This window comes from Musca autumnalis, unplaced genomic scaffold, assembly GCF_047663935.1.
Source record: "Musca autumnalis isolate F117 unplaced genomic scaffold, ASM4766393v1 scaffold_3, whole genome shotgun sequence".
Lineage (NCBI taxonomy): Eukaryota > Metazoa > Arthropoda > Insecta > Diptera > Muscidae > Musca > Musca autumnalis.
Genome location: NW_027411866.1, coordinates 152,774,195 through 152,846,283, shown reverse-complemented (window position 1 = coordinate 152,846,283; position 72,089 = coordinate 152,774,195). Strand labels below are relative to the sequence as shown.

General features: G+C 36.8%; 1 protein-coding gene across 1 annotated transcript; it reads left to right on the top strand.

The window, feature by feature from the left end:
- Positions 1–23,213: 23,213 nt before the first annotated feature.
- LOC141398340 (probable cytochrome P450 313a4) lies at positions 23,214–66,899 on the top strand. The gene is made up of 8 exons (XM_073975627.1): positions 23,214–23,340; positions 44,963–45,163; positions 45,231–45,419; positions 45,484–45,562; positions 45,639–45,771; positions 65,207–65,353; positions 65,414–65,849; positions 66,739–66,899. Exons 2-8 carry the CDS (start codon positions 45,157–45,159, stop codon positions 66,897–66,899), a joined length of 1,152 nt encoding a protein of 383 aa, XP_073831728.1. The 5' UTR covers positions 23,214–23,340; positions 44,963–45,156.
- Positions 66,900–72,089: the final 5,190 nt, after the last annotated feature.

The following is a 72,089-nucleotide window of genomic DNA, read 5'->3' as shown; positions in this document are numbered from 1 at the left end:
TATAACGGTGCCCCCGATTTACGGTATTTTGAAGTTTATAGCTACATTTTCAGGTCGATTAAGCTATAATTTGACATTTAGGGTTCTTAAGTGTCAATAAACTTATATAACAAAAGTTGTGGACATACGAGTAGGTCCACGTTTTGGTATAGCCCCCATATAACGGTACCCCCGATTTATGGCATTCTGACGTTTTTAGTTACATTTTCAGACCGATTTAGCTATAAATTGATATTTAGGGTTCTTAAATGTCAATAAACTTATGTAACTAGTGGACATAGGTCCATGTTTTGGAATAGCCCCCCATATAACGTTACCGACAGATTTCAGGTATTTTGACGTTTAAATTCACATTTCTAGACCGAATTAGCTATAATTTGATACTTAGGGTTCATAATAATTGTTCCACAAACATCCCAGGCGGGACAGGGGAGACTTCTCTCATATCAATGAGTGCACCCCGATTCATATTAAGCTCAATGATATGGGACCTACTGTTTATCGCCGAGTCCGAACGGCGTGTCTAAGACACCACTTGTAGAGAAGTTTTACAAGGCTGAAATACTCAGAAAATGTCGCCAACATTACTGAGGGGTATTTTGCCACCGTTGAAAAGAGTTTGATGTTGACTGGCCGGGGAATCGAACCCACGACCTTCAGCGTGCAAAGCGGGTGTGCATACCATTGCACCACGGTGGTGGTTAGGGTTCATAGTGACCAAAAAACTTATATTCGAAATAATTATGAACGTAGGTCCATGTTTTGGCATAGCCCATATAACGGTACCTCGGTATAACGGATTTTGGTATCCCCATATAACGGATTTTCGGTATTTTGAGAATTTTACCTACAAGTTTTAACCGAATTATCTGTAATTTGAACGTTTGACATTTGAAATTCTTAGTGGTCACCATACCTCTCCACCAAAAATTGTCAAGAAAGGTCGATGTATTGATAAAGCTCTCATATAAAATACCTCCCGATTTTCAGTAATTTGGCAATTTTAGCTACAATATTAAACCGAACTAGCAGTAATTTGACATTTGAAGTTCTTAGTGGTCACAACACCTCTCCATAAAAAATTGTCAACATAGGTCCATGTTCGGATATAGCTCCCATATGACGGTACCTCCCAATTTTCAGTAATTGGCAATTTTAGCTACAATTTTTAACCGAACTAACTGTAATTTGACATTTGAAGGTTGTAGTGGTCACCACACATCTGCATCAACAATTTTCAACATAGCCCCAATATAACTATACTTCCCGATTTTCGGTACTTTGAGGATTTTACTTAAAATGTTTAATCACGTTTTGGTATGGCCCCAAAACAAACCTCCCGATTTTCCGTACCTTAGCTTTATTTTTTGGACGAACTTTCTGTAATTTGAAATTTAAAAGCCAACAAAAATTCTGCAACAAAAATTGTTCATTTAAGTTCATATTTTCGTATAGCCCACATACCTCCGAACTAGCTGTTAATGACATTTGAAGTTCCCACGATATGTGCCGATTTTCTGTATTTTGAGGATTCTAGCTACCATTTTTAACCGAATTAGGAGTTATTTGACATTAAAGGCTCCCATCAAAAACTGTCAACATAGGCCCATGTTTTATTATAACCCCTATATAACGGTACCTCCCAATTTCTGGCCCACCAAAAATTGTGAACATACATAAAAAAGGTCTCCCGAATGAAGCATTTTATGTACATTATTTGACATTTTAACGTACCCACTTAAAGTTGGAGACAGGAATGAAAACTAATTATTCCATTTTAGTTCAGAATATTTTATGGTGGAGGGTATGAAAAGTTCGGCCCGGCCGAACTTAACGCTTTTTTACTTGTTTATTTTGCTTTTGATTTTCGTATTCCAATAACGGTATATTTTTTGTAATCAGTATCAGAGGGGTACGAACTGTCATCAAAATGTTAATTTAGTGTATTTACATTTAGTTGACCGGTTAAAAGATCGAATAGAATCACGTGTTCGAAATTTTAAAGAAAAATTAATAAAATGGCTGGAAATAAATATAATGAGTATATAAGGAAACAAATTATCTTTGAATATAGTATTGGCAGAACTCAAAAAGAAATTTCAGAAAAATATAACATAAATAAATAAACAGTTTCCCGCATAATTAATAGTGGCGGGAGAAATCGTAAGACATCTCCAAAAGATGATCGAAATATAATACGGATGATCAAGAAAAATCCTCAGATTTCCTCCAGAGAAATTAAAAATGCCCTAAAAATCGAAATATCCACACAAACCATCGGGCGACGTGCCGTAGAAGCTGGTTTACGATCATATAAAGTTGTTAAAAAACCCTTCATCTCGGCTAAAAATCGTATTAAACGAGTAAATTTCGCAAAAAAGTACAAAGAATGGTCAGTTCAAGAGTGGAAACGTGTTCTTTTCTCGGATGAATCGAAATTCAACCTTCATGGTTCGGATGGGAGGTGTTTTGTGAGAAGGCCAAAGGGAGAAAATCTTCACCCTCGATATACAAAAGCCACTGTAAAACATGGTGGTGGTAATATTATGGTGTGGGGGTGTTTTTCTGGATACGGAATCGGTCCTATACATAGGATCGAAGGAATTATGAAGTCCGAAGACTACGCATCTCTGAAAATGCCCCCGGATTGGGTGTTTCAGCATGATAATGACCCCAAACACACCTCTAAGGTGGTAAAAGGATGGATAAATGATCAAAATTTGTGTTTACTTGACTGGCCGGCCCAGTCTCCCGATTTAAACCCGATAGAGAACCTCTGGGAAATTCTTAAACGAAAAGTTGGAAACAAAATATTCGCAAAACCTGAGGATCTCTACTTGGCCCTGCAGGAGCAGTGGCACAAGATTCCGAATGATACAATCGACCATTTAATACAGTCGATGCCTAAAAGATGTTCAGAAGTAATAAAAAGAAAAGGTTATGCCATAAAATATTGAGAAAAATATGAAAAAAAATAAGTTTATTCTATAATTTGTAGTACTTGCATATGTTTTGAGCAGGACAAAATGTAACTTTTTTGCTATTTTTCCTTATATTTTAAAAAACCAATGTACATTAATGAATTATTAGTCTTAATTTTGAAAAATGAATTAATAAAGAATAAAAATCACAAAAAAAAACATTTGGCTTCTACCTTTTTTTCTTCAGTATAGCCAAAAATGATGGGTGGGTATCTCAGTTGCAAATGTTTTGAGCAGCACTGTATATTAACTCTGATATATTGTCAAAAAAAAATTCTGAAAACAAGGGCAAATTGGCTAAGAAGTCTTACGTCGTTTTAATTAAAAATAGTAATGAAAACTATTTCATCAGTAATATAAATCTAAATGAAATCCTGGCTACGTCCCTGATCCAAAGCACTGCATCATTTCATACGTTTTTTCAAAAAAATATTTTTTTAAAATTGATTTGTTCGTGAAATTTTTTTATATTTCAAAGTTCATTCCTTCCCGCTACAGGAAATCGTTTTTGAGAAAAACGGTCAAAAAGTCATAACCCTAATGCTTATTATTGACGTCATGCTCGATTCAGTGTTATAAAAATAACTTTTTATAACTGTTTTGTTTATCATATTTTATCATTAAAAACGAAACAATAACAAGCGGCTAAAAATAATTGACGCTTAATAATATTCAAAACCTATTCATAAAAAAAAACAAGTTTATCATACGTCACAATAAATGCTTTCGAAATAGACATGCAATATTTCAAAACAGCAGAATTATAATTTCTGTGTGCTCATTAGGGTGGTTTTAAAAAATCTATGTCGGATTTTTTTATTCGGCACCCCCCTAAAGTGTTTAGTTAGATTTTAAAATTGCCAAAGTTTGAGTACAATCGGGATATGTTAACACGCGCCACTGAGGCCTCAAAGTTTCTATAGTTATATAGCTAATAATAAAATCTGACCCGATTTCCAAAATTTTTTGTAGGATTACTTGTTTAGCCACTGAAATTGATTGGACAATAAATGTTGTGTGTAGAGCGATTTCGTGAAAATTCGCCTTTGGCTCCGTACAAATTAACTATGGAAACTTTGAGGCCCCAGTGGCACGTTTTAACATATTCCGATTGTACTCAAACTTTGGCAATCTTAAAATCTAACAAAACTAAACACTTTAGGGGTGCCGCCAAATTTTGGACCGAAGCGGTTGATCCGTTCGAGAGTTATTGTGCGCTCCAGCCAGCCAGACAGACGGACGGACATGGCTAAATCAACTACAATTTGTCTGAAACGGATTTCGTCCAAACATACTTTGGGTCTAAAACCATTATTTCGATGAGGCACATTTTGGTGGTTCATGCGACGTCGATATTCACCGACAACGCAGATTGGTCCGTAGATCTTTCGAAGAATTTTTCTCTCAAACACACCAAGCACTGCCATGTCTGCTTGCGCAAGTACACAGGCTTCGGAGCCATACATCAGCACGGGTAGTATCAGTGTTTTGTAGAGCGTTATTTTTGTTTGACGAGATGTGGCTCTGTTTTTAAACTGCTTACTTAAACCAAAGTAGCATCTGTTGGCCAATACAATTCTTCTTTTTATTTCACAACTGATGTCGTTTGTTGTGTTTACGGAGGTGCCGAGGTAGACGAAGTCTTTTACTACCTCAATATTATAGGAACCAACATCCACAGTCGGTCCGAGCTCAATGGATGCATTGCGCGTCGACACCATCAACTTGGTCTTCTCACCGTTTACCGCCAGACCCACTTTAGCAGATTCTCCTTCGACCTTTATAAAGGTATCAGTTACTTTTTTTACTGATCGGCCCATGATGTCTATATCATCAGCATAAGCAAGTAACATGTGACTATTGGTGTAGATTGTGCCACTTCTTTTGACGTTTGCCTCTCGTATAACCTTTTCCAGCAGGATGTTAAAGAGATCACACGAAAGACTGTCTCCTTGTCTGAAACCTCTTTTGGTACCAAACTCTTCGGAGAGGTTCTTTCCTATTTTAACTGAGGACCTCGTGTCAGTTAAAGTCATTTTGCAAAGCCGGATAAGCTTTGCGGGAATACCAAATTCAGACATGGCTTGGAATACCTTTGAACGCAGCGGGCTGTCGAAGGCTGCTTTATAATCGACAAAAAGGTGGTAGGTGTCGATCTGCATCTCTTGGGTCTTCTCCAGGATTTGCCGCAGGGTAAATATCTGGTCAATGGTGGACTTGCCAGGTCTAAAGCCGCATTGGTATGGTCCAATTATCTCGTTGACCATAGGCTTTAGTCGTTCGCACAATATCCCTGACACGATCTTGTAGGCAATAGGGAGTAGACTTATGCCCCTATAGTTAGAGCATACAGTCTTATCTCCCATCTTGTGGACGGGGCACAGGATACTCAGGTTCCAATCGTCGGGTACTCGTTCTTCCTGCCAGATGGTGCTAACTAGCTGATGAATAACCTTATCAGCGTGTCGCCTCCGGTTTTGAACAGCTCGGCCCCTGCTGCCTTATTATTCTTCAGCCGATTTATTGCTGTCCTTACCTCATCTTGGCTGGGCGGTATACATTCAATACCATCTTCTGGGATTGGGACTGTGGTATCTTCGTCGTCTTCGCTGCTATTGGATACCAACAGATTTGAAAAATGTTCTTTCCATATCCTGAGTACACTATCTGTATCAGTTACCAAATTACCTTGCTGGTCTCTACAGGAGGATGTGCCTGTACCAAAGCCATCAGTTTGATGCTTGAATCTTTGGTAGAATTTTCGGACTTCATTCTGGCTCCTGTACATCTCGATTTGTTCACACTCCCGCTTTTCCATCTCTCTCTTTTTCCTGCGGAAAAGACGTTTCTCCTCTCTCCTTTTCTCCCTGTATCTCTCTCGTGCGCTACGCGTTGCTACGGATTGTAAAGTAGCCCTATATGCCGCATTTTTCTCTTCGGTGGCAGCACGACACTCCTCATCATACCATGGATTCCTTGGTGGAGGTCTCTGGTATCCAAGTATGGATTTTGCGGCTGTTTGCATGGAGTGGGCAATGCTTTGCCATTGCGCTGATATGTTATCGGGATGAGGAGTGCTTTGATTAAGCAATTGGGCTAGTTGCTTGGAATATGCTGTGGCTATCTGTTGTGATTGCAGCTTACCGATGTCTAACTTTCGTGTTGTGTCTGTTCGCACTTTGTTTGCCACGTTTAAGCGGGTGCGCACCTTTGCTGCAACAAGGTAGTGGTCCGAATCAATGTTTGCGCCTCGGAACGATCGTACATTCAACACGCTCGATGAATGTCTTCCATCTATCACAACATGATCAATTTGGTTTCTTGTTTTCTGATCTGGAGACAGCCAGGTGCCCTTATGAATATCGAGATGATTAAATCTGGTACTGCTAACTACCATGTTTTTTGCAGCTGCAAAGTCGATCAGCCTCATACCATTGTCAGATGTTTCACTGTGGAGGCTGAATTTCCCGACTGTTGGGCCAAAGATATTCTCCTTTCCAATTTTGGCATTAAAATCGCCTAGAATGATTTTAATGTCATGGGCAGGGCGACTGTCATATGTTTCTTCTAGGCGCTCGTAAAATATATCTTTGGTCTGTTCGTCCTTTTCTTCAGTGGGAGCATGAGCGCAAATAAAGCTGATGTTGAAGAATTTAGCTTTTATTCGAATTGCAGCAAGTCTTTCATTCACTGGAGTGAAGCTGGATACCAGATGTTTTAGTCTCCGACTAACTACAAATCCGCAGCCAAACTCATGCTTTACGTCATGGCAGCTATAATACAGTGCGTCACCTTTAGGTGTTGTTGTGACGCCTTTCCCAATCCATCGTATTTCCTGTATGGCAGTAATATCGGCCTTGTACTTTTCAAGTACGTCTGCCAATGCGAAGACTGCACCTTCTCTACAAAGAGTGCGAACATTCCAGGTGCAGATTCGCAGATCATGGTCCTTAAAACGTTTGCGGGGTTCGTCAACTTTAGAGGGGTTTGTTTTTCTTTTCTTTCGTTTTTTCATAGTAGGCTGTTTTTTCTAGGGGAGGGTTACTAACCCGACGCCCAAACCCAAGTTTTTAACGTTCTTATGGGTGAACGCGCGGCACATGTTAGCTCACTACCTTTAACGGGTGTTAAAGGCAGTTCCCCAGGTGACACCACGGGGAGGTCAGTGTCCACTTGGGATGAAAGAGGGACCAAGATAAATCCTGGGCTTTGCCATGTTAAAACCGGTCAGGACCGTTGCTTGGTATCTTCCATCCCCTACGTCACCCAGCAAAAATGCTGGGGGTATAAAAAGTGGGCGTGGTCAAGCCGTTCTCAACTGACACCATTACCAACGAACGACATTTGGTTTTTATGTATAAAGATGTTATGTTGACACTTATGTAAAAATATAAAAAAATAATAAAATCACTTTCATTAATTAACTCTTAGCAATCGCAGTTTTAATTAAAGAAACTCAAGTTAATACTTTTGACTGTGACTCACTGTATGTATGCATATTATTGACGTCATGCTCGATGAAGTGTTATAAAAATAAATTTATATAACTATTTTATTTTTAATATTTTATCATAAAAAAACAAAAACAAGCGGCTAATAATAATTGACGCTTAATAATATTCAAAACATATTCATAATAAGAAATAACAAGTTTATCATACGTCACAATAAATACTTTCGAAATAGACATGGAATATGTATTTCAAAACAGCAGAATGACAATTTCTGTGTGCTTAAAATTAATATGTGAATGCGTTTTTTTTAAGAAAGTAAATTTAGTTTAACGGATTTTTTGGCTTATTCCTAGAAGAAGCGGAATAAGCTAACTGCAGAATATCACATTATTGTAAGCAAGATTTATTAACGAGCGGTCATCATCATGCCCATTCAGAATCTGAAATAACATGTAACCTATCTATTCCATTTGGACGATACAATAGGGCTGTCCAAAGGGTGTAGGCCTTTCATAAAAAATGATGTCGTTTTTGGGGCCACCTAGTGTACAGCCTTTAAATTACGTTAAATTTGGAGGTACCTTCAAATTAGGTGTATACCAAAATATGAGCATATGCCCATATATTGATTACACTGTGACACAAAATTGAACTCAAAGTCTGGGGGGTGGAAAAATAATAATACTTGGGAAAATAGCTCCAATCTCTGTTTGACGTTATTGTAGATTCGTTTCGAGATGACATGTCTTCAGTCAAATCGATTGGCGAATCTTTTTGTAGAACATTCCATTCTACTAACTCAATTCCTTTCATGTCCTTTTCGTCCTTTATTTCTTGAACCGTAGGGAAAGTACCATTAGATGAGATTTTTCAGCATACATCTGGGGTGCTTGTGAAATATTTACCACAAATAGCTCTTGTAATGATAAACACGTTAATAACAGATTTTCTTGGAGGATAGATCCGGTTATCTTAGTTTTTGAACCGGATATTCCAACATTAAAATCGATTTTTGAACCGGTTTTAAGTAACCGATTAACCTTATATGTTTACCATTAAAAAGCTTAAAGAGTTGTCAATCAAATTAAATTAATTCGCTTATGAAAAAATTGCTAGTTGCAGTTCTAGAACAAAAAACCGTTTTCTTAAACCGTTTTTAAGGAAAAATATCAGTACGCGCAAATATGGAGATCAAAGGCTGGGGGGTGAAAAATTCTTTTTGGCGATGAATGTCGGTGAAGATAATATGATGAACCCGGTAGGACAGTTCTGCCGTAGGTCAAACTTTAATACAACCTCAAATTTGGTACTATTGAGCATTAGACAGGACTACTTTTGGTTAGACAAATTGGAACTTTGTTGCAGTAAGGTGCTCCAATAACTTCACGTAATCTATATATATAAAAGAGTAGTGAGGTGAGTGACTGACTGATTGACTGACTGATTCATCAACGCCCAGACGAAACCGCTGAAGCTAGAAAGTTGAAATTTTGGGTGCAGGTTGCTGTTGGTGTGTAGGGGTGAGATAAGGCTGGGTTTTTGGAAATTCGACCAAGAAGTGCACGAAAAGTACTAAAAGGTACTAAATATGGTACCCTTTGTATTAAGCAAACGGTAAGAGCTAGAATTCTGAAATTTCGAATGAGGGTCACTGATGGAGAGTTAGAAAGATGTACCAAAGGGTTTTTGGAAATTCGAACTACAAGGGTACGTAAAGTACTAAATGGTACTAATTTTAGAACAATTTGGATTTGTGTGAACGGATAGAGCTGGAATCCTGAAATTTGAAATTAGGGTCACTGATGAATAGTAACAAAAAAGGTTTTTGTAAATTCGAACAATTTGTGATTTTGTAAAGGGTAGAACTGGAATTTTGAAATTCGGTATTAGGTATTAGTAGCAATTGGTGTTTAGAGTAGAGGTAGGAAGGACGTTTTGAAAATTCGTACTTATTTATACAAAAACTACTAAATAGTCCTCAAATGGGTTTCAGGGGAACTGGTAAGACTGGAAAAGTGAATTATGGTTAGGATATATGTTGAATATAAGGAATTAATTTTTGAAACGTTTACCTATGTGTACGAAAAGTTGGGTAACATGTTGGTACCAAAACCATTTTAAATAGTTAAGGTACTAAATTTGGTGTTGGGTGTAGGAACAAAGCTGGGATTATATAATTTGGAAATACGCTATTTGTACAAAAAATACGAAATGGAAAAATATTTGTTATGAAGGTCACTCTAAACTTTGAGACAAAGTTCTGAGTTTGAAAAATTGTACTGAATATTGTTCCATTGATTTGATGTAAACGCCAAGGCGTTTCTAAATAATGTACTGAAATTAAGTAGTCAAACGTGAAGTATCTTTTCAAAAAATGTTTTTTGTTCTGACCGCTTTGGTATGTAAATTTTAAAACGTGGTCCAATGCGACAATTTTGTTAACTAGAAGGTATTTACCCCCTGATATTAAAAATCCTAAATTGAAATGCCTCCAAAAAATTTTCCGTTATATACGGTTGACTTACCCGTGCACATTAACTACAATTTTTTGTAAAGAAGTTTTCTAACCTTTCATGCCACAAATTCCGAATTTCGGTTGGAAAATGTGCAGAAGATCTTCAAAATACTCTAAATCTTCAAAATATCTCTTCTAATAAACGTAGATTGAAGTGGAGATTTTTTAAATTAAACTTTTATATCCTCTGAGTATTCAAGGTCCAAATTTAAAGAAAATTGGACAATATAGATTTGTTCTTCTTTTAAAATACACTAAGTCGAGAGATACCGTTATACGGGGATATACGAAAACGTCGATTTTTATGACCAGTTTGAATGCCGAAAATTTAACGGACCTATTCGGGTTCTGGGCGAAAGGGTGAGATAAAGTTTAGTGTTTGGAAGGGTTAAAACCAGGAGTCAAATCTGAAATTTGCAATATGATACGTAGTTTTGGAAATTCGAAATAAAAAATATGGTAGTTGTGTAGGGATGCGATACGGCAGTTTTTTTTTTTTTTTTTTTTTTTTTTTTTTTGTAAATTCTGACTAAAATCGAACAAAATATTGGTAATAAAAATATGTCTTAGTACAACAGAATCTCCAGTATTCACCATTCCCGTATTAAATATTGTTTATATATATTTTGTTCCCTTTCCGCATACGAAGTAGCGGGCATTTGCTAGTATATAATATTAACCACTTGACTGTCCGAGCATTCCTGACAGGTAAAGTCAACTATATACGCAGGATTGGGTCGTAATCTTTTACATAACGTCGCGATCCATATCCTGGCCGCAGAAAAACATGTAATTCTCCTTTCATTTAACAGATTTTTTTCCTGTTAGCGATCATAACTAAAATATTTAGACGTTATTCCAGGAGCGGATTACGAATTTTCCGCTTAGATTCCATCCATAAAGCCACATAAGGTACAGAGGTATTTCATACTGGACATGAGACCTTAAAGTTTGTTTTCTGAGTTTTTCAGTTTCCTTAAAATGGAATAAAATTTTGGTCGATATGAGTTAAATTCAAAAATCACTACCACATAAAATGTATACATTTTCGAATTTTTTTATACAATCTATCTGCTACAAACACATCCTTAGGCCACCGATGTGAAATAAATAATACGGCAATGACTAGATCGCCATCTACGGCTTCTTGGAAGGAAACTGTGGGGCAAATTTGCATTACACTCTTGGAATCATGACTGAATATTAAAATTATGATATGTATTCGACTGGAAAAATAGGATCATATGAAGAGAATTTGCGAAACATTTGCAGCATTTCCTGCAGTCAGGATATGGATCGCAACGATATGTAACAAAGTTACTACCAAATCCATCGTATATAGTTCACTTTATCTATCAGGGATTCTCTGGCAGTCAAGTGGCTAAAATAATATGTAAGCTTTTAAGCACCTAATTTCAGCAAAGCTCGAAAATTGGGCCGAAAACATTTTTGTAATGCAGGTGGTTAATTTTCAGTGTGAATCACTGTATATCTGTATATTACTATTGGAAACCGACCTCCACGGTTCCTGATATATTGGTAAAATTGGTTGGTTAAAATTGGTTGCCTTTGCCTTCACCAAAATTAACACATCACATATACTTTAACAGTAGCGACATCGAGAATATTCCTATTGGAAACCGACCTCCATACAACATTGGTGATGTTCGGTATATAATTGTGCCTGGAGTTTTATTAACATTTTTGTGGACAGACAGGCAAACATATCTTGATCGTTTCATTTTGTCGATATATGAAGATTGGTATACAAAAGGGGGGTCTAGGATGAATGTTCCACTCTTTCCAGATTAACCCAGATATGTCCATTGCTTGATCGTGATCATTTTAAAAGTATTTTGAACACAGGGTTTTATTATATAACTGGGAGTTATGGGACACAAAACATTTGACATATAGCCCAAAAACACCTTTTCGGCATCTAGTTAACGTTTTTTCGTAGTAGACTCCACATCGTGTATGTTTTCGTTATAAAACTACCCAATAATTAATCGGTCATAACGCAAATCATTGTGAAAACTATGAACTAGACATCAAAACTCAAAAAACTCATGACTACTGAGAACCTCAAATAACAAATTACAGCCAGTTCGGCTAAAAATTGTAGCTAAAATTCTCAAAATACCGAAAGTCGTGAGGTATGGTTATAAGGGGGCCATACCAAAACATGGACCTATGTTGACGATGTTTGGTGGAGATGTTTCATGACCACTGAGAACCTCAAATGTCAAATTACAGCTATTTCGGTTAAAAACTGTAGCTAAAATTCTCAAAATACCGAAAATCGGGAGGTTCCGATATATGGGGGCTATATCAAAACATGGACCTATGTTGACGATGTTTCGTGGAGATGTTTCATGACCACTCAGAACCTCAAACGCCAAATTGCAGATTGTTCGGTTACAAATTGTGGCTAAAATTCTCAAAATACCGTAAATCGGGAGGTACCGATATAGCCCATCTTCGAACTTGATCTTCCGACGGCTAAAAAAATGGTATTCCCCAATTTTCAGCGAAATCGGTCAACAAATGCGACCTGTATGTTGCGAACGGACGGACGGACGGACATGCATAAATCGACTCAGAAAGTGATTCTATGTATATCCCTAGAAGGAACTATGGGTCTATCTCGCTTCCTTTTGTATGTTACATACAAATGCACTAACACATAATACCCCTTACCACATAGTGGTGTAGGGTATAAAAACTACAATTGGCCAATTAATACGCTAAACTGGACTTTCTCTGTCATTATAGGGAATATTTGTATCAGGGATGGAAAATGTGGTTCTCTACACAAACCCCATTATATATTAGGCAGCAGGCCCGGTATTTAGCAGACATATTATTTCAATTTGCATCTGGGAAAAAGTCAGTAGTTCTTTTTCCATATGTAGGCTACATTGGCGGTATTCAAGAATTTAAATATGGACGAAAAATAAAATTTGTATATTTTTCATATAAAAGTTATGGTCCATTTCATCCGCTAAATAATATCATATCATCAGCCAAATATATAGGCATCTTCTTCTACCTAAACTCTTACCTCTTGCAAAATTTCGTGACTATTGTGCTACAATTGCGACCTCTAACGTGTTTATGATTACACTACAAACACATAACTGAATATATAAGTCCCAATTTACATTAGGCGAGTTTACTTGCGGCAATTGTCAGTTTGTAGGTGAGAGAGGGTGCTGAGAGGCAAAGGGTTACCATATGCCTCACCTCTCTCTCCTACAAAATGACAATTGCCGCAAGTAAACTCGCCCAATGTAAATTGGGACTTAGGCTGTAACTACCTACACACAGACAAATATATGTTAGAAATATATTTGGATCCAAACAAATATTTGTGTGGGACTGATTGCAAACAAATATATGCTTGGATGAAAACATAATTTGTTTGTGTCCAAACAAATATATGTTTGCAACATTTTGTAACATATCTCAATTTAATATGTTTGGGTACCAACATATTTTTATGGGTGGGGAGGATTTTTGTCAAAGAGAGTAACAACTGGGGTCTCGCAGCTGCGGAATGGTGGTTTATAATGAAGAGGTGTGTGCATGGTGTAATAGAAGACAGAAGTTTTGTGATGTGTATTCGTAAAACACGTGTGTTTCGTGCTTTGTTGTTGTTAACCAACGTAGCAAGCGAAGAGGAAAAGAAACATGTGGGAAAAGCGTTAAGTTCGGTCGGGCCGAACTTTTTATACCCTCCACCACAAATTTCAGCCATTTCGGTGTGATAATGAGGCCAAAACCTTCAAAATACCGAAAACCGGGAGATATCGTCCTATGGGGGGCTGTATCAAAACGTGGACCTATATAAACATTTTATGGTAGAAATGTTTCCTAGCCTCTGGAAACACAAAATACAAAGTTGCAACCGATTCTGTTGTCAAATGGGACTAATACATACATTCAAAATATATTAAAATGACGCGTACTTTATATGGGGCGTTATATGGGGGCTATACCAAAACGTGGACCTATATAAACCAACTTTGGTAGGAATGTGTTTTGGCCTCTGGAGACACAAAATACTAAATTACAACCAATTCGGTGGTAAAATGGGACAAATATCTTAAAAATTCCTTAAAACGACGACGCGTCACGCGTCATTTTGTATGGGGGCTATACGAAAGCGTGGACCTACATAGCCCACTTTCAATACCAAAAGTCCTACGTACAAATAATAGATTTTCCCAACATTTCATCCACCTACGTCAATCCGTTCCGACGCTAGAGTGATTTCCACAGACGGACAGACGGACGGACATGGCTATATCGATTACAATGATTATTTCGAGTAGTTACAAACGTAGTGACAAACTTAATATACCCCCATCCTATGGTGGAGGATATAAAAATGGTATTAATTATGTTGGTCTTTTTTCATCAGTGTTCTAGAGAACATCGTTGAGTAAAGACGGTAAAGTGAGTGATTAAATCAGTGTTTTGTGTTTTCTTAAAGAAATTGTGCTTTCAGTAAATTAAATGTCCAATACATTTTATAATTGAATCAAAAAGGTGAATGGAAATATTTTATTGGACAAGGAAGAAATCGCATTTAATATTGGTAATTACATCAATACATTTTTCATATACATACATACATATGTACATTTGAGATATGGACAAACATATGTTATGTTTGGGACTGCTTGCAAACAAATATATGTTTGCTGCAGAATATGTTTGGGACATATGTTAGAGAGGTATAGCTTACTTACCCGGAATGTGTCTTCCAGAAATAAAGATTTAAGCTGTATATTAAAAATGTTCACAATTTTAACACAAAAATTGTGGTCCATTTAAATATTATCTGATCGCCATCTCAAATTGCAAGCTTCTTCTTTGTCATATACTCTTACCTTATTTAAAATTTCGAGGCGATCGGACTATTATTGCGACCTACAGAGCAGACACAAATTTGGATAAAAATTTTGTTTTTGGTCCATTTCATCCCCTAAATATATCGCGATAATCACCAATAAAAATAGCGATCTATTCTGATGTGAAACCGACCTCCATACCAAATTTCGTGACGATCGGTCCATAATTGCGGCCTGGAGTGTGTTTACAATTTATAATGGACAGACGGACGGACGGACACACATCTCAAAATCGCTTTATCTCGTCGGGATATTGAGATTGGTATACCACATTGGGAGTCTCCGACGAATATTTCGCGGTGTTGCATTTTTGCCAAAACAAACTTATAATACCCTTTTCACAGTGTGGATTATATTTAAATTAGAATTTATAATTTCGTAGAGTACTATCACAAAAAGTCAACATATTAAATTCATGTTTATGTGCACTGCGCATTTAAGCTCTCAAGCAACCTTTAATGTTCGTGTGCGTGGCATAGTATGTAGTGTCTTTGACTAGAAATCAGAGGGTTCGTGTGTTCAACTTGGGCGGGGTACGAAATGAAATAAAGTAAACTAAAAGTAAGAAGTGTGTTGAAATTAAAAACAAATTCTCTCTTTTCAACTTCTATTGGCCACAGAATAACTAGTTATTCTAGTGGTCATAAAATAACTAGAAACTGAGTGCGACACGCCCTTGTAAAAATAATGGGGAAGAAATGGGGTTTGAGAGTAGTTATGGCTGCCAAAAATCCCTTACGAAACCCATAATTTGGCAGGACTTTTTTGCTGGGAAGGTTCCAAAACAAATCAGGATAATCTATACAACTGTAACGAAAATACAATTACATACTTCTAAACACATTTCTCTTCATACCATCTTCATTCACACATTACTCGCCATACCATCGGATAGCAAAAAATTAAAAAAAAAAATCCAATAACTCGTGATAATATGGTCTACACAAAATCGACGAATTTTCTTGCGATTTTGAGTATTTGTTGTAACGAAAATAAGGTCATGTTATAGATACCGTTACTTCAATTATAACGGTACAACGAACGAAATTTTTCTGTTTCTCTCTTAGGTAGCATCTTTTCTAACCCTACAATTTTTTTTTAAATTTTTGGCACAAAATATTGATTTTGGCCACACTGTGCAATTTATTGGTGGAGAAGATGTATGTATAACCAACGAGAACCTCCAATGCCAAAATTCAGCTTATTTGGCCTGAAAATGCAAACAAAATCCTCAAAATACCGAATATTGGGATGTACCGTTATATGGGAGCAATACCGAAACGTAGACCTATGCCCACAATTTTTGGTAGAGAATGTTTGTGTCCACTGGCAACCCCAAATACCAAATTACACCCAAACTGGTTGCAAAAATTTAGCTTAAATCCCCCAAAATCCTGAAAATGGGGTGGTATCTAAAAAGGGACCTATACCCAAACGTGGACCTATGTCCACAATTTTTGGTGGAAAGTTTTAGTGACCACCATAAACTCTAAGTACCAAATTACAACTAATTTGGAAGGAAGGGGTTGCTTAAATCATCAAAAAATCGAATATCAGGAGGTACCGTTATATGACGGCTATACCAAAATATTACGCGATGTTGTTCATATTTAGTCCATTATTACACACGGACCCAAACTGAGTTTGTACAGAATTTCAGAAACATATCTCCATTCGTTTGCAAGTTATTAATTTCGCGCCGCTAGATCAGTAATTTCGACCACTGTGCGCTGGTTTGAACCTCACCATATTTATACCCTACACCACCTTGTGGTAAGGGGTATTACATATGTCTTTGTTCATTAGTTTGTAACATGCAAACGGAAACGAGATAGACCCATAGTTCCTTTTCGGGATATACATAGAATCATTTTCTGAGTCGATTTACGCATGTCCGTCTGTCTGTCCGCCTGTCCATGTATTTTTGTTAACAAAGTACAGGTCGCATTTACTGTTCGATTCGCATGAAAATTGGGGAAGATAGTTTTTTTTGCCCAAAGGACGAACTCTATTTATTTTGGTAAAAATCGGTTAAGATTTGGATATAGCCCCCATATATATCTTCGCCCGATTTAAGGCATTTGGTGCACGAAACACGCTATATATGTCCGATTTCAATGAAATTTGGAATCTGCGACGGAATTTAGTCTAGAAATAAGTGTACCAAATTATATAGAAATCTGTTCGGATTTGGATATAGCCCCCATATATATTTTCGCCCGATTTAAGGAATTTGGTGCACGAAACACGCTATATATGTCCGATTTCAATTAAATTTGGAATGTGTGACGGTATTTTGTCTAGAAATAAGTGTGCCAAATTATATACAAATCGGTTCAAATTTGGCTATAGCTCCTATATATATTCTCGGCAGATTTTAGGTATTTGATGCACGAAACGCGCTATATATATACAATTTCAACAAAATTTGGAACGTTTGCCGGGATTTGGCCTAGAAATAAGTGTGCCAAATTATATCGAAATCGGTTAAGATTTGGATATAGCCCCCATATATATCTTCGCCCGATTAAAGGCATTTGGTGCACGAAACACGCTATATATGTCCGATTTCAATGAAATTTGGAATGTGCGACGGAATTTAGTCTAGAAATAAGTGTGCCAAATTATATACAAATCGGTTCAAATTTGGCTATAGCTCCTATATATATTCTCGGCCGATTTTAGGTATTTGATGCACGAAACGCGCTATATATGTACGATTTCAATAAAATTTGGAACGTTTGCCGGGATTTGGCCTAGAAATAAGTGTGCCAAATTATATCGAAATCAGTTCAGATTTGGATATAGCTCTCATATGTATTTTAGGCAGATTTGTGGTATTTGATGCACGAAACACGCTATATTTGTCCGATTTCAATGAAATTTGGAATGTGTGACATTGGTTAGTCTAGAAATAATTGTGGCAAATCATATCGAAATCGGTTCAGATTTGGATATAGCACCCATATATATTTTCGACCGATTTGAGGTATTTGATGCACGAAACACGCTATATATGTCCAATTTTGATGAAATTTGGACTATGTGACGGAATTTGGTCTACAAATAAATATGAAAAATTATATCAAAATCTGTTCTGATTTGGAGTTAGCTCCCATATATATTTTACATATTCACAGTGGTGTAGGGTATTATATAGTCGGCAGCGCCCGACTTTGATCCTTTCCTTCTGGTTTATTAATTAGTTGAGTTGGCTTAGTTTCGCGAGAATTATGATATTTAAATTAATGCAGATTGCGTTGATATTGCTGTCCCAATTCTTCGAGTTTTCTATAAAAGCAATGCTATGAAGCAGTCGATAAAAATACCTTAAGTCATCCGGTATTAAATGCCAAGGTGGCCTCATTGCGTCTTATAGCCTTTGCTAACTTGTGTTTATTAAATAAACTTTGTTTGCACCTAAAACTAAAAACTTGTGTTTATACTATAATAATTAATAATAATTATCTTTATATATAAAACTCAATTGTCGTTTGTTGGTAATTGAATCAGTTGAAAACGGCTAGAGCGATTTGGATAATTTTTTGTGGAAATGTTAGTCATAGTCCAGTTTAGGTTTTTATGCAAAGAAAAATTGGCCACGCCCACTTCTCCGCCCACTTTTATAAATATATTATATCTACGAAACTTCTCAACAGATTTTCCTGAAATCAGGGAACGTAGAGTGATGGCCCCCTGTTGAAATAGGCTACACATTTGGTTGAATTTCGGATCGGGCGGGGTACCTCCCCTATGCCGTATTTTTAAAAAAATGCAATATTTGCAACAATTACAAATGTATCGCTTTGAAAACTAATTTCCGAGTCAATGGCGATTGTGCTCCGACCTTACTTGCTTATTTGGGGCATTAAGACTGGACAACGCCCACTTTTTTAAATATGTTATATCTACGAAACTACTGAATCGATTTTCCTGAAACTTTCAGCGAATGTACAGGGTTGGTCCCCGATAAAAATAGGCTACATATTTTTTGACTTTCTGATCGGGCGGGTACTTCCCCTATGCCCTATTTTTGTAAAAATGCAATATTTGCAACACGAATGTATCGGTTTCGGAATTTATTTACGAGTCAATGGCGATTGTGTCTCACACCTTACGTACTTATTTTGGAACTTAAGATCCGACCACGCTCACTTTCTAATTAGGTTATATCTACAAAACTACTGAAGGGATTTTCAAGGAAATCGCGATTTGTCTAAACTTTTAAATCTTTAAAAATAAAAATCAAATGTCGTTCGTTGGGCATGGCATCAGTTGAGAACGGCTGGACCGATTTCGATATTTTTTATGCAAAGAAAATGTACGCCCACTTTTTTCAATCTTCAATTTTTGTCATTTCTACAAAAACTACTGAACCGATTTTCCTGAAATTGCCAGGGAATGTACAAGGATGGCCCCGCTTAAAATAGGCTACAAATTCAGTTGAATTTCGGAAGGGGCGGGGTACTTCCCCTATACCCTACTTTTTTAAAAATGTTATATTTACAATAATTACGAATGTATCTATTTCGGAAGAACTTACCCACTTTTTTAGGATCCAATGACTTGACCACACCCACTTTTTAAAATATGTTACATCTACAAAACTACTAAACCGATTTTCCTGAAAATGTCAGGGAATGTACGGGCATATTTTCTTGAATTTTGAAGGGGGCACATTTAAAATAAAACGACTTACCTTTATGAATAAAAATCAAATGCTGTCATAACCCAACTTAGGTTTTTTGGAAAGAAAAGTTTACCACGCCCCCCAAAAACAGGTTACATATTTTATTGAATTCCAGGGGGAGCGGGGTACATCCCCTATGTGATATTTTTAAAAAACGTTATATTTGCAAAAATTATGCATGTATCGGATTAAAAATTTACGGATTAGTCTACAACCTAGGTACTTCTTTAGGGCCTATAGGCCCGACCACGCCTGTTTTTTTTAATATGTCATAACTCCAATACTACTGAAGGGATTTCCATAAAATTTGCGACAAAAGCTCAATGTTTGCCGTTGTTATGTATATATTATGAATTTCGGAAGAGGTGGGGTACCTTCCCCATGCCTTTCTGTTAAACGCTGTATATAAGCCAGATGTATGATTATATCGGTGTCACCATACATTTTGGTAGGCAATGAAGTTGTGTGCACCCTAGGTACATATTTGGAGCCAAGATACCGGACCAGGCCTACTTTTTTTTTAATATGTTATATCTTGAAAACTGATGACCACGCCCACTCTTTTCAAAACATTATTTTTCCAAAACTACTGAACCTAATATTCAGGAATGTCCCGTGGTCCAAAATGCTATATATTTGTAGACGAATTTCGGGGCCTATTATGTTATAATCGCTATATTTGCTAAACTTATGAGTGCATCGGGTTGCAAATTAGTTTTCGAGACAACGGTGGTTGCGCCCCCGATCAAGAAAAACTATATATTTACAAATTTACTTGAATGATGAGGTTCAACGGTCCATCAGCGATGAAAAGCTAAAACATATAAGTCTCAATAAGCGGGAGAATTCGATTTAACCACTTTTTAACCTTTAAAATTAGATCGCTTTAGGATAAAGACAGGGACATGAACGATAATAATTCCTAAAAAGCATAAATTGGCGAAAAAATCCGATAAAGTCCGTGAGAGAAAAGAAAGGTTAGACACAAAAAATCCTTCTCGGTTTGACAATAGACCGAAGAAGTGAGGTAGAAAATACCTATTTTTTAATTTTCAAGCGTAAAGTCGATAAAAAGTTGTCATTAAAACTCATTACGACGGGCCAGCAACGCGGTCCGGGGTCTGCTAGTATATATATAAAGTAGAAAAATGTTTGTATGTTTGTTTGAAATTTATGGACTCAAAAGCTGCTGAACCGATCTTTCTGAAATTTTCTGGGTATAACTACATCACCTGAAAGTAACATAGGCTATAAAAAGTTTTGAAATTATGCTCTGATCCAGAGATATAGCATCAGAATCGGAGGTACCTCCAAAAAATGTAAACTTTATATGCAAATATCTATAGAACGGTTACAGATACAGTCTCCAAATTTGGAATGTGTTACGGGATTGGGTCTAGAAATAAATTTGCCAAGTTAAATTTAAATCGAATCAGATATAGCTCCCATATATATTTTCGGCTGATTTCATGTATTTTATGTACCACAAACGCTATATATGCCCGATTTCTGTGAAATTTTGAGTGTGTGATGGCAGTTGGCCTACAAACACATGATCAAATCAGTTCAGATTTGGATAAAGCTCCCATATATATTTTCCTCTGATTTCATGTATTTGATGCACCCAACACGCTACATATACCCGATTTTAATGAAATTTGGAAGAAAATTGGCCCTCAAACAAATGTGTCAAACTATATTATACATTAGTCGGGGTAGCGAAGCGCACCGGGTACAGCTAGTTATATATTAGTTATTAATTATTATATATAATTATATTATATTAATTAATCACCACTGTCCTCGCGAGCCGTGTCTGTGTGAACCCACACAATCTCAATTGTGGTGAGTTTGAACGTTACTCTCACCACCGATCATCTTCTTGTTTTAGCAATGAATTAACGCACACGATGTTTATCTAGAGAGGGATATATAATCTCGTGTGTGTGCCCAACACAAACGGAGCGGTTGCATTTGTAGTTGTTGGGGAACACTCCCTGTAGCGACTGTAGTCGATTTAAAGCCCACATAAAGCTAGTTTTTTTAAACATAAGTGGGTTTTTATCGATTATTTTCCCTTATGCCAACTGACTAATTTTACAAGGCGATGAGCGCCTAAGTAGTCAGTATTGTCCAACGCCAGATAACTTTTCGACTGATGATAAACTAACTTTTTTTGCCTATTTGTAGTCAGTTTAAAACATAATATGAAAAAAACAATTTTTGTTTCTGTGTTTTTTTTATTTTTGACTTTTCATATTCTCTCTCTCCCTCTCTGTGTCTCTCTCTCTTTTTTGTTAGAGATAAGAAGAGGCAAATTTGTATATTTCCTTTCCCGCTTGGGCGATGGGCTAGTTCGGCATCGGAAACTCGTCGATTCTCAGCGTTACAGTAACTAGTTCCACTTCTGACCCCTCACAGTGCAATCAACTGTAAACTTTAACATGGGGATGTCATAGGAGGTAACCAATTGACACTCTATGCATTACCTGTAGGTGGTATTGTACTAGTTCCAGGTTTACAGTCATATACCAGTTTATTTATAAAAAAGTGGTGGGAAATAGTCACACAACTGACGCTTCGTCGTTTACTTGGGGATATATAGGTGTCAATTGGTTCCCTTCGCATTACTTATGGGTCAATTGTGAACTAGTACCACTTACCTCTAGTTTAGGACTATTTAAATTGCGACAATTGGAATTGCTAGCGGGTAAAGAGAAGAAGAGGGCGATTTGCATGTTTCCGTCGTATTCCTTTTTTATACCAGAACAATATGAATAATATGAACGAAGATATTCATTCCATCAACAATAGCTTCTGTTATTGGATGCTTCATTTATATTAAAGTTATGAAGAAAATGTAAATGTGAATTATTTATACAACTCGTCGTTTAAGTTAAGTTAATTAAGTCGCAACTGACGCCTCCTCGTTTACTTGGGGATAAAAAGGTGACAATTGGTTCCCTTCGCATTACTTAGGGGCCAATATTTGTACTAGTACTGATTAGAACTAGTTCTGGACTACTTAAATTGCGACAATTGGAATTTTCGTCCCCACAGGGTTGTGTTCCTTTTTAATTCCAGAATAATATGAGTAATATGTACGAATATGTTCAGTCCATCAACACTGTATTCTATAATTGGATGCTGCATTTATATGAAGAATATTAAGAAAAAGCAAGTGTGAATTATTTATACATTTGTGCCTTATTTTTTTCGAAAAACACAAATACTTTGCAGAAGGTACATGTTTCTGTTTTCAGAGTGGTTGATCTTTAGTTAACTTTTCGACCTATATAAAGTTAGTCGAAAAGTAGTGCAGACATGGACAATTGCCGAAATTTTTTTTGTTCAAAGTGGTTCATCTCTAGATAACTTTTCAGCCAGTTTTTAGTCAGTTTAAAAATAATCGATCTATTATCAATCATTTTATCAACTGGTTGATAAAAGTCCGACAGGGCTGGTTTATAGTATGAAGCTGAACCAGTTATATTGGATACTACAATGGGGAAGTAAATGAGCCATATGTATGAATATGCATAACTTCTATGAAACATACATATCTATGTCATATAATTTGTTATTACCATCTTCAAATGAAATCAGTTGTATTAAACATTTGCAAAGATGCATTTGCTTCTGGTTGCCGTAATATTTTGTTTAATATTTTTATGGCTGTATCATCGATGGAATGACCGAAAGTTAATCCTTTTGTCATCTAAAGTGCCATCATTAAAATCACAAGTGATATTTGGATTTGGAAGAATTCTCTCGTCGAAATGTAAGTATTTTCAATAACAATATTTGTTATTTTTTAAGACCTAACACAGCCAGATTTATGAGTGAAATTATTGAAGAATATTGTGAACTTTTCGACAAAACAAATAAAAAAATATCAATCGGTTTTGCCAACAGCCATGCTCGTATACCCTCAGCCTGAGACATAATGAAAAGAAGTAAACTATTCTAATGGGTACTGAAAGAACTATCCGATATAAAGTTTACAATTTCATATAGGTTTGCAAGACCGACTAAGATGTGCAAAGAGGACTCCCTTAGAGAGCCATATTTGGTTGCCTTAGAGAGTAATTATCCGCCATAAAATGTATACGAGGGCTGAACGATAACTATCTGGCCTAACAATGAAAACGCGAATATTTACCATCAAAAACGATTTTATTGTTTTCTTAAGTAGTCTCCAGCATGATCTACACACTTTTTCCTGCGCTCAAACCTATTGGCGAAACACTTTTTCCACTCCGATTTAGGCAGCTCCAAAACATGTTTTTTGAACGCTTTTACAGGATCTTCAGAAAACAAAAATCGTTGACCACGCCTTTTTTCTTGATGTGCTGGAATCAAATGAAGTCATTGGATCCCATGTCAGGGCTGTACGACGGATGACCCATCAATTCCAAGTTTTGTCCGGTCAATCAGGCGCTGGTTTGAGAGCCCACATTGCCATGATGCAGAATGATTTATCTTCTCTTGTTCGTCTTTCGAACTTCTCAGGAGACTGCAGGCAAACAAATTATAGTGTACCACTCAGAATTAATCGTCCTATATTTCTCAAGCCGTCGCCACAAGGTCAGTTTTTCTGGAGAAACCGGCAACCGTTTGCTTTGAAGTGCTTCTTACATAAACAACTTTCGTTTGATTTAGCTCGCTTTCCAAGACCAAGCGGACGATTTCTGCGTTGTTTCAGGGTCCTAAACATAGATCATAAATTCATCGTCGGTGACGATCCTATAACGACGTTTGTAGCACCGCGATCGATTTTATGCTCAATTTCTTTGAACCAATTTACAGGAGCCTTCTTTTGAGCGATTATCCAATTTTTCTGGATTTAACGAGAAAAATCCATTTTTGCGGCCAGGTGTTTATGCAATATGAAATCTTAGTAGGTGGAAAAAATGCCCAAGGACGCCTCTATCTCACGGTATTTAACATGGCGATCTCGCATTATCCGTTCATGCACGGCATATATATTTTTTTTTTTTTTTTTTGCATAACGACCGATTTTGGGCGACTCTCACGACCCTCGTTTTTTGGCGAGTGCTGTCCACGGATGAATTCATTAAACCAGTTTTTCATAGTCCTATAGGATGACATACAAAGATTTAATTTGATCGATACACTCTTGCGGTGATTATCTTCTGATTCTTTAACGAAAATGTTCACAAGTACCCAGCAAAATGTTCGATGCCAAAGATGACATTCAATCATGGGTGCAAGTGATCTAGCATGTCATCTTTTTAGCATCTTCATCGATGAATTTTATATGAGCGTGGACCCCAAAAGATGACGTTCTTTTCTGGATCCTAAGCATGTCATTTTAACCAATGCGTTGACATGTCGTTTCCACCAATGCTTTGGCATGTCATTTCCACCAATGATTTGACATGTCATTTTCACCAATGCTTTGACACGTCATTTTCACCCATGCTTTGACATGTCATTTTAACCAATGCTTTGGCATGTCATTTTTACCAACCCCTTGGCATGAAATTTTCATGTCTTGTTTGGAAAATGGAAATGCTGTATTGAAATATGGTTTTCATGAAAAACAAAACTCTTTATCAATTCAAACGAATTCATGAAATAGCTACAATTAATTTATCAGTTTAGTTTTTCAAAAGTTTACATCCAAAATTGCAATGTAATCACCACCGCTGCAACGCAAAAGATTACTTCCTCCGTTCTCCGCAACTCATATTCTTTCATCTTACAAAAGGTTTTTTCAATTATCTTCCCATCGCCAGTTCAGATTTCAACATGGACTCCAAATGCACTCCTTTAAGTATTTTTATTTCGTAAATTACTTTTATTTTATAATTTTGTTATTTTATAACAACATTTTGGTAATTTATACTGTTTTGTTTAGTGACGGAAATATGTAGGGATCTACAACCCGGCTTGCTTTAGGGATATCTAAGAACAAAATGTAACGAACGGGGAGGAGAGACTTTTTATGGAAAATACCATTTATGCTTAATTAATTTATTTTTAATTGTTTCTTTCCAAAAGTAGTTTCTTCTTTATTTTCAGATTCTTGTTCCTTTTCGTTTCGGACTTTTTTTCAAATTCCAAGAAGCGATATTTGATTGATTTCATTCTATGTCAGATTTAGAACAGACAAGGGAACTTTTAAAATAGCAATGTGTGCAGTCCGATTCTATTTTTAGCTCGATGGTTGAGACTTCATATAATACCAATTGTTTAGAAGTTTTAGTTGTTTGATATGCAGGAAATGTAAGACAACATCACGACGACAGTTCTAACAACTTTGGTCTGTTCCAGAAACTGCAAGAATCTACTTATTTTTACTACGATAACAATTTTTCCTTTATGTTACCGGAAAAAAATAGTAAAAATTAGTAGATTTTTGCAGTACTGGAACATACCAAAATGAAAATAAACAGGTGTGTAAATAAAAACACAAACATCATCTCTATTGGAACATCATCTCTATTGGATGCTGATGAAAAGATCGGATCTTTCACGACTTCCTTTGCATTGGTTCAAATCCTAATGAAAAGATCGGATCTTTCACGACTTCCTTTGAACCAATGCAAAAGATGACATGAAATCACGTCATTGCAAAGAACCCCTTCCGTCAAATTTTGCTGGGTAAATTCAAAGTGATTTTCTCAAGTCACTGTAAACAACACATAACATGGTCGTCCTGAGTAAGTCCTGTCCTGAGTAAGTCTAGACTAAACACTGTCAAACTATCCAAAACATTTTTCAAATGACGCCTGGCAATACACGGTGTTGCCTAGGCCAAGTAGTTCATTATAGTAGCCGCGAGGACTACCTGGTGTAAAAATTTCAAAACTATCTCAGACATGCGCATAAACTGCCCATATGCAGTTGGACTCATCCTAACTCCTCTTTCGATAGTAATCATGCCCATCAGACACTTTTGTTGATCACCGTGGATTTTTTAGAACTTTTGAGGCACATTTCCATCGTATCAAAGTGTATATATGTACCTTCTTTAGCCTAAAGGTTGAGGGTATAAACATAGACACTTTTTGGGTATTCATCCTATCGAACAAAAGCTTACATTTTTCTAATTAATATATTTGGATTAAAGTTTTGAATTTTTGTGGAGTAGGTACATGAAGAAATGTACCAACATAGACCATTATGAAAGTGGATCTTATTTTGGAAATCATTCCCTTCTTATTTATCGTGCCCCACCAGCAATTTAGTTAAAGCTATTGGGCCATTATATCAGGAAGCATGGATCTGATCACGAAAAACATTGGGTCTCATGCATAAAAACGAGTAAAAGCGATGAGTTGAGTCAAGTAAGCAATTGCTCGTAAGTTGAGTTAGATCGAACAGCAACAGCTTTTGCTCAATTTCGTATGCATAAAAATGAGTTCAAACCAATTGCAATTACTTGAGTAAATTGAGATCAAACGTCTAATTGTTATTGAAGTGCAAACATGTCGTCAAGTGGAAGTGAAGTAGAAGTAGAAGCAAATAATAATAATAAAATAGAAACTGACGATATATCTAAATTTTTAGTACAAAAAATGAAAGAAAATAAATATTTACTTGCAAAAAGTCAGCTACCAAGCATTAAAAATAAGAAAAAAGAAACAATAGAAACATGTGTCAAAGAAATGAAGCAAAAATTTGGAATAGAAATAACGGAAAAAATATAAAAAAATAGCTAATATGAAATATCGCATAAAAAATAAAATAGACTTGAATAAAACAGGCAACATGAAAATTATTTAAAAAACTGGGACTCCAATATCTGTGGATATACCATTTTGGAATCCAGGATCTGCACAGAATCTTAAATAGAGTCGAATTTTATCAATGTTGCTGAGGACACCACCACGTCTTTCTTCTGACTCCTCAAAAAAAAAAATCGCTAACCAGCTAGTAGCATGTACTATGTATTTATCATTTTATTATTAATTATATAAAAAATAATAATTAAGATACAAACCTGTATAATTTTTTATCCTCACTTGCTAAATTTGTCTTACGCTGTTGATAACATTTTTTATTTATTTGTGGTACAAAATATTCAGCCATGATTCCTTTTTAGTGTACGCGAGTCAACTAAAAGGCATGCTCCACAAAATTTAAGCAAGAGCTCACAAAAGTAAGCAAAACCTTGTTTTTATGCATATGAAAATGAGAACAATCTCATCTAACTTCAACTTCTAAGTTCAAACTGAGCAAGAAGAGATCAAACGTGAGCAGTGAGTAAAAGCAAATACATCAAATTTTATTATGCATACGACAAGCACCTTTTACTCAAAAAATCGAGCCCGAGCTCAAGCTCACGTTTTATGCATGAGACCCATTATATCACTAACTTCGTCAGTTATCGTATCCATTAGTTATTTTAATTGGTTATGTTCGGTTTTTTACAGCTTTATGGTCCATTGTCTCAGAAAAAAATTGTATCGGTTACTCCCTTCGAGAGCTATTGGGAGCACTATTTTAGCGAAACATTTTTTTAACTTTTGTGGGGGAGGAACACGTAAGGTCAACTCCATCGGGTATAGAACTTAACATAAGTTTGGTGAAAATATTAGGATGGACAAGATGTGCTCTCGATCGGTTACTCCATTCGTGAGCTCCAACCAACCAGCCAGACAGACAGCCAGACGAACAGGGTTAAATCAACTACCAAGTGTCTAAAAAAAATTAAATGAATAAAAATGCTGTTTAAACTGTATAAATTACTGATATATGCCCAAAGTAAAAATAGAAGAATACAAAATGAATATCACACTTCTAATTCATCATTTTTTAACATCTCCACTACATCCACCTTGTTATGGATTCTCAAATTTTTAAGCCAGATGTTAGGTGTTTTTTTATTTTTGACCTAAATGCGACGCGCATTCGGGTATTTCAAAAAACCAATGATTACACTGTACAACACAAGAAATAATTACAAGATAATTCGGCCAGATTATGAAAGAAAACCGAAAAAAAGAAGACACGTGTATCTGCGTTTTGAAAGTTTACATCGAGAAGTAACCTAAATAGGCGTGGCAAGTTCCGCCCATTTCTACAGGTTTTGAAATATTCGACAACAGATTCCTTGGAATCCTTGCATTTTAGTTATAAAGTGTCTTTGGCAATATTACTGACAACAACGCGGAGTATCTTTTTATGAAAAAATTAACCCTCATGCGAGTCACTAAGGGGGTATTTTTGGTCCATTTTTTCAAAAACGTTTAAAAACTCCTTTAAAATGACATCGTATCAGATCAAAATACTCTACAAAATTATTTGTCATAAAATTTTACTGTAGGTCGTCGAATACACCAAAACTCTAAATCGTACCTAAACGCCAGGAATCTGCCAAAAGTAAAATCACGTTTTAGGGTTAATGTTGTACTTTATCTGAGTTTATTAAATTTTGTCCCACAAAACTTCATTCTAGATAGAAGACGTCAAGGACAAAAAAATTATTCTCCATCAAATTTCAATATAAGTCTCCGACTAAATGAAATATGTATTTACAATTTATATCAAGAAGATATATACATCAAGTTTGCCAACAAAACACCCAAATATTTTTTAATAAATTAGTTTTGTTCTTTTTTCGGGTTGATGCATGAAAGTAACATAAAAGTTAGTTTAAGACGAAAGTTGTTAAAAGAAGAAATATTCTACACAAAATTTCACTATAAGTGTGCTGTGACTCCTAGATATTTTAGTTTTTTTTTTTTTTTTGGCGGTCCTGAGCATTTAATAATAGATCGTGAAAATCCATTCGCTAGAACGGAAGAAACGGCTACTGCAAAAATCGAAAAATGTGCGAAAAATATCTTTGAAAATATCGCGGATTAAATCGCGTTGATGGTGAATGTAGATTCACGGTTTTTGATGGATTTTAATGAAATAGGTTTAGATCGATGTATTTTTTATGGTTAATTGTGAAATCGGATGCGCATAAAAAGTGTATGTACTTTGTGCAAATTATAAGCGTTATACAGTTTTTTTTGCACACTAACTGTAGACGATGCTACATCGCAGCCGCCAAAGTAAATCTTGGTAAATGTATACAAATTAAAAGAAAGCCATTCGTTGTATTGGGAAACCGCATGCGCATCAATACTATGTTTACAATTACGAAATCCACTCGATTTCAACTGTCAATTCAATTGCTCAAACTTGTAACGACACCTATTGGTCCCGTTTGCGGAGGTAAGATAGCGGTGGCCAGGGTACGTCCCAGAAATTTATTGATTGCAGAGACTAAGAGTGGATAAAGGCGATTTTGGGGTGGGAGATACTTTGGCTTTATTCAAAGAGGACAACATCCCTATCTTGGGGAGACAGTCGTGGGTTTCGCGCCTTCGACCTTCGGACGGTCCATCCTGGAGCCGAACGGGGGGTCCCGACTGGCATAGGGTAACTCAGTCGTCTCCGGTTCCGGGCAACCGCGAGATGCGGGATTCCGACTGGCCAATGGAAACTCAGTCGATTTGTTCCTCGGCATGGAGTTAGGAGAACTGGTTCGGACTGGCTAAAGCAACTTAGTCTCGCTGCACGATGAGAATTCGCGGCTGGCTTACGACAACTCAGCCGTGGGATCGGATCGTTTGTCCTGGCGAACGTCGTAGATGGGCCTTTTGACTGGCGTGGGGCAACTCAGTCTGCTGAGTCGCTGTGTTCCCCAGCGTGAAGCAACTTCGTCTTGTTACACGATGTAGACTCGCCACTGGCTTACAATAACTCAGCCGTGGAATGGGATTGTCTGTCCTGGAGGAAGTCGTAGATTGGTCTTGTGACTGGCGTGGTACAGCTCAGTCGGCTGGGATGCACTATCGACTCGGCTACAACGACGCCTTTCTTACCTGTTGCTGGGATATTGGGTTCACTAGTTCAAGCACTCGCGGGTTCAATGACGACTTCACTACGTACTTTCTTTGACTCTCCCCCCAGTTCTCAGAGTACGCCTTTTTATAGGGCGTCGAGGATCACCTTTGCTGCAGTCACACCGCAGTCCTATGTAAGGAACAACAATTTCCTTGTTTACACTAAAATAACGCCTAGCGTTATTGTTTTCGTCAATGTAACACCCAGGCGAATTGTTGCTAGTTGTTTACTTTTGCGTGTCGCCTAGGTGGATCATACGACGTACATTTTGTTGCTGGTTGTTTTCGTCACAACAACATCATCCAGGCGCATTGTTGTTACTTGTTTACTTCTACGCGTCACTCCGAAGATCCTATTGCGTGTGTTTATTTCGTCGGCTGTTTTCATCCAAACATCGCCCATGCACATAGTTACTACGGCGCGTCGCCTAGGAAGATCCTACTGCGTGTGCTTTGCTGACGGTTGTTTACATCTAACATTGACCAGGCGCATTGTTGTTGGTTGTTTACATAAAAACATTGACCAGGCGCATTGTTATTGGTTGTTTACTTCTAAGTAAAGCCCTTGTTTTGATAAACAACTTACCTTATTTTGATGCACAACTTACCGTAGTACGGCCGTGGTAGTAAACAACAGCGAGGTTCGCCGGTCCAGGCGAGGAAATAATCCTACCGCAATTAATGCATGCTCATTTAAATTTAATAATTCATGTTATTAAGTACAATTCAATGTTGGGTATTTACAAACAAAAACAATTATAAAGTAGTCGAGTTAATGTTGACAGTTGGTGTGGGCGGAAATGAGCCGGTGACTTCCGCCGTCACAAACGTCAAATGAAATCGAATCGATTTCAGATGAATTTTCATTTGACGTATACGCAAAGGTATTGACAGTTGAAATCGAGTCGATTTCGTAAATGTAAACATAGTACTTGTCCTCTTTTGTTTGTCATCTCAAAACAGAGTTGCCAACATTCATTCATTTATTTTAAAAATCGGATTGAAGTCGAATCCCATAAAATATTTTACGTTTAATTTATTAATTGAAACACTGATATATAAAATCAACATATACAATGTCGTGCCCTTATGAATTGTATAATGTCGTTGAAGATGATGCATTATGTGTTACGTGTTGGTTTTGTATTAATCAATGGCATGTTAAGTGTGCTCGGATTAATGCAAAAGTTGTTGATACTATTCGGGAAAATGTTGGTGTTCGTTGGTGCTGTCCTATGTGCAGAAAACTCTCTGCCGATTTTTATAATTTTGTTAAAGACTTGAAATTTGAATTAATGTCGATAAAAAAAGATTTTTCTTCTCTATCATCTCGATTTGATAATTTCTCAAATTTAAAAGGTCAGCGAAAAAGGCACCAACTAAGGCTGCGCCTGTTCGCGAACCTGGGGTTTTTTATAGGGAATTCTGCAGCACAAACATCTTCCATAAAAACAACTGAAGATGTGAGTGCCCAGTCTTATGCCGGCGTTGCGTCCCATGCGGCCCACGTGGTTAATAAGAATGTTGGGGTGAAAATGGTTCCTGAACTAGTGAATATCGATAGTGTTGGTCTGAAGAAGACATAACATCGTGTTCAGAATGTTCAGGAGGCATCACTTCTTGCATCTATTAATTCGGAGGCTGCTTCTGCAGATACTGGTCAAACCCTTCAACCTGGTCAAAGGTCATTATCTATGGCTCCAGCCATGAAAATAGTATTTGTGTCTAGGTTTGGGCCGGATATCAATCGCCTGTACTGTCGGAGAAATACCCTCAGCCACTGACCAAGAAAAAAAAACAACAAAACCAAGCCAAACACTATAAATATGCCGTATATAAAATATATTGATTTTGTATCACGAGTTTGCTTTCAAATCAGTAGGTATCGTAATGTGGGGCTATACCAAATCACTGACATACCAAACATTTTTAGTAACTAAACTTCTTCTTTAAGGGCCGAAATATTAAATTACGTTAAACTTAGTTTGAAATAAATTTTTGAAAAAGTTTTAGAGTTATTTGCACAATAGCTAGTTTAGTATGTGCCGGCTGGTTTTTGGAGCTTTTGGGTCATTATCGCAGGAAGTCTTGATTTACTCCGGAAAAAAATTTGCGTTGTAAATAAGGTCGCTAGATCAACCTACTAAAAAGAAATAAAACGATTCGAGAGGAGCTCTTAAACTTCACTTTGTTCAAATTCTGTGTGGGAGATACCCGAAGGAGTGGATCGAAATAGTCTATATTTCACTCCCATACATGACTGGATGAAATAATACGATGTGCATAGCCTGCACAAATCAGAAACTCCCTGCGAGAATTATCTTGCGGATTTGCCATTTTGGTTGGTGCCGTCTGTGTTTCTTGGAGCTTTTAGTCCAATATCTCAGGAAGTGTGGACTTGCGCAAAAAAAATTGTACCGTCGTAAAGGGAGCCGCAAGGACAACATACTGAAAAATTTTCAAAACCATCCGAGGGGAGCTCTTAAACTTCTCTTTATTGAAATTTTGTGTGGGAGGTACCCGAAGGAGTGGACCGATATAGTTCATATTTGAACCCGATCTATATCTGAAAGGAACAATACGATGTGCAAAGTTTGGACCAAATTGATTGCTCCCTCCGAAAGCTAATGTTCACACCATTTGCAGAAAAATTTTGAGCTTTTGTGGGGGTGGTACCAGGAGTGGACCGATATGGCCCATCTTCGAACTTAAATTAAATTTTTAAGCATATCTATTGATTTTAGCAAATTTAAATTATTTGTGACTTGCTCCTACATTCTTCCTTCCTCTCAACTCGAGATATATGTATAAGCAACATATTTCTGGAATAAACTCAATTATTAAAACAATGCATGAGACATATCGAATTGTATTTCTTGGTAATGCCTTGGAACATGCCTTCTGTTAAGTGGCTCTCATTGCCGGATTCTGAAGCTTTGACTCCCTTAACATCTGATGATAATCTTAACATCAATCTTTATCAAATAAATGATATATTAAACGCTTTTGATAGAATCCTTGACTTAGCATTTGTGAATTATGCTCAATATTTTGAAATATTTAGAACTCCTCCCATAACTATTCCTGAAGATAAATGTCACCCTTCTATGTATATGCTTATCCATGATCCACAATTACTACCTTGCAGAAAATCAGTCAAATTCATTAAAAACTGTTATCAACTACAACAAAAGTTCGAAAGTCAATTCCCTTATTTCGTCCATTAATTGGGTTGTGGAAAGCACTAATATATATTAAAAACGCGTCTGTTTAAAAAAAAGAATTTTAATGAATATTTATTGTTGAAACAAAATTACGAGTGAAAGTTCTGATGAGACTGAAAAAATTATTTTTAAAAAACAAAAAGTGTGTATACTATTTTCAGCAAATGAAAACTAAAAATTCAATGGTTGCTTCGCCACATTACCCCCCTTCCAGTGCGAAACGCACCTTGAGCTTCCGTCTTGAGAGCGTTTCGGACGATGTGGTTGCGTCCGCTGCTATATAGGCAGGCTTGAGTCGATCAATGCTCACAGTATCTTCTCTTAACCCAATGCGAATCTTGAAATATTTAGCCTTTCGATCAATAACTGCATATGGTCCTGAGTATTTCGGTTGTAAAGGTTTATGCACTTTATCACACCTTATCCATACATGAGAACAGTTTTGCAATTCCTTTTGTACAAACGGTTTATTCTTCGAATGATTTGAAGCCTTAACAGGCCGTAACATAGATAAATTATTTCTTAAGTTATTGAGCGTTTCCAAATGCTCGATCGGCGTAGAAATTGTTGGTTGGAAAAATTCGCCTGGAAGATGTATTGCTTCACCATAAACCATTTCGGCACTAGACGCGCCAATATCTTCTTTAAGTGTTGCCCTTAATCCGAGCATAACAGATGGCAGAGCTTTTGTCCATTGGATGTTTTGGTGGCAAACTAAGGCGGCTTTCAAAGTACGATGAAAACGTTCGACCATACCATTAGATTGCGGGTGATATGAAGTAGTGTGATGAACTTTTGACCCAAGAAATTTATTTGGTCACACCTTCGAAATTAGCGGACGTAAATTGAGCTCCTCTATCTGCATAAATATTGTCGGGACAACCAAACCTTGAAACCCATGCGGAGATCAAATTTTCACAAATTGTAGCCGATGTAATATCTTTAATTGGAACCGCTTCCGGCCATCGAGTATAACGATCAACAATCGTGAGAATATAACGAAACCCTTCAGATTGAGGTAATGGACCCACAATGTCAAGATGAATATCCGCAAATCTTCTGGTCGATATTTCAAAACGCGACAATTGAGATTTTGTATGACGAGTAACTTTGCTTGATTGGCAGGCTTGACAGGCTTTGGTCCATCTGCCAACGTCTTGATTCAGTGAGGGCCACACAAATCGTTGAGACAGCAATTTTTGAGTAGACCGAGTTCCCGGATGTGAAAGACCATGAATTGAATCGAATATTGATTTACGCAATTCTTTAGGTATGTAAGGTCGAATTTTACCTGTTGAGGTGTCACAGTATATTTCAGTTTTGCTTCCTGGAATTTGAAAAAGTTTAATGTCAAGACTTGATTTTGATGATAACAGTTGACGTAGTTCCTCATCATTTTCTTGTGCCAAATGTAGACTTGTATAGTCAATTGTGGATATATCCGAAATTCTGGACAATGTATCAGCAACGATATTGTCTCGACCAGAAATGTGACGAATGTCTGTAGTGAATTGGACAATCAAATCTAGATGTCGCCATTGTCTTGGACTCGATTTATCAGGATTTTTATGGAATGCAAAACACAACGGCTTGTGATCGGTGAACAATGTAAATTTGCGTCCTTCTAACATGTACCGAAAATGGCGTATTGCTTCATAAGCGACAAGCAATTCCCGATCATAAGCGCTGTATTTAGTTTGAGATGGGATTAACTTCTTAGAGAAAAACGCTAATGGCTGCCAGTTGTTGTCTACCAATTGCTCGACCACCGCGCCAATGCCAAAATTTGAAGCATCTACCTTAAGAGCTAGTGTGGCATTCGGATTGGGATGTGAAAGTAATGCAGCATTAGCAAGTAATGATTTGCAACGATCGAAAGCTTCTTCTGATTCCTTTGTCCAAACAACTGGTCGCTTATCCTTTTTTCGAGCACCTTGAAGATAAGCATTGGGTGGTATTTGAATTTCAGCAGCATTCGGTAAAAATCGGCGATAAAAATTAGTCATGGCTAAAAACTGTCGAAGATCCTGAATAGTCTTGGGATTTGGAAATTGCTGAATTTTTTTAACTTTACATTCCATTGGCATAATACCTTGGGAATTTAATTTTAATCCGAGAAAATTTACCTCAGATTGTCCGAACTTGCAATTTTGTTTGGTTTAAAACGATGCCGTAATCTTTAAACCGTTGGAAAACAATTCTTCGGTGTTCTAAATGCTCCTCCTGGTTTTTAGAAGCTTTCAGTACGTCATCCAAATAGCAGAACACAAAATCTAATCCGCGAAGAACATTATTCATTAGGCGTTGAAAACTTTGAGCGGCATTTCTTAATCCAAAAGGCATTTTCAAATATTCATACAAACCGAATGGTGTTACAACAGCTGTCTTTTTAATGTCATCAGGGTGAATGTCAATTTGATGATAGGCGCGGACTAAATCCAATGTTGAGAAAACAGTACATCCGTTAAGTTTTTGGTTGCAGTCTATCAAAAAAGGAATGTTGTATCGATCCGGAATAGTTTTTTTGTTAAGACCTCTATAGTCTCCACAGCATCTCCAAGTTCCATCCTTTTTGGGTACCATATGTAATGAACTGGACCACTCAGAATTAGAAGGACGAATTATTCCATGTTCTAGCATGCACTCAAATTCTTTCTTCGCAGCTGCTAACTGCTCTGAATCTAGACGACGAGCTTTTGCATGACATGGAGGGCCATTGGTTTCTATATGATGATACACAGTATGCTGAGGAAGTCTTTGTAAAACATTAGCCATCTTATAAATGTCAGGGAATTCAGAGAGTAATGCTGAGTATGGAGAGTTATCGGTACGTATTGCAGTAATGCTACTCCATGATATATTTGCAAGCTCTGCTTGAGACTTCATTAATGTTTTGCCATCAACTAGTTGCTTATTTTTTATACCCTCAGCCTTTAGGCTAAAGAGGGTATTTACACTTTGATACGACCAAAAATGTGCCTCATCGAAATAATGGTTTTAGACCCCAAGTATGTTTGTACGATATCCGTTTCAGACAATTTTGAGTAGATCTAGCAATGTCCGTCCGTCTGTCTGTCTGTCCGTCTGGCTGGCTGGTGCGCACGATAACTCTCGAACGGATCAATGGATTCGGTTCAAATTTTGGGTATCGAAATATTTGGTCCAGATTTGATTTAAGTTCGAAGATGGGATATATCGGTCCACTCCTTCAGGTACCTCCCCCACAAAAGTTCGAAAATGTTCGGAAAAATTGTCCGCACGATAACTCTTGAAGGGAGTAACCGATTTGGTCCATACTTTGTATATCGTAAACATTCTACAAGAGGAAGATGAGGTTCCAATATGGCCTCAATCGGTCCTCTCCTTCGAGTACCTCCCACACAAAATTTCGGAAAAGTTCAGTTTAGGGCCATCTCTCGAATCACTATGATTTTTGTTTTAGCAACATGTATTCACTGCCCCTCATACGACGGTAAAAGTTTCATTAGGGGCAAGTCCATACTTCCTGAGAAAATAGCCTGAGAGTTGTAAAAAAACCCCTATGACACCGTGTGAGGTGGTTGGACCGCAAAATAACTCTAGAACGGATCTGCCGATTCAGTCCAAAACTTGGCCTTAGTAATATTTTGTCCAAACATAGTCTAAGTTTGAAGATAAGCCATATCGGTCCACTCCTTCATGTACCTCCCCCACAAAAGTTCAAAAATGTTCGGAAAATTTGTTCATACGGTAACTCTTAAAGGGAGTGGCCGAATTGGTCTATACTTTACACATCCTAATATATCTACTAGATATAGATCAGGTTCAAATATGGACAATATTTGTCCAATCCATCCGGTACCTCCCACACAAAATTTCGGATAAGTTCACTTTAAGACCTGCTATCGAATCACTTTGATTTTTGTTGAAGCAACTTGCATTCTCTGCCTCAATTACGATGGTAAACGTTTTTTCAGGGGCAAGTCCATACTTCTTGAGTAAACATCCCGAAGTGTGTAAAAACCACATATGGCACCATATGTAGTGGCTGAAGATACACTTCCATAATGGTCCATGTAGATCCAGTCCTTTTAGTATCTCCTCCGCAAAACTTTTGATCCCTAATCCTAATGAACGTTTTTGTCGGTTCAAATTCCCAAAATTTATAAAAACCCCTAAATACATACGTACGTTTTTTGGAAAAAAATTGTTTCAATATATACAGGCTGAGGGTATATCTCTGTCGGCAAAGCCGACTGATACTTTTTTACTTGTTAAATCTAGAAGTATATGGAAATGTGTTAGGAAGTCTGAACCGATTATTGGTTTGGTTACATCCGCTATAACAAATCTCCATTTGAAACTGCGCCGGAGACCTAAGTCCAATGAGACAATACTGGTTCCGAATGTTTTAATTGGTGTTCCATTCGCAGCAAAAAGATTAATGACACTACTATTATTGTTTATGATAAGTGTTGACTTCTTGAGAAAGGATTTTGGTACAACAGAAACGTCAGCTCCAGTGTCTACCAAAAAATCATATTTGGAACATTGATCTCTAATAAAAAGGCGGCATGACGTATTGATCATAAATTCGGATGCCGCGACGTCCGAATTCGAAATTAGTTTTTTTGAAACGAACATGGGGAAACACATTTTAAGGCTTTGTCTTTAAAAGTGTTATGATACCAACAATATTTCTTTCTTTTTTTGTTAATTTTCTCGTTTAGAGTTAAGCTTGATGATCTGAAATTATTTGCAAGTGAAAAAGGAAAGCCAAGGACTCGAACCCACATAGTCACCAAATTACGTTACCTGGTCTCATTGGTGGTAAAGCAAATCTTCGGACGTATCGACTATGTAATGGCTCCTCTGTCCTAGAACTTATCGTTTTTCAAATGCAAATGTGTTTTTGTACATTAACTCGGATACTTGGCCACAGAAATGTATTTTCTTCATGACAAACGCTTTTTGCGCTGACTTTGAAGTTATGAGTTGGCTTTGAACGCTAACACGCCATGACAACATTTTTTGATATGTTTTTCAAGGACGTGGGTTCAAATCCCAGCCGGGCTCAGCCTGTTTTTTATTTTTTGAAATTTTGCCTTTTTAGGGCGAAGATCATTTTTTAATTTTTAATTTCTTTCTACTGTTGCGGCTTCTTGATCTGCTTCTTGTGCGTCGATTAAATCTTGTAACATCGGGTGAATGAGATCGCGTGTCCACAAAGCATTTCTCAAGTGCATCTATTTTGTCCAGTATTGCATTAAGGGAAATTGGGCTATTTGAAACCGTCGAAATAGAAGGATATAACTGCTCCATGATATTGTCTGCCTGTGCCGCTATTTCATCCACTGTACCTTTGTTACCAACAAGGATAATACGCACATTTTCGGGCATCTGCTCCAAAAACAATGACTTTAAAACATAATCACTTACTTGACCCAGTCCTGTATTGCGCATAAATTGTAAGTAATGACTTGGTTTCTGATCATCAATTGCATGACCTACCAAGAGCCTGCGGAGCCTTTTCTCGTCTGATTCCGTAAACGCAGCAATTAACTTATTTTTCAATGCTTCGTATTTGCATCCATGAAAATTAGTGGCCAAGATTATATCTGATACAAACTCTAGTGTTTCAGGGTCCAGGTTGCATAATATATGATCGAATTTTGTTTCACCCCGAGGAATTGGTTCGTTGTTATTGACTCCATCACCAACGCTAAGGTTTGCGTTTGCAGAATTTTCTTCGCGAGACATCGTATTCAATGTACGGGGTCACCAATGTGAAAGCACTAATATTTATTAAAAACGCGTCTGTTTAAAAAAAAAAAAAGAATTTTAATGAATATTTATTGTTGAAACAAAATTACGAGTGAAAGTTCTGATGAGACTGAAAAAATTATTTTTAAAAAACAAAAAGTGTGTATACTATTTTCAACAAATGAAAACTAAAAATTCAGTGGTTGCTTCGCCACAGGGCCTCTGTCCGTTATTGTAAGAGTCATACTGACCTAGATCTTACAATAGATAAGTTCTATAACATCTTAAATAAATTTTTGCTAGAATGCGTTCCAATTACTTAAATTAAAAATAGAGATAAATGTCCATGGATAACATCTGAGTTACACTGTGCAACATTTTTAAGTTGCTCTTGTGCAAACAATTCGAACTGAGGATTTTTTGAAAGTACAGACCCAATCGACAAGAAACCCTAGTTGGGTTTTGTTGTGTCAGATCCAGCTCGGATTTAATGGCTCCATCTAAACATGGTTAAATATTGAGTTTTTAAAGAAATTCGGGCCTATATCTCTGAAATCAATGCGAATCTTCTTCTGACCTCTGAAGCAAATTTGTAGATAAGGACAAGAATAAAATATTTGAAGAAATAATGAATTCGAAAAATTACATTTATTGCCTCAAATTACAAAAAATATGCAAAAATTCCACAATTTTTATACATTTCGCACCGTATTTCCAAAACCGTTAATTTTTTATACCCTCCACCATAGTATGCTATATCGGTCCACTCTTTGGTGTAGTCCCCATATAACGGTATTTAAGGTATTTTGACGTTCTTCGCCACATTTGCAGACCGAATTAGCTATGATTTGGCACTTAGGGTTCCTGGAGGCCAAGAAACATATCTACAAAAATTATGTATATAGGTCCAAGTTTTGGTATAGCCCCCATATAACGGTACCTCCCGATTTGAGGTATTTTCACGTTCTTCGCCACATTTGCAGATCGAATTAGCTATAATTTAGCATTTAGGGTTCCTGGGGGCAAACAACATATCTACGAAAAATTATGTATATAGGTCCAAGTTTTGATATAGCCCCCATATAACGGTAACCCCCCCGATTTACGGTATTTTGAAGTTTTTAGGTACATTTGCAAACCGATTTAGCTGTAATTTGACATTTAGGGTTCTTAAGTGTCAATAAACTTATATAACAATACTTGTGGACATACGTCCACGTTTTGGTATAGCCCCCATATAACGGTACCCCCCGATTTACGGTATTTTGACGTTTTTAGCTAAATTTTCAGACCGATTTAGCTATAATTTGATATTTAGGGTTCTTAAGTGTCAATAAACTTATATAACAAAACTTGTGGACAGAGGTCCACGTTTTGGTATAGCCCCCATATATAGGTACCCCCGATTTACGGAATTTTGACGTCTTTAGCTACATTTACATACAGATTTAGCTATAAATTGGCATTTAGGGTTCTTAAGTGTCAATAAACTTATATAACAAAACTTGTGGACATGGGTTCGCGTTTTGGTATAGCCCCCATATAACGGCACCCCCGATTTATGGTATTTTGACATTTTTAGCTACATTTTCAGACCGATTTAGCTATAATTTGACATTTAGGGTTCTTAAGTGTCAATAAACTTATATAACAAAACTTGTCGACATAGGTACATGTTTTGGAATAGCCCCCATATAACGTTACCACCCGATTTCAGGTATTTTGACGTTTTAAGTCACATTTGTAGACCGAAATAGCTATAATTTGGTATTTAGGGTTCATAGTGACCAAAAAACGTATATTCGAAAAAAATTTTGAATGTAGGTCCATCTTTTGGTATAGCCCCATATAACGGTAGCTCCCGATTTTCGGTATTTTGAGAATTTTACCTACAAGTTTTATCCGAATTAGCTGTAATTTGAACATTTGACATTTGAAGTTCTTAGTGGTAACCACACCTCTCCACCAAAAATTGTCAAGAAAGGTTCATGTATGGATAAAGCCCCCATATAACGGTACCTCCCGATTTTCAGTAATTTGGCAATTGTAGCTACAATTTTTAACCGAACTAACTGTAATTTGACATTTGAAGGTTGTAGTGGTCCCGGCCAAACTTAACGCTTTTTTACTTGTTTTTTTTTTTTTTTTTTTTTTTTTTGAAATGAGTAGCATATGTATCCTTTAACATTTAACTAACTGCCTGATGAAGTAGATTCTGTAGCTGGTTATCGATTTCCTTCTCATACGGATCATGGTGTGTACGCTTTGTCCAAACTTGTATTTAGTTAGTTTAGTTGTCGGTCCATACCATGGTGCTCAAAATATTTCGGTAATATTGTGAGCACGATAACTCTCAAAGGTAGTTATCAATTTGGCCCATATTTTTAACATTGCAATATTTTACCAGACATACAACAGGTTCGAATATGATATATCCATTCCATTCATTCGTATATGTCTCACACAAATGATCACAATTTTTGGCACCACTGCAGTTTACGGACATTTCTTCGATCGTCATGATTTTTTTTGAAATTTTTTTCGGGCAGAAGTCCATACTTTCTGAGTCCAAAAAGATCTAAGTACGATAACTCACGAATTAGGTATACAACAATAGCCGAAATTTTGCCCATCGCGAAATTTCTTCCGAACGTACATCAAGTTCCAAGAGGATCTATATCGCACAACATCTTCGGGTACATTCCTCACAAAAGCTCAAAATGTTTTGCTTTCGAAGGGAGAACCTGAACTTTTAAATACCCTCCACTATAAAATATTCTGAACTAAAATGGAATAATTACAGTCGAACTTCTCTATAACGAACTTCCTAAAACGAATTTTTCTCTATAACGAATAAAAATTAAAAACACAGCTTTTTCCCACACATTTTCACCTATTTTAACCTCTCTATAGTGAAATTCTCTATAGCGAATACTTCTCTATAACGAAGTTTTTTTAATGCACAAGTGGAAATTTTCACACAAATTAATTTCTCTTTAACGAATTTTTAGTTTTTGCACAATAAATGTGAAACAAAACAAATTTAACAACGGCCTTTTTTATTAAAGTTTGTAGCAGGTTTTGGTGTGATTATTTTAAAATAGTTCCGTTGTCCAATATTTCAAATAAAACACCAAGATTTCTACATAAACGTTATAATATTAGTTTATTGATAAAATATCTTACATGGTTTTGACAATAATTCCATATGCCTCAAACATGAATACAAGGGACTGCCATCGCTTTCACCAAGTATTCGATGTCGTTAGCTTTGGAAGAATAAGCCAACCGGCCACACTATCGTGTTTCCAAGAAGACTTAGTTCTTACCGTATGGATTGTCTTTAAGAGAATCAAGGCTCTTTGTATATCAGCATTGCTCTTTTATAGAGATCTAAACAAAGCTTTTAACTAATAATCACTCAATACAATACATTATGACTCAATAATTCGGCAATCAAAACAAAAGCTCTTTACATTAAGATATTAAAGGATAAAAGAGACAACAAACAAAAGCACAAACATAACACTCAATCAGTGATCGAACCCCACTCAATAACTGTTACATTGTAATACTTCGGCTGTTCGTTCACTCAATGTGTTTTGAATTTTCGTTACAAGCATTAAAAGATCGTACCACTGATGTGGATAGAAAACTAAATAAACATTGTTGCACAGTGAATCCAAGGTCTAGTATAAGGTCGGCCAATAAGCCCAGCTGACTATTATGTTTGATGTCAAAAACATTATTGTGATTTAAAATACAAAGGAACTAAAATCACAATAATGCAAAATCTATTATGTTTGTTGTCAAATGTTGTTAACAGAACTCTGAATGGCCAACTGTATAAACTGTGAGTGAATCAATACGTTTAAGGATTAACGAATGTTTAACAATGAAATAATGATGAAAGTAATTTGCGTTAATGATCATTAGGAAAATGATAATTAAAAGTAATGATAATTTGAATAAAATAATATAAAGTCTCGCTACAAGTTTCCACTAAAAAGGAGAAGAAAAAAAATCGTTAATCACCCCTCTTAGAATAAAAATTGAATCAAAATACATACGTCAAATTTACAATGACATTATGCATTGTTTTATTTCATTGCATAACGATGACTGGCTTGCCATTTTGCCCCCGTTTCTCTATAACGTAGAATTTCGTCGGTGCCCAACTGCTACGGTATAGAGAAGTTCGACTGTAGTTAACTCTTAGGTGAAAAAATTGTTTGACGACTAATGCTAATGCCTAAATAATGTTAAAATATTTCTAAAAATTTCCCCAATCTGCTGGTACTTTTATATGGGGGATATACCAAAACATGGACCTATGTGGATGATTTTTGGTAAAGGAGTTTCGGCAACTCTGAGAACTTCAAAGTCATATTACAGCTAGTTCGGTTAAAACTTTTAGCTAAAATCCACAAAATACCGACAGTTGCGAGGTACCGTTCTATAGGGGATATACACAAAAATTGAGCTGTGTGGACGATTTTTGGCGGAGAAGTTTCGGGATCACTGAGAACAACAAATGTGAAATTTCAGCAAGTTCGGTCATACATTTTAGCTAAAATCCTCAAAATACCGAAAATCGTAGGGTACCGTTATATGGGGGCCATTCCAAAACATGGACCTATATTGACTATTTTTCGCAGAGAAGTTTCTCAAATCTCAAATTACAGGTAGTTCGGTCAAAAAATTTAGACAAAATCCCCAAAAATACCTCAAATCAGGAGGTACCAACATATGGGGGCTATACCAAAACGTGGACCTATCTTGACAATTGTTAGTGGAGAAGTTTTTTGTCATTGAGAACCTCAAAATACTTTAAATCGGGAAGTACCTTTATATTGGGCATATACCAAGAACGTGGACCTAGATCCACCGTTTTTGGTGCAGAAGTTTTTGGACCTCTTGAAACTCCAAGTGCCAAATTAGAGTAAATTTGGACGGAAATCCTCCAAATACCTTAGATCGGTTGGTATAGTGGAGCTATACCAAAACGTGGACCTATATAGTCCATCTTCGAATTCGACATTCCTACGGTGCAACATTTTAGTGTTCTATCTCAATTATTGCGGACGATAGATTGATCATAATAGACGGACAGACGGACATGGCTAGATCGGATCAAAAATATATATATTTCCAATGGTCGAAAATCATTAGTTCGATATGTTACAAACAGAAACACAAACTTAATATACCCTCCATACTACTATGATAAAGGGTATAAAAATACTTTTGGCAGAACTCAAGTTTAGGAACTGTTTACGGATCGGCATGACTTTTTGCAGGTTTGCATCTTTTCATTATGTCACACGCTGAGGGTATATCGCTGTCGCGAAAGCCGCCTGATACCTATTTACTTGTATTTTTAATATAGAATTTTTAGGAGTATCTGAACCAGGATAACATATTTCTAAATATTGATTTTTCGAACGACTATCGCAACTATAGACGTGAAAAAATATCTGCGGCTTTTATCCTGCTAACATCTAAAGACTATTCTACAATAAATCTATTCAAAATATAATCATTCAATTTTGAACTTTTATTTTAGCAATAGTTACTGCACTCAGTGATTACCACGAAGAATATGGGCCAAACACTTTTGGGTACACTGGACCATTTGCACACTTTATAACCGCTGATCCCGACATCGTTAAAGATATTTTGACTTCGAAATTATGTCTTAATAAAAGTACCAAATTATATAATGGGATTAAAGCTGCCGTTGGCAACGGACCATTAACGATGGAAGGTAAGGATGGAGGGCTTAGCAAATTGAAGAATTGAAATAAAATTCAAAACTACATGCATTCGTTTAGGAAGGGACTTTTTACAACATAGAAAGCTCATGAGTGATGCTTTTAAGTTTTCTACTCTAATTGAATTTATACCGGTATTTAATAGAAGAGCAAATGAACTTTTTGAGGACGTAGATAAATACGGATATATGGAAAATTCTCTTGATATACTGAGGCTCTGTCGAGAATTTACAGTTAAAATTGCATGCGGTAAGTGTAAGGATACATTTTAGAAAACAAAACGAAAATATTTTTCCTGAGTTTTTTTTTGCAGAAACAATGCTGGGCCGTGTTCTCAATACAAAGGACATCGATATAACGACTCGAAAATACTACACAGACCTTGTATCACGGTTAGAAGAAAATTTTTTTCTTGAATATATTGGCAAAGAAATGCTAACTAAACAATTTTATATATATTTCCCATAGTGATGTCGAATATGTTTCTGATATAACATTTAAATTTATTCATTTTAATCAACTATTGCTGAAACTTGCACATTTGACTGTATTCAAGGATTGCCGCAAAGCTATCCACGCCCTCCAAAGAACAATTGACAAGGTAAGAAATCAATTTTACACAATACTGGGCAGAACAATGGAATTCGATTGGATAATTTCATTTTTTTATTTAATACTAGGGGACCCGGCGAACTTCGTCTCGCAGTTTGTTAGGTACAGAACTTTATGGCTTTGGTTCAAACCTATAATACTATTATTGCTATCACCTTGTTCAATGGCAAATATTTGTTTTGAACTGTTTAGGACGATCTTTGAAGCAGATACACATTAGACAATTGTACTTTCGGCAATTGTCAGTTTGACGAAGAGAGAAGGTACTGAGAGGCAAAGTGTTTCTATTTTCCTCGACTCTCTCTACTATAAACTGACAATAGCCGCGAAAAAAATTATGTAACTCTAAATCGGGACTAAGATATATTTTTTAAGCAAATAACACGTTTTGCGATGTAAATAAATACATTTGGTAGCGCAGTTGAAGCAAAATAATATCATAACGCCCTACTTGTTTCAAAATCGATGGTTTTCTACAATTCTTGTTTCCACCACTGAACACGATATTTCACTAAAGCAATTGAATATGAATTTGAATTTAATGCTGAATATAGTGCTTATTTAAATTTGCGTTTTAATCAATTAACCCATTTTAACCTATTTACCCATTTTGATCCGATCGTTATCAGGTAACCACCTTCGTCTGTTTTTATACCCTCCACCATAGTAGGGAGGGTATATTTAGTTTGTTTTTTGTTTGTAACACATCGAACTAATCATTTGTAATCACTCTAGCGTTCGCAATAATTGAGCTAGAGCGCTATATTTTTTCACTCGAGCGTCTTTTTTTCCATAGGCAGGGCAAGTTCGAAGATGGGATATATCGGAACACTTTTTGGTATAGCCCCTATATAACGCTATCTCCCGATTTTCTGTATTTTGGGGATTTTAACTACATTTTTTGACCGAACTACCTGTAATTTCGCGTTTGGGGTTCCCAGTGGTCACAAAACATCTCCACCAAAAACCGTCAACATAGGTCCATGTTTTGGTATAGCCTCCATATAACGGTACCCCCCGATTATCGGTATTTTGAGGATATTAGCTAAATTTTTTAACCGAACTACCTGTAATTTGACAGTTGAGGTTCCTAGTAATCACAAAACATCTCCACCAAAAACTGTCAACATAGGTCCATGTTTTGGTAGAGCCCCTATATAATGGTACTTCCCGATTTTGTGGATTTTAATTACATTTCTTGGCCGAACTATCTGTAATTTCAGGTTTGGGGTTCCCAGTGGTTCTCAAAGTATATCCACTAAAAACAGTCAAGGTCCATGTTTTGGTATAGCCCCCATATAGCGGTACCTCCCGATTTTTGGTATTTTGAGTATTTTAGCTAAAATTTTTGATCGAACTACCTGTAATTTGACCGTTGAGGTTTCTAGTAATCACAAAACATCTCCACCAAAAACTGTCAACATAGGTCCATGTTTAGGTATAACCCCCTATATAACTGTACCTCCCGATTTTCACTTTGATATAGCCCCATATAAGGTTCCTTACAGATTGAATAATTTGTTTATGTTTTTTACCTTATTTAGGTATCAGAGGTCTCAAAATATCTTCGTCTAAAATTTTGGACAGGAAAGAATATAATTATTCCGTTTTAGTTCAGAATATTTTATGGTGAAGGGTATAAAAAGTTCAGCCGGGCCGAACTTAACGCCTTTTTACTTATTTTTTCTGACTTCTTTATTTAATGTGATCTCCCGAATTTTACTTGCACTGCAAATTCGGTATTAGATGCAATGGCTCTGGTAACATGGACAGAGCTATTCTATTAGTTGCCGTTCTTTGTGTGTTTCGGATGCTTAAAGTCTTGTCACACTAACACGTGACTGTTGTCGATTACTTGGTCACCCTATATTTAATTTCGACGTAAATAACATAGTCAAATTAATATCACAAACTTATTAACGATTAATAAGCATTTACCTACTTATGTCGCCGATAAAGAATATTTGTCAGATAATTGTCCAGTACCTCCGATTTCTTGTTTTTTCCAATTTTGAATATCATCCTTTTTTCGAATGACATACATACACACACAGAGAAGAGATATTGTTGGAACAATCATATTCTAAGAACAAAATAGTGTATTTTAAAAATCTGAAAATATATATTGTTGTTTCAACCATATATTTTTTATTAGGGAACACAATGACACAAAACATATTGTTGCGCCAACAATATATATTTTAAGAATTTTAAAATACACTATTTTGTTCTTAGAATATGATTGTTCCAACAATATTTTTTCTCTGCGTGCAGTGTACCAACGGTACCAATGTACATATGTATGTTTGTATGTATGTATTTGGCCGTTTGTAATTGCCTTTTTTGTATCATGACAGAATCTTAACAGTATCAAAATATATCTGGTACAGCTTAAATATTATACCGCATACATCGGAAGTTTATCTTTCGAAGATGTTTTTACCTACGGTTTAAAAGTATACATACCTATATGCCACAACTTCACTTCCAATGAAATTACCTCGGAGCTCTTGATGTTTCAATTAACCCACCAATTTTGTGCATTTGTACCTTTTTCCTCAAAACTGTGGAAACCACTTTTGGCATTATCATCTTAGTCTTTTCAATCAGTATCTGACCGAACCCACCATTAATCTTTACAAACTCTAAACTAAGCCCTGTTAAAATCTTTTCGCTGTTAATTTCCTAAAAAGACGCTTGAAAATAAATGTAAATCGATTTGATTGTGAATAAAAAATTCTATACAACTTTCAAAAATTGACAAATGCGTACAATGGACCCTCACAGTAGGTGCAAATACAATTTTCGCCAAAAACTGTCCAAATAAGTGCCAAGATTTACTCCAAACGCGAAGCTCGATAGAAATTTGTGGAAAAATTGACTTTATTGAAAAAAATATTTTTGCAAATTTTTCGGAAATTTTCGCGATTTTTTTAGGTTTTATCCTTTTCTGCCATGAGACCATTCCGAATTGGTGCGAATTGTCAAAATCTGTTCAGCCGTTCTTGAGTTATAAGCGTAGTAACTAACATCATCCTTTTTTATATATATAGATTTCTTTTGTTGACATAGTTAAGAAATCGATGATGACAAAAATTGTGGTTTTGGATGGTGAAATCAACTGTTTTTATACCCTCAGCATTTTGCTTACGGGTAAAATGTGAACGTCCCTCATCGAAATAATGGTTTTAGCTCCCAAGTATGTTTGGATGAAATCCGTTTCAGACAATTTGTAGACCGTTAATCTGTCTGGCTGGAGCGCACTTTAACTCTCGACCGGATTAACCGGTTGAGTTAAAAATTTGGCCTTCGTAATATTTTGTCCAAACTTAGTTTAAGTCCTAAGATGGGTCATATCCCTCCTCCCCCACAAAAGTTCAAATCTTTTCGGGAAAAATGATGCGCACTATAAATCTCGAAGGCAGTAACCGAGGTGGTCCATACTTTTCACATTACAATGTTTCCACCAGACAGGTTCGCATATGTACTATATCGATCCACTCCATCGGGTACCCCCCACACAAAATTTCGGAAAAGTGCAGTTTAAGACTTCCTCTCGAATCGTTTTGATTTTCATTGTAGCAAGTTTTTTCATGGGCAAGTCCATACATCCTGAGAAAATGGACCGAAAGCTGTAAAAACCCGCTATGATGCCATGTGTAGTGGATGGTGCGCAAGATTACTCTCGAAGGGATAAGCCGACTCGGTCCAAAATTGGCAGTCGTAATATTTTACGCAGAAATGAAAACAAATTCTAAAATGGGTTATATTGGTCCACTATTTCGGGTAACTCTCCCACAAAAGTTCACAACTTTTCGCTAAAACAGTGCGAACGATAACTCTCGAAAGCAGTAACCGATTTGAACCATACTTTGCACATCGTAAATTTTCTACGAAACATAGATCCGGTTTGAATATGGACTATATATGTTAACTCCTTCGGGTACCTTCCACACAACATTTCAGAAAAGTGCAGGTTAGGACCTCCTTTCGAATAGTTTTGAATTTTTTCTTGCAACATGTTGCGCTCAAAGCCCCTATTACGATGTTGTAAGTTTTTTGAGTGGCAAGTTCATACTTCATGAGAAAATGACCCGAGAGCTGTAAAATACCCCTACGACCAGCATGTGTAGTGACTGATGTGCAGGAAAACTCTGGAACCAAATACTGCATTGCTCCAAACTTTGTATATCGTAATATTTCTTCGAATATTAGATGAAATTCGAATGTGGTGCTTATAGGTTTACACCATAAGTTCGAAAATCTTCGTTAAAATGGTACGCTCGATACACAAATGTTCAACATTTTTGTGCGGCTAAGGGTCTACCTTGTGGTTCTGTTACACCTACTGGCTCTGTTCACAGCGATATAATGTTTTTCGTAGGCAAGTACATGTTTCCTGATATAATGGCCCAAAAGCTCTAAAATATATGGCGACCAACTGAAATGACAGGTGAGCGCAATATCTATCGAGAGGAATGACTCCCATAATAAGACCCACTTCGAAAATGGGCTATGTCCATTCTTTTAGTTGCCTCCATCGCAAAACTTTGGAGCTTTAATTCAAAATCCATGTTTTTTTTAGGTTCATGTGCCCAAAATTTTTAAGTTTTTTTGGGAAACAAGTGCTTCAATTCACACAGGACAAGTTCGAAGATGGACTATATAGGTCCACGTTTTGGTATAGCTCCACTATAACGGTACCACCCGATTTAAGGTATTTTGAGGATTTTAACTAAATTTTCCGTCCAAATTTACTCTAATTTGGCACTTGGAGTTTCAAGAGGTCAAAAACTTCTGCACCAAAAATGCACCACGTTTTTGGTAAGTGTCCAATATAAAGGTACCTCCCGATTTGAAGTATTTTGAGGCATTAAAGTATTTAAGGTTTTCAATGACAATAAACTTCTCCACTAGCAATTGTCAAGATAGGTCCACGTTTTGGTATAGCCCTCATATCTTGGTACCTCCTGATTTGAGGTATTTTTGGGGATTTTAGCTAAATTTTTACCAAACTAGCTGTAATTTGACATTTAAGGTTCTCAGTGATCCCGAAACTTCTCCACCAGAAATAGTCAATATAGGTCCATGTTTTGGAATGGCCCCAATATAACGGTACCCTCCGATTTTCCGTATTTTGAGGATTTAAGCTAGAATTTTTGGCCGAACTAGCTGAAATTTGAGATTTGTTGTTTTCAGTGGTCCCGAAACTTCTCCACCAAAAATCGTCCACATAGTTCAATTTTTGTGCATATCCCCTGTTGAACGGTATCTCGCAATTGTCGGTACTTTGAGGATTTTAGCTAAATATTTTAACCGAACTAGCTGTAATATGACATTTGAAGTTCTCAGAGTTACCGAAACTCCTTCACCAACAATCTTCCACATAGGTCCATGTTTTGCTATATCCCCATATAAAAGTACCAGCAGATTGAGGAAATTTTTAGATATATTTTGACCTTATTTAGGCATTTGTGATATCCGTCGTCAAACAATTTTTGTACCTATGAGGAAACTAATTATTCCATTTTAGTTCAGAATATTTTATGGTGGAGGATATAAAAAAGTTCAGGTTCTCCCTTCGAGAGCGAAAAATGTTAAATTTTTGTGAGGGATGTACCCGAAGATGTTGTGCGATATAGTTCCTCTTGGAACTTGATGCACGTTTGGAAAAAATTCTGCGGTGGGCAAAATTTCGGCTATTGTTGTATACCTAATTCGTGGGTTATCGAACTCATCTGTCATATTTGTTGGAGCCGGCATGGTTAATTGGAGCTTTTTGGACCTTAAATCTAGAGTTGGGCAATCTAGTTCCCGGAGCGGATCGATCTTTCTAGTTCCTCTTTCCAAGAGGAACTAGTTCCTTAATATAGTTCCATAGTTCCAAATAGTTCCGAGAGCGATAAAGTTCAAAGAATCTTCCTCTTTTATCGTTCTTTCTATTTCTTTCCAAATAGTTCCAAGACTGGTATTGTTCAATGAAACTTTCTCTTTCGTTGTTCCTTTTGTTTCCTTCGTTCAAAAAGTTCCGAGAGTGAAGTAGTTTAACGAATCTTTTCTTTGTTTTACAGCGTGTTTTTGTAAAAATGCTTGCCAGTCACACGAACCGTTCGTACTAAAACGTATACGTTCAAAATTTGGTTCTTGTAAAATTGTACGAACCATTCGTTTTTATCTAAAAGCTTTCGTCTATTTAATAAAAGCTTTTACATTTCAGGGTTTCCATGATACTTATTTTGTGAATTTTGCATAGGCATCTGCACTTAAAATGTGTTACTTGATGGCAACCCCGATAAACAGATGACAAACAAAAAATTAGAGAAAAATGTAATCAAATTTGTCCAAAAATAATTGTGATAATATGAAGAAACGGATGTACATATACGCGTGTGCTTCTATGGAAATAAATAAAATTGCATTCCCTTCCAGTTTTCGTGTGTTTTGTGCCATTTATTACTCAAATTATTTAATTTTCATTCAAAACGATGGGTCTTCTCCATTCGTTTATTTTTGACGTATTCGTTCGTCTGATTTTGTTAAGAAACCCAAAAAAAAATTACGAAAATAAAAAGCTTTCATTAGTTTGTCACACGAATACAAACGTCAACCGCTATGAAAACCAAATTGTGTCTTCGTTCATGAAATCGACGAACGAATGGGCAAAAACTTTTTACAAAAACAGGCTGTTAATCTTTTGGTGGAAATAAATTGAAACGATGTAACGAGGGTGTGATTTACGTTTATTTAACAATATGGCCGCATCTGAATGATTAAGGAACCGAACGTGAAAGATCGAAGTGAGTGTGGAATTAAATGAAGAAAATGAATTATACAAATGAAAGGAATTATATGCACGACTGGAACTATATGAACTAAAGAAACTATAGCTTTGTTCCCGTACTTTTTAATAGTAAAACTCGTAAAAGAGAGAAAAATTGTTGTCACACAAAAAATTTTTTCAAAAAGTTCGGGAACGCAAAAATGCAAAAAACGTCAAAAAAGCTGGAACAAATGTCAAAGTCGGCATACCAGCCAATCAGACGCCGGCATCCATGTTACTATTTTTTACACGCTCAAATTTGTCGAGTAAAAAGTTTTTAAAGAAAGCGTCATTCAGCGCCATTTTTGTTTAAAGAGAAGTGAACATTTTACAACTTTTTTGTGTACGGGAACGCTTTTTCGAGTAAAATGTGTAAAAGTCGTAAAAATTTAAAAAACTTTTTAGTTCTGGAACACAACTTATACAAATGCAAGAGCCGGATATAGTTCCAATAGTTCCTTGTCTGGAATAGTTCCTTGCAACTAGTTCGTTCCGGAACTACACAACTCTACTTAAATCAGAAAATATCGACTTCCGCCCGAATAAAAAATTGCAATAAATTTCATGACGATCGAAGAAAAGTCCCTAAACTACAGTTGTGCCAAAAATTCTAATCATTTGTGTGAAAGGCATACGAATGAATGGACCTATATAAATCATATTCGAACCTGATCTATGTATGGTAAAATAGTACGATGTGGAAAATATGGGCCAAATTGATAGCTCCCTTTAAGAGTTATGGTGCGCGAAATATTTTGAGCCTCATGGTGTGGACCGACATGGACCATCTTCGAACTAAATTTAAATTTGGACAAAGCATAACGAAAACCAGATTTTAGAGCAAATTGGTTGATCAATTCGAGAGTTATCGTGAGCTCCAGCCACACAGATCAACGGACGGACAGGGCTAAGCCGACTCCAAATTGTCTGAAACGGATTTCGTCCTGACATTCTTGGGGTCTGAAACCATTACTTCACTGACGCTTTGACATTTATCGATATTTCCGAAAAATCGACAGTCAAAACTGATCGTGTGTACCTCGGAAGGAAGGAAGTCAGTTGTTTCCGAAAATGTATGAACATTTTTTTGCCTCATTTGATATTTTAAACCAAATGGAACAAAAACATAAATTTTAGTATTGCATTTTAATTATTTAAGGGGTGACTTCCACTTGCAAATTTCAGAAAATCGAAAACATTTTTATTGAACTCTTTTAAAGTACATATAAGCAGCATAGAATATGTGGTAATACTTTGAAGTCGATTGGAACAATATTGATTGAAATATGAGTGTTGGGATGGGGAAAAATCAATTTGATTTGTATGTTTTTCTCGAAATGACATTTTGAAAACGGTGCCAACTCTAGCTCAAAAACTATCAAACCGATTGTCATATAATTTTGTGGGATTATCAAGGACATCAAGAAATAGTACCACATCGACCAATTTAATTTTTAAATTTTTTTTTGCCCATTTTATCCAAAAAAGTAAATTTTTTAAGCTGAAAATTTAAATTTTGAATTTTTCGGTCCACTATTTTTTTAAAGCCTAATGTTTTTCAAAAAGATCGATCGATGAAGGACTAGATCTTTATGTTCTAAATAAGCATACAAAAACATCTGACGATCGGCTAATTAGATTTGGAGCTAGAGTTGGCACCGGAAACCGCTGTAATAAAAATAGGGTTTGGTAGACGTTCAATTGCAAGAAAAATTCAGAAAGTAGATTAAGATGTGCTCTTTCAATTGGAAGAAACATCAACTAAAAAATTTCAAAGTTTTCTTGCAAAAAATTCATGAAAAATGGCTTTAGTTTGGCTTTACAGCAGGGTGTCACCCTGGATTTTTTTACTAGAAAACTTAAAATTCTTTATGAAAATTATATTTTTTTAATAAATAACTTTTTTCTCTAAAACGTATAGTGTTCCGGCAATCGGGCCTTCTTTTAAAAGAGCCAAAAGCTTTTGAGGGTAATATATCGTCACCTGAAATGCCCAAAGACGTTACCCTCAACGTAACCCTTTGAGGGTTACGTCTTTGGGCATTTCAGGTGACGATATGTAGGTGTATCTTTACATGTCAATATTCCTAAAAAATCCCTGACTTTATATGATTTTAATACCCCGGTTACACTTAAGCGGATTAACCCAGTGGGTTTGGATTTCAAATGTCAATTCCATAGTGCAAACGTCAAATAAATCCTCTCGAAGTGGGTTAATCCGGCAAAAAATTCTAGTGTAACCGCACTATAACTTTTATAATTAAATTTTTATCGCATATTTAAATTTTTCATCAAAAGTCGAAAATTACAAAAAAAAAACGATTTTTTGAATAGCTTGGGTTTTATGGCCGCGGCATATACGGCGCGTTGAGCGTTGCGTTACAACAACCACATGAAAACTTCAAGAACAAACATGGCATCACTTACACATCTTTCATGTGGTTGTTGTTTTCAACGCGCAACGCGTCACACAACGGATCGTATGTATTTGGCCCATTAGGCCAATTGCGTGGAAATGCGTAGGTCAAATAAAGCGTTATAAGCGTGAAATGACAGATAACAGACAATACTATAACACAATGCAAAAAACTCACAAAAATATTCGAAAAAAACAGAGTTCTACGCCAATTTTTGCAACCATTTTTGTGGCGTTTAAACGACCAGTGGCTATAAATATTAAGATTTCATATTGTTTACATTGAACAGCTGATTAAAAGTCAACTGGCCAAACTTACACAGTCTACAAACTAGTTAGCCCTGACTATTTAGTTTGCTGTCAAATACATTATTGTGACATACAGCGTGTTTTTGTAAAAAGTTTTTGCCCATTCGTTCGTCGATTTCATGAACGAAGACACAATTTGGTTTTCATAGCGGTTGACGTTTGTATTCGTGTGACAAACAAATGAAAGCTTTTTATTTTCGTAATTTTTTTGGTTTTCGTAACAAAATCAGACGAACGAATACGTCAAAAATAAACGAATGGAAAAGACCCATCGTTTTAAATGAAAATTAAATAATTTGAGTAATAAATGGCACAAAACACACGAAAACTGGAAGGGAATGCAATTTTATTTATTTCCATAGAAGCACACGCGTATATGTACATCCGTTTCTTCATATTATCACAATTATTTTTGGACAAATTTGATTACATTTTTTTCTTATTTTTTGTTTGTCATCTGTTTATCGGGGTTGCCATCAAGTAACACATTTTACGTGCAGATGCCTATGCAAAATTCACAAAATAAGTATCATGGAAACCCTGAAATATAAAAGCTTTTATGAAATAGACGAAAGCTTTCAGATAAAAACGAATGGTTCGTAAAATTTTACAAGAACCAAATTTTGAACGTATACGTTTTAGTACGAACAGTTCGTGTGACAGGCAAGCATTTTTACAAAAACACCCTGTTAAAATACAAAGGAAATCAAATCGCAATAATGAACAATCTATTATGTTTGCTGTCAAAAGTTCTTAACAGAACTCTGAATGGCCGACCTTCTTTAGGCCTTGCAAGCTTACAAACATTTACCGGACAAATTTTCCCAGCAAAAATTTTCAAGTTCTCTGTCACAAAACTGTCAAAAAATCTCTCTCAACTCGCTCTCTTTTACTGGACAATTTTGTTATCAAACAGCAATCAGTAAAAAATTATACGAATTTTTACAAACTTTTGGCAAAGATTTAAATTAGGGCTGCTCATACAACTACAAACACATTTTGTTGTTAGGTCTGTACGATATCTCAAAAGTTTGTACAAATTTGTACAAACTTTTACAAAATGCTGTTCGATAACAAACTTGTTCAGTAAAAGACAAATGAAAAGTGCTTGCAAGAAGTTGCAAGAACTTGCAAATACTTTTTACTTGCGAAGTTGTCGAACAGGCCTATTGTGTTGGTTTTGAAACACAAAAATTTGTATAGTTTCCCAACATACCATTCAGTCTGATTTTATAAAATTTACGAAAAACAATTCATATAAATACATTCTACAATTATACGGGTAAGCTAATAATTAGCATACACATTCATTATTTTCAAGAGAATCAAGTTTCGTTTATTCTCCAGTGGCTACACAAGAATTTATAATTCAAATATGATGTTTGGTTCGAGTAATGTTGGTTTGTTGGGTTGTCTTGTGCATTGGAAAAAATGTGTGTATTGAAAATGTTTATTTCAAAAACAAAACCTCTCTTTTTCAAGCAAATTGACACACACCGACAGCAGAAGTGCGCCCTTTGAGCAGCCCTAATTTAAATATATAAAGATTGGAAAACTCAATTGTTAACATTTGTCAATAGATGGAGTTAAGCTCTGTTGTTACGATATCATAACAACATTAGGTGTGTTCGTTTACTCAATAATTTGTACAAATTTGCACAAGTCCAGTAACTTCTTATAAACGACTAAGGTCTTTTGCATTGTACTGAACAGTAAACGAACAGCATCCAGTAACAATTTGTACAAATTGTGAGTAAACGAACACACATATTCTGTTAAGAAGCTAACCATTTGAGGCGTTTTTAACCGCCAAGTTCATATTCAATGAACTGGAAACTGCTATGGAATACAATCCTGAGTCCAACTTTTTGCTTTCCTACAATTTGTATAAGCCGAATAGTGCTTTAATTGAGTTTTTATACCCTCCACCATATGGAGAGTATAATTAAATTTGTCATTCCGTTTGTAACACATCGAAATATACGTCGGAGACCCTATAAAATATATATATTATTGATCAGCATAAAATTCTATGTCGATTTAACCATGTCCGTCCGTCTGTTGAAATCAAGATACAGCTCGCAATTTTAAAGATAGGGAGTCAATATTTGGTACAGGATGGTTGGTATTGAAAATGGGATATATCGGTCCACGTTTTGATATAGCCCCCATAGAACGGTACCTCCCGATTTTCGGTATTTCTAAGGTTTAAGCTTCATTATCCTACAAAAATGGCTGAAATTTGCTATTTAGTTATCGTTGGGTGTATAAAACTTTCGGTATTTTGGAGATTTTAGCTTCATTATCGCACCGAAACTTCTAATATTTGGTAGTTAGTCTACGTTGGGGGTATACCACTTTCTCCCATGCCTTCATATAGCCCCCATAGAACGGTACCACCCGATTTTCGGTATTTTGAAGGTTTTAGCTTCATTATCACACCGAAATGGCTGAATTTTGGTACTTAGTCTACGTTGGGGGTATAAAACTTTTGTTTTTGTCGGTATCGGTCTATGCCTTTATATAGCCCCCATAGCACAGTGGTGGCACTTACATGGGAAGGTGTGACAAAATACTTCTAAATGCTATATCGAACTGAAATTGTTATCAATGGGTCATAGTGGCCTAAAAACACTCTACCTAAAATATTGTGGTCCTCGGTCCAAAATTTCGCGTCGTTCCCATGAAACGAATCATCTTGAATTTAAGTATTTTACTGTTACCATGACATTGTTCAACCAAATTTGCTGTAATCCGGTATCAGGAGTTATTATTGCATTGTAAGCATCCCCACGAAAAATTGTCAGTATTGGTCCATGATTTGGTTTACTCCCCTATGATTTATATATCGATTTATTTGGGCAGATGTCAACCAAATATTCTAAGCGACTATGTTCTTATAATGATCTCAGACTTCCGAACACCATCTTATAAAGAATTGTCATATCGGTCCACTTTTGACCACAGCCTCCATATAGGGTTACCATCCTTTTCTGGTACTTAATAAGATTTAACCACATTTGTCTGCAGAATTACTTGTAATAATGAATTTTTGGTTCTCAATGCGGGGAAAAATTTCCACTTTTTAGCGTGGTCCAACATTAGGGTGTCCCAAAAATAAAATAAGTTATTTGTTAAAGTGAATACCCCCAAATATTTATTTTCGCGAGTTTTCATTACAACTCTAAGTTACCATGGCCATAGAAATCGCTAATGATACAAAAAACTTTATATTGAAACCAAATTTAGGAAAGGATAATAAAATTACTTAAAAATATTCCAAAAAATATAGATTCAGCAACTAAAAATGGGTGTTAAACTTTTGGTCATAACTGCCAAAACCGCAAATTTCCGCAAAAAGTCTATACAGTTTTGAAATCAACAGGCGCTAGGCTACAATTTGGCACTAGTGGCCATTTGTTCGAATTTGTTGAAAGTGACTTAAAGTTTAAGGAAATCCATACATCTATATTAAATAATTTCATTTTTACCAATATTATAACCAAAATATTTGGCAACCCTTGCGATTTAGAGGAATTTTCATAACTAGAAAAATGAAGCTTAGGCAATTTACTAAATGAGTCATCTTAAGTTAAGGCGTTAAAAATAGTCCTTTGTTTCATAAATTCGCTTAGAATATAAGTATTTTTTCTCATTTTTAAATACATATTTTTCTTCAAAATTGGTCATGTTCATGAGGCGTTTTCTCCTTAAGAACCGCGAAAAATGGAAAAAATAAGTTGAGTTTCGAAAAATTTGGAATGTTTTGAAGCTATTTGCAATTTTTGAAACGACGACATGAATTTTTTGATTTTTGTCGTTGGCCGCATCCACTGTGCATAGAACGGAACATCCGGTTTTCAGTATTTTGAAGGTTGTGGCCTCAACTTTCCTGCGAAATGGCTGAAACTTGGTATTTAGACAACGTTGGGGATACTCAATTTTCCTCTTTAAATTTGTCGTATAGGTCAACGCCTTTATATAGCCCCCATAGAACGTTATCTCCCGATTTTCGGTATTTAGTCTTCTTTGGGTCTAAAAACTTTCGGTCAGAAATTTGTCGGTATGGATCATCGTTCTGAAATAGCTTTCATAGAATGGTGCTCACATTGTTTTACCAAAATTGCTGAAATTTAGTATTCAGTCTTCTCATACACGAAAGGAAACTAATTATTGCATTTTACTTCAATATAACTCGTGGTGGAGGGTATAACGCCGTTTTTACTTGTTATCATTAATAGCGTATTTAGATGTGACTTCATTACCCGGATTTAGCACATTATCAGGTTTTATTTGCTAAATCCAGCCAAAATCTACCAGATTTCCCATACAAAAATAATGTTTTAAATCTGGCATAAATTCTCGTATACAACTCTGTTTTTAGCAACATGTTGCTAGAAAATACAAAAAGTTGCAAGCTGACACAAGAAACAAGGTAGATGCATCGGTGAATTGCTACACTAAAAATAATTTAAAATGTAAAAATTTGTAAACAAGGCGGAAAAATTAAATTTGTTTTGTTTGTTGGCATTAAGCCAGTTCAGACACTCTGTGATCCCTCGGATCTCCGCTTGATGGACCGTATTGTGATCCGGCAAACGAAGAGATATTTCGGTCTCTGGTTCTTCAATAAAGAGACCCAGTCCCGTTCTCCCACCTAGCATGGAGCCGTCTGTATAACAACAATTTCCAGTCGGCATTTGTGCTAGATTTCCGCCGATCCACGAGTCTCTGTCTGGAATTAATGCCTCGCATGAGGCAGCTACAAATGTTTCAGGTATACGGTTCGATACAATGTTATCCATTGACTTTCCCGTTGTTACCTGTAGAATGTTTTGATGGTATGTTACGTGGTCCTTACTGATCCACTCGTCCATCGCTTTAAGTCGAATAGCTGCGACAGCCGCTTCATACCCTATCTGGGTTTCTATTGGGTGTATATATAGAATAGTTTCTAATGCCCTCGTTGATGTTGTCCTCATTGCGCCGCTTACACTTAGACAGCACATTCGTTGGACTTTCCGTAGTATTTTAATATTACACTTTTTATCCATAGCTTTCCACCAGACTACTGAAGCGTATGTTAGAATAGGTCTAACTACGCTTTTGTATAGCCAGTGTGTCATCTTAGGATTAAGACCCCACTTGGCGCCTATAGCCCTTCTACAGGATGACCAACATCTATGAGCTTTATTGGCTCTTTCTTGAATATGGTCTTTCCATTTAAGTTTCCTATCCAGAATTACTCCCAGATATTTGACTTTGTTGGAAATATTGATCGTCTTGTTTAGGAAGACTGGTTCTTCAAAGTGTCCCAGTTTTGTTTTCCTAGTAAACAGACATATTTCCGTTTTTTCCAGGTTTACATTAAGACCTCTTGGTCTAGCCCAGTTGTACGCTAGTTTTAGGGCTGATTCAGCTCTTCTGCATAGCAAGTTTGGATTCTTACCCCTCAGAAGTATTATAACGTCGTCTGCATAACAGACTGGGTCAAATCCCTCATCGGTTAAAGTCCTTAATAGGCTATTTATGGTAGTGACCCATAGGAGTGGGGATAAAATCCCCCCTGTGGAGTACCCTGACCAACTTTGTCCTTTATTTTTACGTCAAGTAGCCCGCAGCTTATCCATCTATTCCTTAGCATTTGGCTTATCCAGTCACTAAGGGCCCGATTCACCTGAAACTTATCTAAGGATTGGATAAGGGTTTCGGTGCTGACGTTGTTGAAAGCACCCTCGATATCAATGCATACCGCTAGTGTATACATCTTCCTGTCGAAGGTTCGGCGTCGCAGTGTTCGGCGGGAAATGTGTATTTATCAAAAGCCCCAGCGTGTCCTCGATTGTTTCCATCTTATTTCCTATATCATTCACCATGATCTCGGTTTGTGTATGGGTTTTCGATAGAAACTCTTTTATTTTGGATACATCATTTACGCTGTTTACCTGTTCACAGAAAAGTTTCCAGGAATTGCGCTTTGCTGTTCTAGTCATTTTGTTGTATTCTTTAAGTTTTGTGTGATAGTTGTCCCAGAATACAGCTAAATTCTTTCGTCGAGCTCTCTTGTAAAGCCTTCGGGCCTCTTTGCCTTTGTTACGAATTTCTCCTGTCATCCAGGGTTTTTCGCAGGCAGATTTCCTCTCTCGAAGGGGACAACTTTCTTCGAATGACTTTACTAAGACCTTCGTTACAATGTTGACATTTCTGTCTATATCTTCCGTGCTTAGGCATTCATATCTATCGTGCCCTAGCCTATCTTTTATTAGTTTTCCAAATTTTATGAAATTGGGTTTGGATTTATTTCGGAAACTTATAGGTTTCGGCGGTGGCCGTGTTAGTTCAAATCTTATATAACGATGTTCCGAGAAGGAATGCTCTTTCGAGACCCTCCAATTCTGCACCTCGTTTATAAGATTTTCGGAACATATTGTTATATCTAATACCTCTTCCCTAATCTTGTTAACAAAGGTGGCTTTATTTCCTATGTTAAAGGTTATTAGGTCGTTAGTATTCAAGAAAACTAAAAGGGCTAGGCCCCTTTTGTTAGTATTAGTACTACCCCACGCAATGTGGTGTGAGTTAGCATCGCTACCTACTAGTACTTCGTTACCTGTTTGTTTTGCTTTCATCACCAACCGCTGTAGCTCCGACGTAGGTGGTAGTGTCGACGAGTCGAACGGTAAATATACTGACGCAAGGTATATATTGCCATTCCTCAGCTTCAGCACAGTTGCGTCCGATGTTGACAACTCTGGAGAGAAAAGAAAACATAAGTTTTTGTGGCATATTATACAGGTTCTCTGTCGAGACCCCGTATTTGCATAAAACAGTTGGTAGTTTATATGGTTTAGTCCAGAGACCTTGTTCTCAATAGTCCAAGGTTCCTGGATCAAGCCAATATGGATTTTACCTGTATTAATTTGCTCCATCAGGGCCATGGTTGCCGTCTCGCTCCGATGGAGGTTTATCTGGATGACCTCAATCATTGGTCCTCCAGTAAACGGGCTTCTTGAGAGTCGGTGATTACGGCATTGACTCCCTTTTCATTTTTGCTGGGAGGTAAAACCTCTTCGCTATTTGGTTTGGCTTCCTCGTTTTCGCCGATTACCACCTTTCCTGCTTTGAAGCGGACATCGTTGGAGATGTAGAAAGCCCTGCCCTTAGTCTTTGTCAGACTAGCCATGGAGAAATGGTCAATCCCGACCACAAGGAGAGTTCCGTCCTCCTGCTCCTCCCTGTGGAAGACCTCCCATCGCTTCACGTCCAAGTCCTTGTTTTGGCGACCAAAGATTTCGAGCATGCGTTCCGTCTCGAACTTGCTGCCCCATCCTCTGACGAATACCGAAGTTTTTGTTAGTTGAGGAATTTGGTCTTTCCTCACCAACTTTAGTTTGCCGCTTTCCCATGGTAGAATAAGAAAAGGTAGCAGCAATACACAGCTGACTGAACTGGGTTGTAACGTTAGTGTCAAATTTCTTATGACATTTTATACATTTATTTCTATTTCGATGTACATTAGGGACATATATTTTTTGAGAAAAAAATATATCATTCTGAAAAAACCATTTCCCAGAAAGACTTCTTCATATCAATGATATGCAACCTCCTCCAAGTTCGAACGATAAGCCGCGCAGTAAATCCACGCTTGTAGAGGCGATACAACGTTTGTTAATATGTGAGGTATTTTGTTAAAATTTAAAAAAATAAGGCCCTAATAAACATGTGCTTCTTTGATTTCTAAAACAAAACATTGAAACAGCTTCTCCTTTTTCTATGAATTTCCAGCGACCCCAAACTTTTCTGCAAGAATTCTACTTTCTGCGAGAATTTGTGCATTTAGTGGAATGAAGTGGAAAAATAAAAATTGAAAATGTAACGAATTTTCATTCATGTTTTCCAAAATATTCAACCAAATATGAAAAATTATTAGTTTTTTAAATTCCAATAATTTATAGACATTTCCTTGTTTTGTTTACAAATACAACTGGCAGTAACGTTACAAACAAAAACAAATTCCTTTGTGGTTGTTGTTCGAGTTGTATTTGTTGTAGTATTAACTTTACCTTATATTTGTTCTACCATGCCGCTTTCCCATGGAGGTATTATGCTGCTGATAATATCCTTGAGGGCGGCAACGTTTGCATGCTGGGCAAATTGGAACACCATCACGTCCCCTTTGACCCCGCTGCTGATAATTTGAATTGGATCACCTCCAATCATTATGTGATCCAATATTTTATTGTTGACCATTTGCTCAATTGCTTGAAGATGGTCTTTGGGTAGCTTTCCGGAACCTCTATTGGTATCGATCACTGCATAGCAGAGTTCGTCCCTGTAGCGTTTCTTGGCTACCTTGGCGTAAGATGGCGGCTCTCTACCAGTCTCCGCAGCCCTCTTCCACTTCTGCCGGGTCCGGGATTTCTTCGCAGAATCCCCAGGCACTACAGTCGATTCCGCGACTGGGCACACCCTCTTCACGTTCGAGCTGACTTTGTCGCCCTCTGCCAAAGGATTCTCGGAACAGTCTCCTTTGCGTGGTACTTGACGCGGTGCACTCGAAACGTTTGAGGCTGTGGAGCTCTTTTTCTTCTTCGTCGGTTTTACAGTGTTCTGCTCTTCGGGGGATCTGATCCTCTTCGCCGCCAGACAGCTGCTTCTTGTGTGTTGTGAGCTTTGCAATGCTGTCGCTCACTTCGTCTACCATCTTGTGGACCTCCTCCTTTTCTGGGATTTCCATGACGGTTGTATTATTTTTGCTTTCGCTATCGGATTTGGAGTCTGAGTCGCTACCTGTATCTGAAGGCTGGGTCGAGCATGAACTTCCCCTTAGCTTCTCAGTCTCTTCCTCCCTGTATCTGACCTTAGGCTGTGTGCTTGTGGCATTACCTTCGACCACAGGTGCCAAGGCACCCACACCTGTGGGAGAGATTTGCTCACGATCGCATGATGACGACGGGGTGTGACTCGTAGGCAGATCAACATCACCCGCCGGTACTGGGTTTATTAGGCCCTGCACCGTAACTTTTCCGCATTGTCCAACTTTTGTGTTTTTTGGTTTAGGGGAACACCCCTTTGTCAGTTTTTTCTCCGCGTGGAAAATAAATTTCCCTGAGGCAGGTGATCATACTAATCCGATCCGGAATAGGTTTAGTCAAAAATGAATTCCCTAGATCTAGAACAAATTAGTACGGTCATCCGCCTCCCCCTATCCGCCGGTGGGGACGCGCCCGTTAGGAGAACGAACAAACACCCTCGGGCCTAACAAACACCCTCGGGACTAACAAACACCCTCGGGACGTTATGTTAAATTCAAAAGCCATTCACTGATGAATGATAGCATTAAAATGTCTTATCTTGTTATATTTATGTCTTTGCATTATAGTAAGTTTACATTTACGAAATCCACTCGATTTCAACTGTCAATTCCATTGCTTAAACGTCAAATGAAATCCAATGGATTTCAGATGAGTTTTCATTTGACGCATACGCAAAGAAATTGACAGTTGAAATCGAGTAGATTTCGTAAATGTAAACCAAGCATTAATGGAAAAAATGTAAACATTTGTTGAATTCGTTGAACAATATTTTGATAATAATTTCAGAAAGAAGTTGTGCTAGAAATTATTAATTTTTGTAAAACTTTTTGACCTTGTTGTAACAGTTTGCTAATGTATCTACCTTAATAAGTGTACGCATGTTTTGGCATAATTATTAAAACGCACTTTAGGTGGCGGTTTTGGTTTTTCTTAGTTCGATTTTTTCATTCACGGGCAAATACTCGATCGAATCGAATGCCGTAATTAGGCCCCTGATCGACAATTTGTTCAAAATATTACCTTACTGATTGAGCTTAATCACTCTGTCTTTCTCTTATTTCAGACCCTTAAAGACTTCTCGCGTGGAGAATTTGATTCAAACTACACAACTAGCATTTATGCAGCTGTCAATTGTCTAGATGATGCCATTAAGAGCAACATTATTCCTCACGAACTTGGTGTAACGAGCATGATCCAAACATTCTTTGGGGTAAGCTATGTGAAAGAAATTAACTGAAGAACATTTTAATAAAACTCTTTTAAATTTCAGGCTTTTGAAACAACTTCATCTACAATATATTTCACCATTCTCATGTTGGCTATGCATCCTGAGTTTCAATCAAAAGCCTATGACGAAATCTGTAAAATATTTCCCGATAACGACAATGGAGAGTTTGAAGTGACCTATGAAGATATTGCGAAACTTGAATATTTGGATATGTTTATAAAGGAAACAATGAGATTGTTGCCTCTTGTTCCACAGACTGGGCGTTGCATATCTGGTGGAAATCTAACACTGAATAATGGTCTGGTTTTACCTGAAGGTCTTGATGTTATTATAAATATTTATAATTTACATCGTAATAAGAAGATATGGGGTCCAAACGCTGAAATATTTAATCCGGACAATTTTCTGCGTTCGAATGTAGAGAAACGTCATCCATATGCCTATATTCCGTTTATGAAAGGATTACGATATTGTTTGGGTGAGTAGAGACAATTTCTTGTAGATATGTAACGTAGATAATTGCTGCGTCGGTGATGCCTTATAATCGAACCCCGGCATTAAATGTGCAAGGCGGACTTACTTGTAATTGCAGATTTTTGTATATTGCTGCCGGCAAGACCGACTGATACTTATTTACTATTTCAAATATTTTTGAATTGTTAATATTTATACCTATAGTGGAATTCTGTAATAAAATTGAAATGGTTATAATTTCGGTAATTAACCAAAGACATAAATACAACAAGATAAGACATTTTTTTGCTATAATTCTTCAGTGAATAGCTTTTGTATTTAACATAATGTTATATTACGATATGGTGATATAACATTTTTTTCTTTTATACATTTGTACGTATTTAACCGAATTTACCGATTCAATTGACATAGAATTATTCTTGAATAGATCCTTGAATTCATAAATTTCGTTTCGGATACAATTACATGAAATGTTCCTCCTTGGTTGCGATTTTGAATTAACTGCAACCTGTTAAGGGTAATGTTTCTATACAAAGTTTCGTAAACATTTTTTGTTGCATGTATTTTGTCTAGTCTTAGTTGTATTTATGTCTTTGAATTAACGAACATGTTCGATATGTTAACAACCAAACTAAAGCTGTCGCAAAGTCCTACCGATAGCAACAATGCTGTCAACTTTTATTTACAATATTCATTGATAATTTTGCATTTTAATTTTACCGATTTTTGTCGGTAACTCAAAAAATTAGTTACAGAATTCCACTACTGATGTTTTAATGCATACATATGTACTAACGTGAAGGAGTGCATTTTGTATTTTCTGTAGATTCTTCGAGCTAAATTCGTTCAATGTTTAAACCCAGTTTCTCCCTCCCTCTCTTTCTCTTTAGGTATGCGTTATGGCGAGATTAGCCTTAGAGTGACAATTGCAAAACTAATCAAAAGGTACAAATTTTCAACGACAGCCAAAATAGAGGATTTGGTGTTTGAAAATCATCTAGCATTGTGTTTAGCTAACAATCCCCCGCTAAGTATTGAGAAGAGAACATGATGGAATTTTTTTAATATTAAAAATAATTAATTGTGTTTTGTTAATCAAGTAATGAAATAAAATAGAAAAACAGGATTATTTGCTATCATTTGTCATCGTCTGCCTAATAGCGTTTGCCCTATGCACAAATGATGCGTCGTATAGGATGCTCGGTGCATCACACAGACTGCCGCAGCTAGTCTGTAGATAGATTAAAAAGATACAGAAGATCTGCTCGATGTGAGTGGTTGTAAGGCACTCCGTCTTTACAGATTGAGTGCGTGTAAGACACTAATTTATTCAAAATGTTTGCAAATTACTTGCTAGTTTACAAAATATTTCTTAACCCAATCGTTAATTCTTACACGCAGAAAAATATATGTTAGAAATATGTTTGGATCCAAACAAATATTTGTTTGGGACTGATTGCAAACAAATATATATTTGGCTCCAAACATAATTTGTTTGTGTCCAAACAAATATATGTTTGCAACATTTTATAACATATCTCAATTTAATATGTTTGGGTACCATCATATTTTTTATGTTAGAACATATATTTTATGGGTGAAGAGGTCAAAAAGAGTAACAAGAGGGCTCTCGCAGCTCCGGAATGCTGGTTTATAACAAAGAGTTGCGTGTATGGTGTACTAGGAGACGCAGAAGCTTTGGCCAAACACGTGTATTTCGTGCGTTGTTGTTAACCAACGTAGCAAGCGAAGAGGAAAAGAAAAAATTAATTATGTGATTCTTTTTTTCAGTTGTCTAAATAAAAAAAATAAAGACGGTAATGTGACGTAGGGGATGGAAGATACCAAGGAACGGTCCTGACCGGTTTTAACATGGCAAAGCCCAGGATTTATCTTGGTCCCTCTTTCATCCCAAGTGGACACTGACCTCCCCGTGGTGTCACCTGGGGAACTGCCTTTAACACCCGTTAAAGGTAGTGAGCTAACATGTGCCGCGCGTTCACCCATAAGAACGTTAAAAACTTGGGTTTGGGCGTCGGGTTAGTAACCCTCCCCTAGAAAAAACAGCCTACTATGAAAAAACGAAAGAAAAGAAAAACAAACCCCTCTAAAGTTGACGAACCCCGCAAACGTTTTAAGGACCATGATCTGCGAATCTGCACCTGGAATGTTCGCACTCTTTATAGAGAAGGTGCAGTCTTCGCATTGGCAGACGTACTTGAAAAGTACAAGACCGATATTACTGCCATACAGGAAATACGATGGATTGGGAAAGGCGTCACAACAACACCTAAAGGTGACGCACTGTATTATAGCTGCCATGACGTAAAGCATGAGTTTGGTTGTGGATTCGTAGTTAGTCGGAGACTAAAACATCTTGTATCCAGCTTCACTCCAGTGAATGAAAGACTTGCTGCAATTCGAATAAAAGCTAAATTCTTCAACATCAGCTTTATTTGCGCTCATGCTCCCACTGAAGAAAAGGATGAACAGACCAAAGATATATTTTACGAGCGCTTAGAAGAAACATATGACCGTTGCCCTGCCCATGACATTAAAATCATTCTAGGCGATTTTAATGCCAAAATTGGAAAGGAGAATATCTTTGGCCCAACAGTCGGGAAATTCAGTCTCCACAGTGAAACATCTGACAATGGTATGAGACTGATAGACTTTGCAGCTGCAAAAAACATGGTAGTTAGCAGTACCAGATTTAATCATCTCGATATTCATAAGGGCACCTGGCTGTCTCCAGATCAGAAAACAAGAAACCAAATTGATCATGTTGTGATAGATGGAAGACATTCATCGAGCGTGTTGGATGTACGATCGTTCCGAGGCGCAAACATCGATTCGGACCACTACCTTGTTGCAGCAAAGGTACGCACCCGCTTAAACGTAGCAAACAAAGTACGAACAGACACAACACGAAAGTTAGACATCGGTAAGCTGCAATCACAACAGATAGCCACAGCATATTCCACTCAACTAGCCCAATTGCTTAATCAAAGCCCTCCTCATCCCGATAACATATCAGCGCAATGGCAAAGCATTGCCCACTCCATGCAAACAGCCGCAAAATCCATACTTGGATACCAGAGACCTCCACCAAGGAATCCATGGTATGATGAGGAGTGTCGTGCTGCCACCGAAGAGAAAAATGCGGCATATAAGGCTACTTTACAATCCGTAGCAACGCGTAGCGCACGAGAGAGATACAGGGAGAAAAGGAGAGAGGAGAAACGTCTTTTCCGCAGGAAAAAGAGAGAGATGGAAAAGCGGGAGTGTGAAAAAATCGAGATGTACAGGAGCCAGAATGAAGTCCGAAAATTCTACCAAAGAGTCAAGCCTCAAACTGATGGCTTTGGTACAGGCACATCCTCCTGTAGAGACCAGCAAGGTAATTTGGTAACTGATACAGATAGTGTACTCAGGATATGGAAAGAACATTTTTCAAATCTGTTGGTATCCAATAGCAGCGAAGACGACGAAGATACCACAGTCCCAATCCCAGAAGATGGTATTGAATGTATACCGCCCAGCCAAGATGAGGTAAAGACAGCAATAAATCGGCTGAAGAATAATAAGGCAGCAGGGGCCGATGGCTTACCAGCCGAGCTGTTCAAAACCGGAGGCGACACGCTGATAAGGTGTATTCATCAGCTAGTTAGCACCATCTGGCAGGAAGAACGAGTACCCGACGATTGGAACCTGAGTATCCTGTGCCCCGTCCACAAGAAGGGAGATAAGACTGTATGCTCTAACTATAGGGGCATAAGTCTACTCCCTATTGCCTACAAGATCGTGTCAGGGATACTGTGCGAACGACTAAAGCCAATGGTCAACGAGATTATTGGACCATACCAATGCGGCTTTAGACCTGGCAAGTCCACCATTGACCAGATATTTACCCTGCGGCAAATCCTGGAGAAGACCCAAGAGATGCAGATCGACACCTACCACCTTTTTGTCGATTATAAAGCAGCCTTCGACAGTCCGCTGCGCTCAAAGGTATTCCAAGCCATGTCTGAATTTGGTATTCCCGCAAAGCTCATCCGGCTTTGTAAAATGACTTTAACTGACACGAGGTCCTCAGTTAAAATAGGAAAGAACCTCTCCGAAGAGTTTGGTACCAAAAGAGGTTTCAGACAAGGAGACAGCCTTTCGTGTGACCTCTTCAACATCCTGCTAGAAAAGGTTATACGAGAGGCAAACGTCAAAAGAAGTGGCACAATCTACACCAATAGTCACATGTTACTTGCTTATGCTGATGATATAGACATCATGGGTCGATCAGTAAAAGAAGTAACTGATACCTTTATAAAAGTCGAAGGAGAATCTGCTAAAGTGGGTCTGGCGGTAAACGGTGAGAAGACCAAGTTGATGGTGTCGACGCGCAATGCGTCCATTGAGCTCGGACCGACTGTGGAAGTTGGTTCCTATAATATTGAGGTAGTAAAAGACTTCGTCTACCTCGGCACCTCCGTCAACACAACAAACGACATCAGTTGTGAAATAAAAAGAAGAATTGTATTGGCCAACAGATGCTACTTTGGATTAAGTAAGCAGTTTAAAAACAAAGCCACATCTCGTCAAACAAAAATAACGCTCTACAAAACACTGATACTACCCGTGCTGATGTATGGCTCCGAAGCCTGGGTACTTGCGCAAGCAGACATGGCAGTGCTTGGTGTGTTTGAGAGAAAAATTCTTCGAAAGATCTACGGACCAATCTGCGTTGACGGTGAATATCGACGTCGCATGAACCACGAGCTGTATCTGCTATACAACGACATCAATATTGTTAAACGTATCGAGATGCAGCGATTGCGTTGGCTAGGCCATATCAAAAGAATGAGCGATGATGAACCCACTAAAAAGGCGTATGAATACATGCCACATGGCGGTGCACGCAGAATTGGCAGGCCAAGGAATAGATGGCGCAAACAAGTGGATGATGAGATGACAAGGCGCGGTATTCCAGAGAGCAAAGCAACAAATAGAGAGGAATGGAGATCTCTTCTTAGTTCGGCCTATAGAACAAATGTTCTGTAATGGGCCAGCTAAGTAAGTAAGTAAGTAATGTGAGTGAATAAATCAGTGTTTTGTATTTTTTTAAAGAAATGGTTATTTTTAGTAAATTAAATGTCCAATACATTTTATAATTGAATCAAAAAGGTGAATGGAAATATTTTATTGGACAAGGAATAAATCGCATTTAATATTGCTAATTACATCAATAAATTTTTCATATAGTACATACATACGTACATACATATGTATGTTTGAAATATGGATGTGCCTATTTATTACATTTATAACACTGCCCAACAAAATTGAAAAAGTTGAATGTTTCAGACAAAGTTGCAGTTGTTTCTAGATGAAATCGGCGAGTTGTTTTCAAATCCGGTCCCGGTTCTTCTCCATCAGCTCTTGTTTTTGAGATATAGCTCAAAATCTGTTTTTACGAGTTTAACCCAGACTTTCGTTATTTTCGGATACAAACAAATATTTTTTGTAGGTTTTTCGACATTAATATATTAAGGAGATGTTGTACGCTCGATACAAATCGTTTTTGAACTAGTTATGGCGAGTATATATCAAAAAATATAGAAAATATACGACGGACCTTGTACAAATTGCTTATTTTGAGTATTTTAAGCTGTAATTACGTCATCGGGGGAAGTCATAGGATCTTCATATGGTAATGCGGATATGCTTAGGGTGTCTACTATATAGTCCAGTATTCAAATATATAATATAAAGTTCATAGCGCCCATGATTCGGCCATAACCTAAAAATCATCATGAAGACTGCCATTGAAAAGTAAATGGCTTATGTGGTAATGATATCACTGGTAAATTATTTCCCTTTAGCAGTCTTCATGGCGATTTTTAGGTTATGGCCGAATCATGGGGGCTATGAACTTTATATTATACATTTGAATACTGCATTATATAGTAGACACCTTAAGCATATCCGGAGTACCGTATAAAGATCCTATGACTTCCCCCGAGGACGTAATTACAGCTTAAAGTACTCAAAATATGCAATTTTTACAAGGTCCGTCGTATATTTTCTATATTTTTTTGATATATATTCATCATAACTATTTCAAAAACGATTTGTATCGAGCGTACAACATCTCCTTAATATATTAATGTCGAAAAACCCACAAAAAAATATTTGTTTGTATCCGAAAATAACGAAAGTCTGGGTTAAACTCGTAAAAACCGATTTT

What these genes read in the sequence shown, in the direction of transcription:
- LOC141398340 (XM_073975627.1), top strand. An exon ending in TGATCCAAACATTCTTTGGG is followed by an intron (nt 65,354 to 65,413) that starts GTAAGCTATGTG and finishes TTTAAATTTCAG; the next exon opens with GCTTTTGAAACAACTTCATC. An exon ending in AGGATTACGATATTGTTTGG is followed by an intron (nt 65,850 to 66,738) that starts GTGAGTAGAGAC and finishes CTTTCTCTTTAG; the next exon opens with GTATGCGTTATGGCGAGATT.